The 67,322-nt window shown below is 43.3% G+C and overlaps 1 protein-coding gene across 1 annotated transcript; it reads left to right on the forward strand.

Moving 5' to 3' along the window:
• The first annotated feature begins 21,547 nt into the window (after window positions 1-21,547).
• Window positions 21,548-29,349, forward strand: LOC135310502 (transmembrane emp24 domain-containing protein 7-like). The gene is made up of 3 exons (XM_064438293.1): window positions 21,548-21,900; window positions 23,032-23,277; window positions 25,782-29,349. Exons 1-3 carry the CDS (start codon window positions 21,733-21,735, stop codon window positions 26,016-26,018), a joined length of 651 nt encoding a protein of 216 aa, XP_064294363.1. The 5' UTR covers window positions 21,548-21,732; the 3' UTR covers window positions 26,019-29,349.
• Window positions 29,350-67,322: the final 37,973 nt, after the last annotated feature.

Below are 67,322 nucleotides of genomic sequence, written 5' to 3' on the forward strand. Positions count from 1 at the left end.
TGAGCATCCACATGACGTATTTTCACAACCAGATTCCCTACCCAGGCAGCAATATTTTGCCACAATGCAGCAGCCCAGATGGCTTTGCCTCTATGCTGCCAGTTGCTCTGCTTCCACTGCTGTAACCACCCCCACAGGGCATTCGCCACCATCCAGGAGTCAGTATAGAGATAGAGCACTGGCAACTTTTCCCATTCAGCAATGTCTAAGGCTAGCTGGATGGCTTATGCCTCTGCACACTTACTCGATTCACCTTCTCCTTCAGCAGTTTCTGTGACTTCACAGAATCACAGAATCACAGGTTGGAAGGGACCTCAGGGATCATCTAGTCCAACCTTTCTAGGAAGAGCAGAGTCTAAACAAGATGGCCCAGCACCCTGTCCAGACGACTCTTGAAGGTGTCCAACGTGGCCGAGCCAACCACTTCCCTGGGGAGATTATTCCAATGGCTGACTGTCCTCACTGTGAAAAATTTCCCTCTGGTGTCCAATCGGAATCTCCCCAAGAGCAACTAGTGTCCATTCCCCCTAGTCCTCTCCATGCGACTCCTTGTAAAAAGGGAGTCTCCATCTTCTTTCTAGCTACCCCTTAAGTACTGGTACATGTTCATGAGATCCCCTCTGAGCCTCCTTCTCTCAAGGCTGAACGAACCCAGTTCTCCCAGCCTATCCTCATATGGCAGCCTTCCCAGTCCTTTGATCATCTTGGTGGCCCTTCTCTGGACCCCTTCCAGCCTGGCCACATCCTTTTTGTATAGCGGGGACCAGAACTGTACACAGTATGCCAGGTGTGGCCTGACAAGCGCTGAGTAGAGTGGGATAATGATTTCTTTCTCTCTGCTGGCGATGCCCTTTTTGATGCAACCCAGCATCCTGTTGGCCTTCTTGGCCGCAGCAGCACACTGTTCGCTCATGTTGAGCTTCCTGTCCACCAGGACCCCCAGGTACCTCTACACAGAGCTGCTCTACAGCCAGGTGGATCCCAGTCTGTGCTGCACTCCTGGATTATGTTTTCCCAGGTGCAAGACCTTACACTTTTCCTTGTTGAATTTCATAAGGTTCTTGTTAGCCCACTTTTCCAGCCTATCCAGATCTTCCTGCAGAGCAGCTCTCCCTTCTGGAGTGTCTACTTCCCCGCTCAACTTGGTGTCATCCGCAAACTTCATCAGGCTACACTTGATGCCGTTGTCCAGATCACTTATGAAGATGTTGAATAACATTGGGCCCAAAATCAATCCCTGGGGGACTCTACTTGTGACAGGTTGCCACTTGGAAAAAGAGCTATTTACCACCATCCTTTGGGTGCAGCCTGTCAGCCAGTTCCCCACCCACTGCACAGACCACTTGTCTAGGCCATAACGCATTAGTTTCTCCAGGAGGAGACTATGGGGGACCATATCAAAGGCCTTGGAAAAGTCCAGGTAGACAATGTCCACCACCCGCCCCTTGTCAACCAGGCAAGTCACTTTGTCATAGAAGGCCACCAGGTTTGTCAAACACGATCTGCCTTTAGTGAAGCCATGTTGGCTTTTCCCAATCACGTGCTTCAATTGACTTGTGATAGCCCCCAGGAGGATTCGTACCATAACTTTCCCAGGTATTGAAGTAAGGCTGATGGGCCTATAATTGCCCGGATCCTCCCTCGAGCCTTTCTTGTAGATAGGGGTAACATTTGCATTCCTCCAGTCCTCTGGGACATCCCCCGTTCTCCACAACTTCTTGAAGATTATGGAGAGTGGCCTTGCAGTGACTTCAACCAGCTCTCTCAACACCCTTGGGTGGATGGTGTCAGGGCCCATTGATTTGTAGAGGTCAAGCTCCTGTAATAATTCACGTACTAACTCTTCCTTCACTGATGGTGGGTCTATGTTTTGATCATCTGGGAATTTCATTCCCAAAGACAGATGTGAAGAAAGTGTTGAGAAGCCCTGCCTTTTCACCATCGTTGGTGACTGACTCTCCTTTTCTGTTTAACAGTGGGCCTATGTTTTCCTTCTGTTTCTGCTTGTGGTTGAGATACCTGAAGAACCCTTTCTTGTTATTTTTGACATCTACAACCAGTTTCAATTCAAGCTGGGCTTTTGCTTTTATAACTGCATCTCTGCACACTCTGGCAATGCCCTTGTAGCTCTCAACTGATAATCCTCCACTTCTCCATCTCTGGTATGCTTCCCTTTTGGATGTGAGTAGACCCAGGAGGTCATGGTTGAGCCAAGGGGGCCTCTTGCTCCGCTTACTTCCCTTTCCTTTAGAGGGGATCAATGTTTTGTGCTTCCAATAGAGAATTCTTGAAGAACTCCCAGCACTCACTAGCTCCTTTATCTTCCATGGAAGCATCCCACAGAATCCCTCCCAATTGAGCTCTGAGCAAGCTGAAATTTGCACTTCTAAAATCTAGAACCTTTGTCTTAGTACTGACCTTCAGCATGCTCAGCAGGATCCCGAACTCCACAATATTATGATCACTGCAACCAAGGCTATCACTAACCGAGATATTACAAAGCAGGCTTTCTCGGTTTGTGAATAGCAAGTCCAGCAGTGCCTCATTCCTGGTTGGCACATCTAACATTTGTATCAGGAAACAGTCCTCTACACATTCCAGGAACTTGGTGGATGACATGCGAGCTGCCGTATTGTTCTTCCAGCAGATGTCTGGGTAGTTGAAGTCACCCATCAGGACCAGGTTCTGTTGGCCAGAAGCTTGCTTTAGTGCCCCAAGTATCTCTTCATCAGCTAGGTCATCATGGTTCGGAGGTCAGTAGCAGATGCCCACTGTGAGGTCCTGCTTGGAGATGGCCCCTCTGACTTTCTGAGGCATAGTTGATATTATCATTTAGATCTCTTCAGCTGGGTCCCACAGGCATTAGAAAACTAAATTGTTGTTGCCAGAATATGGGCATGAATAAAAATAATTGTCCTGATTTATATTTTAAATTATTAATATTATGGAAGAGAAATTATGTTAACTTTATTCCTCTCATAAAGGGCATTTTGCTCAGAAAGAACAGTGACATATTAAGTATAATGTATTGCTCTTTACAATTAACCATTTCTCCTCAAGTTCTTCTTAGTCAGAGCTCACTAACAGCATCCAGGTGTTGATACAATGACATGAAAGCTACTGAAGGAGTCTCAAATCATCAGCTCACTAGGACTTATGTTTGATCAATCCCTTATACTTTACATCATGCCTTTTGGTTGTTATCTTCTATTGTGCATTTAGCACACATTTTTAACTGGGTAGTTATTTTATCCTTGTTCTAAGCATGTACTCAAGCACCATGTGTTCAGTACTCATTTCATAGTACTTATCTTTGAGTACTATGTTTGGATGTATTTATCATACAATACCACAGGTGTGTTGTAGAGGCCTCTCTTAGTTCTTTGATGGACTCCAGACATCCTTCTTATTGGTCTATTATCTAGTTGTTTACTAGTTGCACTCTCAATCATCTTATTATTTTAATTGCATCAGTATAGCAATTAGGTTTCCTGTTTTTCAGGCCTGCATGCTATTATTTCAGCCTACAACTATACACAGACTAGGAATAAGCATTGCCAATTTGCATTGCGTGTTGACAGAAGGCAAACAGAGCAAACTTCCTGAGAGAGTAGTGAAGCTTTGTGAGGCTCTCAGGCACTATGGAATAGAGCAGACACATAACTTCATCTTTTCTGCACAAACTTCCCCACTGAAGAATTCTCATGAAAGAAAATTAAACTTTGGCCCTTCTGGATCTCTGAACAATGAATGAAATATGCATATTTTCATATAACTTCTACCTGTACTTCCAAAACTTCCATTAGAAATGTCATTTTAGAAGTTCTAAAATCAAGAATATGAAGGAGCAGAAACAAGGCCTCCATGAAAGGATGTGATACATACATCTCCCCTTTGAACAAAATGGCTGTTAAACAAGGAGAGCAAAATGTCACTGGAAGGCAGGGAAGTGGCAGTGAAACCATGTAAGTGTATATTCAAGCCTTCTCTTTTTTCATCATTAACATAAATGAGCTGAAAATTACATTTTTCAAACAAGACAGAATCACAGAATGGTTGAGGTTGGAAGGGATCTCATCTGGTCCAATCCCCTTGCTCAAGCAGGGTCACCTTGAGCAGGCTGCTCAGGACCATGTCCAATCAGACTTTTAATATCTCCAAGGATGGAGACACCACAACATCTGTGGACAATCTGTTCCAGTGCTTGACAATCCTCACAGTAAAACAAGTGTTTTCTTGTGTTCAGATGGAATTTCATGTGTTTCAGTTTGTGCCCATTGACTCTTGTCCTGTCAGTGTGCACTACTAAGAGGAGTCTGGCTCCCTCTTCTTCATTCCCTCCTATCAGATATTTATACACATTGATAAGTTCCCCCCGAGCCTTCTCTTCTCTAGGCTAAACAGCCCCAGCTCTCTCAGCTTTTCCTTATATGAAAGAGGCTCCAGTCCCTTAATCATCTTTGTGGCCCTGCACTGGACTTTCTCCAGTAACTCCATGTCTCTCTTGTACTGGGGAGCCCAGAACTGGACACAGTACTCCAGGTGCGGCCTCACCAGTGCTGAGTAGAGGGGAAGGATCACCTACCTCGACCTGCTGGTGATGCTCTTCCTAATGTAGCCCAGGATACCATTAGCTGTCTTTGCTGTGAGGGTGCATTGCTGGCTCATGGGATATGATCCAGTCAAATATTCTTAAAAACTTCAACCAAGTACATGTGCCATGGAGCCACTGACATTTTTGCACAATGTTTTCTGCATATTTTTTCCTCCAACCCCACTTTAACCTGCAAGAATTGTGTTTTCTCAAGCCATTGGCCAGCTACATTACAAATACCAGTACTAGTGATTTAGTTTCATCTTCAGCATCTTCAGGTTTTGTTTTCCAACTGCAAAAAGATACTCCATCTTTCTGATACAAGATGTCCCGGAAACTTTCCTCTTTAAGCTTTTTTCCTTCAGTAAAGCATGCCATTCATAGCCGGTTGCTGTATATATGCTTTCCTGTAGGAATCATTAGCAATAACATTTTATTTCTATATAAAAGCATCTATTTCTTATAGGAATAATTTGCCATAAATATTTTTTTCCTCTGCATTTTTCACATTGAAAAGACTGTCTGAGGCTTGGGCATTTTCTCATCTTAGTGTGAAGCAGCATGATTTTGTTCAGACTCTGAAGATGTTGAAGTATCTGCTTAATCCTAAATTAAGGCTATTTACTCCCCCTCCCACTGCCCTCCTCATTACAATGGGTTCCTACATCTTCGGTATTTATGCCAGTAAAATCGGTAGAGGAATCTTTTCTGCCAAATGAGTAGTAATTTGTTGTTATATTTAGCAATTGGTTTCTCATCCTCATTGAGCATACTCTGTAATGTATCCCAGAAAGTATCTATGGCTTCTGTGGGAGCTTCACTTTGGTTACTTATAAAATTCTCCCCCCAGCCTGTTGTGCACATTCTCTACCAAGGACAGAGTCTGAGCAGAAACATTTTCAGTGAAGTTTTTGGGTCATCTGAGATTGAACCAGTCTTGGACCCCTGAAGTGGTTCACATGGGAAAACACGAACCCTTAAAACTGGAAAGGGTGCTGCAGTGGGGGCAGGCATGGAGCACAATGCTCCAGCCACATTGGGGTTTCAGAGCCATTTTCCCCCTCCTTTGCCTCAGTGCTGAGGCCCCATCACATTTCCAGCACAGTAGCTTTTCCCCACTATCCTAAACCTTGCACAGAATAGCTGGGGGGAAGCCAGCTCAAGCAATCCATGTGCTAGCAGTGGGGCAGAGTGGGGGGCAGCTAGAGGGGAGCCAGGTGTGTGTGGGATACCGAGGTTAACTGTGTGCAGTGGTTTGCAGTGGGAGTGCAAGAGCCAGAAATGGCAGGGGCTTTCCAAACCCAAGAAATTTAGCTGGGGCTAATCTTTGGCCAGTACAGAAAAATGCTCATTCTGATCAGGTCTGTGCTAATGTCTCAGGGGGACACTGTATTACAGTGTAAGACAGGAGGGTGTACATGGCATGTGCTGGTAAATCACTGGGTCGGGGGAGAGTGGAGCAGCAGTGCATGAAGGAAGACTGGAAGAGGTTGTGCCTGCACATTTAAGTCATTCCTCATAGGAGATTCCAGTTTTATAGTTACACCATGTTGTTTAAAAATACATTTGTTCAGTGATTTGAGTTTTAAAAGACCTTAAAATAACAATGCCTGGTTTAGTTCTGGTTCGAGAAAAATGAAAGATTAGGTGGGTTTTCAGTTTTATTTTACTCTCTGTGCTTATCAAATATGCAGCATGTATCCTACTCTCCATATCTTCTATGTAATTTTTTAGTTCCTTTTTAAATACTCCTCCTGCTGAAATAGAGAGGTGCATCTGATTAGTTGTATCATAGTAACATTCCTTAATGGTTGCATAAATAGTTCTTCTCATTCTCCTTCTTTCTCAGCTTAAATTCTATTTATTTTTATGCATTGCTGGATTCGAGGCCCAGATACAACTGAAGGCTCATCTGAATCCTGATTCCATTTGTGCTCTTTTAAGAAACCAGGGGCGGCAATTTCGTGTTTCTACTTTGTTGTTCCATGATGGGCAACCCTGTGAATGGTGAGGTCATTGCTATTTTCCTGGGGACTACTGACCATAAACCACTCCCTCTTGCCTGTAATATAAGTCATATTCCTAGGAAGGTTCTCTTTGCCTGGAAAAAGATGAGAAAAAAATCTTCTATATCAACAGAAAATCCCATGCATTTCAGTTCTTATTAACCAAAGTTGCTTCTTGTCTTTTTCTTGCAGTGCAGCTTGGATACAATTTAGTCCTACTTTTTAGAGAGGACTCAACTGGTGGAATGATAGGAAGGTCACAGCAGAAAAAGGAAAATTACCACAACAACTTGGGAACCAGTTACTAAATCTTTTTCTAGAAATTTTATACAGCATCAGTGCTGAGCATGCAGCAAATCCTTATTTTAAAAAAGGCATTAACATATAGAATATTGGAATAAGTATTTTATTAGTGCATTGCTTTTTAATGTAACAATTTTACAGCCTAAACGCACTTCAAAAGCTTCCTTGTAATATGAGCTCTGGATATAATGGAGACAGATAAATGTAATTGTATTAATGATAACTTAAGTACTGCTGCATCAAAAGCTCTTTGCCTGCAAGTTTCTTCACATGCACCTATGTCCATAAAGCTAACGTTTTTCACGTTTGCACAAGCTACAGTATACATTTGCCAAATGGGATTCATGCCAAAGCATTCATGGCTTAATTCCAGAACTGTTGCTACAGGGGCCAGTGGCTGGGGCTTCTCCATTTCCTACAGACTCAATTCCAGAGTTTGTGGCTCAGATATTTTACAAATCTGACCAATTCTGAAATTGTTTTCCTGCACAGTCTGGATGCTGACACAAAGCTACTGATGTGTTTATTCCCAGCAATGCTCTCAACTAGGAAAGCTCTGAATTCAGACACCACTCCTGCCTTTCGGGACAGTAAAGGCAGAGCAAGTATGTTTTCATCAACATCAGCTTCTTATTGAAACCTTATCCAATCCAACAGAAGTCTAAAATTATCATAGATTTCAACATTATATTTTAACTGCCACATAACCACAGCCTTTATGTAGCTTTTCCTTGAGGGAAGAGACCTTGTCTGTGCTAGGATAGAGGGCTTGCAGTTATAAGTTTCTGTATTTCCTTGGAGAATCGCATATGTAGGTGCTTTGCCCTTAATACATGCTTAATTAGCTGAGGTAAAGCATATGGGAAAGTTAGGCCCTTTATGGCCACCTAACCTGGTGTCAGGCATCGTAGCTTCATAACAAGATAAGGGTTAGAACTGTTTCTGCTTTAATTTCACATAGCTAAGGTGACTGGAAAAAACATGCCCTTTTTGGCCACTGAAGGGGAAATTCAAATTGTAACTGCTCAGCAGTGGTAATTCCTGACCAAGGAATGATCTTGCATGGAGGGCAAGAACTGCAGAAGGGGTTAAACTGGCTGGAAGCAGGAGTGTTGCATGAATAAGTTAAGACTTTTGGCAGAAAATAAATCCCCTTGCTGGGGGCAGCTAGGCTTAGATTCTGAGTGATACCCAGTTCAGCACTGTTAGTCTGCAAGGGGTTCGCTAACAGGACGATCACTATTAGTCTAGTTGTGCCCAATAACGCTTCATGGCCAGATTCACTAATAGTGCAGTTTATTGAAGCAATAGAAATACAGGCTCTTATCAGATTGCCAGTGATAAATACACTGTCTGCAAAGCATGTGCAAGTATAAAGCGCTAAAACACTGTTGTGGTTTAGCCCCAGCTGGCAACTCAGCCCCACACAGCCACTCACTTACTCTCCCACCGGCAGGATGGGGGAGATAATCAGAAGGGTAAAGCTCGTGGGTTGAAATAAGAACAGTTTAATAATTAAAATAAAACAATAACAACAACAATGCAATGAAAAGGAAAAGAATGAGAGAAAGATGAAACCCAGGGCAGGAGGAAGGGGGAATGAACAACCAAAACAAGCAACTCATGACACAGCCGCTCACCACCCACCAACCTGACACCACCAGTCCCCAAGCCACAACCACCCCCCTGTGTGCCAGCTGCCCCAGTTAATGTACTGGTCATGGCATCACATGGTATGGAATGAACATCCCATTGGCCAGCTTGGGTCAGCTGTCTTGGCTGTGGCCCCTCATCTCCTGGCCTCTTGCCTATGTGGCAGAGCATGGGAAGCTGGAAAGGTCCCTGATTACTACAGGTGCTACTTAACAACTAAAGCATCAATGTGCCATCAGCACTATACCAGCTACAGTGAAGACAATTAAATCTATCCCAGCCAAAAGCACCACAAACACAGAACACAAAATAACAAGCTTGTTCTCTAAATTTCCCAGGGGAATCACTCGGTATAACCAAGTGTTCGAGTCTTTCCCAATAGGCATCCCTATGGGGAAGAAGAGAGGTTCAGCCCATCAACTGATCCCAGGAGTCCATGATGGTATCTTCTCTAACATCCCTCTCTCTGGGGGTAATTTTTATACTATTTTATGTTTAGGTGGAGCTTGAGTGACTCAAGTCATACATACTTTTGTTATTGACTGGTGTAGAAATTCCTCACTTCCATTTAAAGGTATAGACTAAGAGAAGTTCAGAGTGCATGCTCAGTGAGGGGTAGTCATACCTTGGAGGCAGGTAACTTTGGGATGGAGGTGTGTATTTTAGTGTTATAATGAGCAAAGTTCACCCACAGGGAATAATGTCCAGGCATGGTTCCATTCAGCCCCTATATCTGTAGTGCTTTATGGACAAGTTTGGCCGTGAAGCCTTCGCTTCACTCCCTTCTCCAGTTATCTCCCTTAGATTAGGACACTAAGCTCCCTCCCTCAGTGTTCCTAACATCTAAGAGTGCAGGTGGTGTTGCTTAGAGGACAATCACTGAACCAATTTCCAGCATGCCAACTGCATTCCACTCTGGAAGTTAACTTTTATGAAATGTGGATATAACTTTAGCATCAATAATTTCAACCTCAGTAATCTCACCCCAGTAATCATTCCACACAGAGACAGAAGGACTCCCTGGAAGGGAGTGAAGTTTCCCTTGCTGATGAGATAAGAAATGCTGCAGTATTGTCCTGAGTGCTATAGGGCCACTTTTGGTAAACAGAATCAAACACCAGGTTAGGGTGCCCCATACTGACACTTATCATGTAAGTGCAGGTGTAAGTGTGTTTAAGAAATTGGCTCAAGCCATATCTTTGCAGATTCCTTGTAGAACCGCTTATGGTGGTAGGACTTCGTCCAGTGCATTGTTCATTAAATCCTTTTATATTTGTCGTGGTTCAGCCTCAGCTGGCAACTGAACACCACGCAGCCACTCACTCACCCCCCCCCCACCCCCGTGGGATGGGGAAGAGAATCGGACGAGCAAAAGAACTTGTGGGTTGAGATAAGCACAGTTTAATAACTACAATAGAATGATGATGATAAATGATTATGATAATAATGACAGTAATGTTAATATAATAAAAGGGAAAAGGAAGGAAAGGGAAAACAGGGAACAAAAACGCAGAAACACGAACGATACAACTGCTCACCACCCGCCGACCGACGCTGCCCGTCCCCGAGCCGCGATTGCTCCCTCCCTCCCCTGGCCAGCCCCTCCCAGGTAGCATACTGGGCATGACGTTACATGATATGGAATATCCCTTTGGTCAGTTTGAATCCACTCTCTTAGCTGTGCCCCCTCCCCTCCCGGCTTCTTGTGCACCCAGCAGAGCATGGGAGGCTAGACATGTCCTTGACTAGTATCAGCGCTGCCCAGCAACAGCCTAAACATCTGTGTGTTATCTCAACAGGTTTTTTTTCCATGCTAATTTCAAAGCACAGCACTATACCAGCTAGAGTGAAGAAAATTAACTCTATCCCAGCTGAAACCATGACAGTATTTAAGTACAAAGGTGTGTTTAATTTGCCTCGAGGGGTACAAAAATATTACCAACACCATCCTGAAGGGTGTCCAGGGAAACTGAGAACCTACTTGGATCAACTACTATACTTTTTTTAAAAGATTGTCGTTCCACCTCTGCTGAAAGAGCTAACTTGCTATCCTGACACAAAAGTTTAGAACAACTGATTATTTTTTTTTATCTGCACAGTAGACAAAGGGTAGAAAAGTTCCTTAGGTGACTATGGTGGGTTAACTTTAGCTACGGGCCAAACATCCACCCAGGTACTCGCTCACTCCCCCTCCTCAACAGGACAGGGGGAGAAAATACGATACAAGCCAGATTTGGTAACTTCATAAAACCTCTGGGTAAGTCAAGTTAGGGAATTTCACCCAGCCACCCTTGTATCATGTCAAACATTTTTTGTTTTCACAGAGCATACCTAATGCAAACTGCTGTTTGCATCCTTGGCAGAGCAAAGGATAAGCCTCCCAACACACTGCTTAGTTGGAAGGCCATGATCAGGACTAGGGGGCTCTGCCTTCAGCCAGGTGGAGGAAAGGGACAACTGGGCTTACTGGACTGTGTGGATCCAATGGCCTGGCACATCTGACGCACAGGAGTATAAAGCTTTAGTGGACACTGGTGCACAGTGCACCTTAATGCCATCAAACTATATAGGGGCAGAACCCATCAGCATTGCTGGAGTGACGGGGGATCCCAAGAGCTAACTGTATTGGAGCCCGAAGTGAGCCTAACTGGCAATGAGTGGCAAAAGCACCTCATTGTGACTGGCCCAGAGGCTCTGTGCATCCTTGGCATAGACTACCTCAGAAGAGGGTATTTCAAGGACCCAAAAGGCTACAGGTGGGCTTTTGGTGTAGCTGCCTTGGAGACGGAGGAAACTAAACAGCTGTCTACCTTGCTCGGTCTCTCAAAGGACCCTTCTGTTGTGGGGTTGCTGAGGGTCAAAGAACAACAGGTGCCGATCGCCACCTCAACAGTACACCGGCGGCAATATCGCACCAACCGAGACTCCCTTATTCCCATCCATGAGCTCATTCATCGAGTGGAGAGCCAAGAAGTCATCAGTAAGACCTGCTCACAGTAGACTATCATAGCCTGAATGAAGCCACTCCACCGTTGAGTGCTGGGCCAGGCCCCAGCACACTACTGTTATCTGTGTCTCTCTGGAGTTCCCAGGGTAACAACATACTTTCTCCAAGTATTCTACTAGCTTTTCAGGATTCTGCACTTGTTCAGGGGTGAAACTCCAAAACAGTGGGGGTGCCCACTGCCCTAGATATTTGCCGATGCTATCCCACATGCCCTGCCACTTGTAAGTATCAAGCCTTGGGGAATATCTCTGGGTGATATTCTTAAGTTGCTTAGTCAAAACCAGAACAACATGCCCAGAAACTAACAATAAGCATATCTTAACTAACCAAGGATGTTAAAGATACAAAAAGGTTGTTGCAATAAAGGTAGAGACATCATAGCAGAAAGTTGCAAAGATACTGTTCTGTATTTCCTCCATATAAAAATCTCTCAGAGGAGAAGGTATAGTTGCTAATTGCCTCAACAATGTGGTATCCAAAGTACAGTAATGGTTTCAGCAAAAATCCCAAATACCAGATAAAGCTGAAAGCCATTGTTTGCATAACAAATCTCTTAGACAAAATATTACTAATCACAGCAGACTAAACAAACCAACACCAGTCTTTAACACAAACTGCAAAAATGAGAACATAGCTGCTGGTCACAACACTATTATTACCTCCAACCCTTGAGTCCCACATTGGGCACCAAAAAAGACTGTTGTGGTTTAGCCAGCAATTTGGTCTCACCCAGCTGCTCACTTGCTCCCCCACCAGTGGGATTGCAGAGAGAATCAGAAGGGTAAAGCTTGTGGGTTGAGATAAGAACAGTATAATAATTAAAAAACAACAACAAAAATGCAATGGAAAAGAAAACAACAAGAGGTGCAAAAACCACAGGGAATGAACCACCAAAACAAACAGCACATGACACAACCACTCACTACCCACCAACCCAACACCATCTCTTCCCAAGCTGCAACTGCCACCATGAATATACTGGTCATGGTGTCACATGGTATGGAATGAACCTGCCATTGGCCAGTCGGGGTCAGCTGCCCTAGCTGTGGCCCCACCCCTCCCAGCCTCCTGCCAACATGGCAGAGCGCAGGAAGCTGGAAAGGTCCCTGACCACCACAGGCAATACAGTGAAGAGAATTAACCCCTTCTCAGCCAAAACCAGCACACATGCTCATAGGTTAAGGGACTTACTGGGAGGGGAGGGTGGTTCCTGGCCTATGGGCCCAATTTTTAGTATTATAATGAGGATAGTTCCCCCACTGGGCACTTTGTTTTAGTTCTTATCAACATCCCAATTAGTTGTTCTCCTTGACTACACGCTTTATCACCCTGTTCTCAGAGGCTTCTAAGGTGGGATGTTTGCTTGGATCAGTCTCTCAGCTCTCCTCAAGGATATAGTCATAAAACAAGTGCTTCCTTATCTCTCAGTTTCCATCTCTGGCCCTCCACTTCTGTTTTGCCAGGCTCGCATAGTTCATTGTTATGTCTTTAGCGGACAGTTCCAAAAATTCCATTTTCTTAGGGATATCAATGCTTTGAAGCACTGTTCAACAAGAGCTAAAACTTCAGTGTGTTATCAACACTGCTTTCAGTGCAAATCCAAAACATAGCCCCATACAAGCTACTATGAAGAAAAATAACTCTATCCCAGTTAAAACTAGTACATCAAGTTACCTGTTATGTGAATCACTAACTCCTCAATGTGCAATGGTTTTTCAGTCAGGATCACTACAGGGGTCATCTTTGATTTCTTCTTCTGAAGCTGTTTTACTTTGTAAAAATAACTGAATATTTACTGGAGTAGAACTTAAATCTAATATTCCCGCAGTCAGTGTGAACATTTTAATCAGTAGAATTTAATTTTGATATTGCACTTTATCCCTCTGGACCAATGAATGTTTAATGGCATATAAAGTTGAACTCCAACTCTGAAACTCAACCCTCTGTAACTCAATGATATACAGAGAGAGAGTATTTAAAACACTTTTCACTTGCATTTGGAGAATAGAGTCCACTATTTCAGCAATAAATCATGCCTCATGGGAATTTGAAAACAGTTTAACCCCTGGATAATTGTATACAATGCACATAGAGCCAAAACTTTTGATACATTGGTGTGAGAAACCATAAACTAGGGTATTGTTTATTAAGACTTATGTTGAGATTGTGAGAAACTATAAATTAGGGTACTGCTTACTAAGACTTATGTCGAGATTGTGAGAAACTATAAATTAGGATACTGCTTACTAAGACTTATGTCGAGATTGTGAGAAACTATAAATTAAGGTACTGCTTATTAAGACTTAGGTTGAGGTCAAGGTAGAGGTCATGCAAAGAATACCTCCCAAACCACCAGATGTCCAGACTAACCAACAGAGATAAGGAACTGAAGCATGCGAAGACAGAGATAAGAAACTGAAGCATGAGAAGAATACCTCCCACTATTCCTTTGAACATGGAAGTAAAGATGTATAAAAAGAGACTGTTTGAACTGCTCAGTATGGCAGTTGGCGGAGCGCAGACTCCCCTGCCGTCCAGCGCTGTATTTGCTCATATTCTACTTGCTATAATTAATAAAATTCTAATTGGATTCTGATCTATTGTGGTCTCAATTTATGACAATCTTGGTGCCGTGACTCGGATAAGGAACGGTGAGCTTCTGTCCTCCGGGGAGGCGCCCCGCGGCAATCCGCGGCCCCGCGACCGATAGCTTACCTCAACCTTACCGACGAACCTAAATTCTAGAATGATGAGCAAAGGAGAAACCGGTAAAATCCCATAAAAATTCTGTGCACGGGATTCTGGACGAAGACGCAGGGCGCGTAAGTATATTGCGAGTTTGTTCGCGGGTTTGCCGTTCAGGCGGGATTGGGTTTCCTGGAATATAACGAGTGAGAGGTTCGCTATATTGAACCAAGCGAGTGTGGACTCTTAAGTACTGCGTTTCCCATCTCCCGCGAGGGACTGGGCCAGGAACAAGGGGAGCGAGTGAGTGTATGTTTGTGGATATTCCAGAAGATGGGGGCGAAGGGCAGCAAGCCTTCGACTCCCATGGGAAGGGTACCCACTGTACCTAAGAATACACCTCTGGCATATATCCTAGACAATTGGAGATATTTCCCTGGAACCCTAGGGAGAGATAAACAGAAAATGATAGAATATTGTACTAGGATATGGGGAGGGAAGAAGATTTCTAAAGATGTCGTTTGGCCAGTCTATGGGTCAGAAGAAGATTGGGTCAGACAACAATTAAACCTCTGGGTTAATAATAAAAAACCCCTTAACCCGGAAGAGAGTCAGTATGCGGAAGTGTGGCTAGAAAGACCGAGAGCTAGATTTTATCCACTGAATGAAGTAAAAACTAAACAAAAGAAAAAGAAGGAAGAGTTAGACGAAACCCTTCTAACCCCCCCTCCTTACATTCCTCCTCCTGCTCCCACAGCCCCTCCAGAGGTCCCCAGAGCGCCCACTCCCCCACCAGAATCAGAACAAGGGTCTCCCCCTCCTCCTAGACGCGTGACTAGGAGTCAAAAAGGGGCAGCTCAGATGTATCCTCTAAGGGAAATGCCCATGGGGGGACCCCAACCTGTGATTGGATATATTTCTGTACCCCTAAGCTCGGCTGACCTACGAGATTTTAAAAGAACCGAGATGGGAAACCTAATTGAGGACCCACTCGGAGTGGCAGAAAGATTAGATCAATTTTTGGGACCAAACCTTTATACTTGGGATGAGATGCAATCTATCCTTGGTCAATTATTTACTACCGAGGAAAGAGATATGATCAGACGAGCAGGAATGAGACTGTGGGATGCTCAGCATGCCCAGGGACTCCAAGCAGATATTAAATGGCCACTCCAAAAACCTAATTGGGATAATCAGGATCCGGTGCATAGAACTCATATGCAGGACCTGAGAACTATAGTAATTCAAGGGATTAGAGAAGCAGTACCCCGTGGCCAGAATATCAATAAAGCATTTAATGAAATGCAAAAGAAAGATGAGAGCCCTACTGAGTGGCTGGAACGACTGAGGAAAGCCCTTCAGCTGTACTCTGGGGTAAATCCAGACGACCCTTTAGGGCAAGCGCTCCTCAAAACTCAGTTTGTGGCAAAATCATGGGAAGATATCAGAAAGAAGATTGAAACGTTAGAAGACTGGCAGAATAGAGGGTTGGATGAATTATTGAGGGAAGCTCAGAAAGTCTACGTAAGGCGGGAAGAAGAGAGCAGCAAGCGACAAGTAAAAATGATGGTAGCAGCAGTCAGAGAGGATCGCAAAGGGCAGACTGGTGAACACAGATCTGCTGGAGCGAAACAAGGGAATGTAGTAGTAAAGAAGGAACAGCGATGTTGTTTTTACTGTGGAAAGAAGGGACATATAAAGAAGAATTGCAGAGAAAGGATCAGGGATGAGGAAATATTGAAAACGGAATAGGAGAGTCAGGGGCTCTATATCTTAGGGGACCGGAGTCATCATGAGCCCTTGATAAAATTAAAAATAGGTCCCCATAAACAAGAGTTCACCTTTTTAGTAGACACTGGGGCTGAGAAATCGACTATTAGGCAAATACCTGAGGGATGTAAAGTTTCCCCTGAAAAAGTACAAGTAATTGGGGCAAAAGGAGAACCCTTTAAAGTAAGCAAAATCAAAAATGTAGTATTCGAAACTGAAAATAAATTTGGAAAGGGTGAACTCTTGCTCGTCCCTGAAGCAGAATTTAATCTGTTAGGACGGGATTTCATTGTTGAATTGCAATTAGAAATTAAAGTAAAAAATCAAGAGCTAACGGTGTCTGCTTATCCTTTGACCGTAGATGATCGAAAACAAATTAACCCCGATGTCTGGTACTCTCCGGACACAATAAGTAAACTAAAAATCCCACCGATTAAAATTCAAATTTCCGAACCCCACATACCTGTGAGGGTAAGGCAATATCCCATATCCCTAGAAGGACGGAGAGGATTAAAGCCAGAAATTGATCGATTGTTAGCACAAGGAATCTTAGAGCCTTGTATGTCACCCTTTAACACTCCCATTTTGCCTGTAAGAAAGCCAAATGGGAAATATCGGCTTGTACATGATTTAAGGGAAATAAACAAAAGAACCATCACCCGGTTCCCTGTAGTAGCAAATCCATACACACTGCTAAGCAAGCTAGGACCCCATAACTCCTGGTATAGTGTGATTGATTTAAAGGATGCCTTTTGGGCCTGTCCACTGGCAGAAGAATGCCGTGATTATTTTGCCTTTGAATGGGAAGACATAGAGACAGGCCGTAGACAGCAATTGAGATGGACGGTGCTCCCCCAAGGGTTCACTGAGTCCCCTAATCTGTTTGGACAGGCCCTGGAAGAGCTCTTAAAAGAATACCAGGTACAAACGGGAAATGTGCTGCTACAGTATGTAGATGATCTGCTCATAGCAGGGAATAATAAGAAGGATGTAAGAAAAGAAAGCATTCGACTCCTAAACTTTCTTGCACAACAGGGACTACAGGTATCACAAGAAAAGTTACAATTTGTGGAGGAAAAAGTGAAATATTTGGGGCATTATTTGTTTAACGGCAAAAAGATATTGGATCCGGAGCGCATTAAGGGAATTCTAGAATTACCTATGCCTGTCACTAAGAGGCAAATTCGGCAAGCATTAGGGCTATTTGGGTATTGTAGGCAGTGGATAGAGAATTACAGCTTTAAAGTTAAAATTTTATATGAACAACTGTCTAAAGACAAAATACCCAAGTGGACCCCTCAGGATCAAGAGCAGTTTGCCAGCCTCAAAAGGGAGTTAAGTCAAGCACCGGTTTTAAGCCTCCCAGATCTAAAGCGGCCATTCCATTTATTCGTTAACATACATGAAGGAACAGCATTCGGAGTATTAACTCAGGAATGGGCCGGACAAAAGAAACCGGTGGCATACTTATCAAAGCTGTTAGATCCTGTGAGCAGGGGTTGGCCAAGTTGTTTACAAATCATTGTTGCTGCTGCCTTATTACTTGAAGAAACGAATCGTATTACCTTCAATGGAGAAGTTGTCCTATATGCGCCTCATAACATAAGGGGGGTGCTTCAACAAAAAGCAGAAAAATGGCTTACAGATAGCCGACTACTAAAGTATGAGGGAATACTTATAGAATCTCCAAAACTGTCCCTAAGGACTGTCAGAGCGGTTAACCCTGCAGAATTTCTATACCCAGGGGAAAGTACTGAGTTAATACACGATTGTCTCCAAACGATTGAACAACAAACACGAATTCGACCAGATCTAGAAGAAGAGGAATTACAACATGGAGAAATATTTTTTATAGATGGGTCATCTCGAATAGTGGAAGGTAAACGATTGTCAGGGTATGCCATCATTAAGTTAGAGAAAGGAGAATTTAAGACAATAGAATCGGGCCCCCTGAGTGCCAGCTGGTCGGCTCAAGCCTGTGAGCTGTACGCATTGTGGAAAGCCTTAGTGTCACTGAAGGGAAAGGATGGAACTATATATACGGACTCACGCTATGCGTTTGGAGTAGTACATACCTTTGGGAAAATATGGGAGGAAAGAGGATTTGTTAACTCACAGGGAAAAGAACTGATACACCCAGAATTAATTCGGCGAGTTCTGGGGGCATTGAAAATGCCAAATAAAATAGCAGTTGTACATATAAAGGGACACCAGCGAGGCACGAGTTATCAAGTTAGGGGAAATAATGCAGCTGATACAGAAGCAAAACGAGTAGCAGGCAATTATAGTACGATTTTGACTATGCAACAAGTGCCTGTGAGTAAAAATTTGAGTTTTGAGTCTGCAGAAAAGGAAAAACTAGAACAAATGGGAGCTAAGGAACAAGATGGTAAGCACATATTGCCAGATGGGAGAGAAGTCTTGCCGAAGGGCATAGCACTTGAAATATTTTCAAAAATACACAGTAAAACACACTGGGGAACCCAGGCGTTAGTTGATCATTTCAATCAGCAGTTTGCCTGTATAAGCGTATATAACATAGCAAAGGCAGTCACGGCAGCCTGCGAGACCTGTCAAAAGGTTAATCGAAACAACATGAGACAAAAACCTCTTGGAGGACGTTCCCCAGCATACAGACCTTTCTCACACATACAAATGGATTTTACTGAACTACCCAGGGTAGGGCGTTACAAATATTTATTAGTAATGGTGGATCATTTAACACATTATGTTGAGGCTTTTCCTACCTCTAAGGCAACTGCTAACCAAGTTACTAAGGTATTACTTGAGCATATTATACCTCGATATGGAGTACCTGATGTAATCGATTCGGACAGAGGAACACACTTTGTGTCAAAAATTGTTAGAAATCTAACAGGAAGTTTGGGTATTAGGTGGGAATACCATACGCCATGGCATCCACAAAGTTCGGGAAAAGTTGAAAGGATGAATGGAGAAATCAAAACTATTTTGACTAAATTAATGATAGAAACCAAATTATCATGGGTTAAGTGCCTACCCATGGCACTATTAATTCTCAGAACCAGGCCCCGAGCAGATGTAAGAATATCAGCGTTTGAACTGGTGTATGGAATGCCCTATAGAATCGAAAATCCACAAACAAATGTTTTAATTTGAGATCATGTGATTAATGAATATGTTTCACAATTAGCAGAACATCGTAACAAGCTTTGGGAACATGGACTGATTGTGCAACGACCCCCATTGGACTTAAAAATTCACAATTTTAAACCTGGGGACTGGGTATTGGTTAAAACGTGGAAAGAAGAAACCCTAAAACCCAATTGGGAGGGACCTTATCTTGTTTTGCTTACAACAGAAACAGCTGTCCGGACTGCTGAGCGTGGATGGACTCATGCCAGTCGCATTAAAGGCCCAGTGACGAGACCTCACTGGAAAGTAATCAGTACTCCAGGTGACACCAAAATAACTCTGAGAAGATAATGTAATGATAGAAACTTTAGTTGATTATTTTGCCGCATTACCTTTTAGTATAAAGTGTATATTGCTGTTTATATTTGCTATAATTATCTCTCTTTTTATCTATTATATTTGGAAGCGTACGAAGTGTGTTGAAGGAAATTGCTAAACTTATGCAGTAACACAATATTGAATATAGAGGAAAAGCTATTAAGCACTCTAGATATACGAATTAGATGCAATAATTTGAACTGCAATTGTTATCCATTTGCTTGTTGCAAGTGTAAGGTATGCCAGGATAAATGGTGGACACACTGTGAATATGGATACCTTCCGATAAGAGTTTGCACACAGTCTCTCACTAAGTGGAAAATAAAAACAATTAGAGTCGGAACAAGAAATTATTCGAGGATCCCATGAATGGTGGGAAATTTTTGCCAAAGGAATAAACCCTCAGTATTATTGTTACCATTCCAACGAACCAGTCCCCTTTGTGGTTGAAATTTTGGCTACAAAGTGCAGAAGGGAAGTACTAGCTGTGTCTTGCTTTGTCCCGTTAGTTAAAGCTGTAAAGTGGAAAGCCTATATAAACAGGCAGTAAGCCCGAAACAGCTGTTCTCCTGAAGATTTCCCTTGCTGCCGAGAAGATGGTACACCCCGTGGCTCGAAGCAACCGAGTCGACGGACGAGGCAGAGGAGAAACAAACTGTGGAGAAAAGAACCAGAACAATGAGACGCGACAGCAGCTATGGTCGAACTTCCCCAAGACTGGTAAAAGTGTACCTAAGTTGGCAAAATTGACAGACACCCTTTTTCCTGGTATACCGTTAGTTTTATTGTTGATAATAGCCCAAGCAAATGGAAAAAGAAACCCTCATGAACCCATGAACTGGATAATAACAAACATACAATATCCAAATAAGCAAATCCAAGCACAAACAGATGGGAGAACAATTAGTTTTAAAGTGAGCATAGAAGACCTGATTACTGACCAAGGCCCAGCAGGTCCAAGTAAAGCTATTAATGAAGATGACGATTGTTGTGAGTGTGTTATGCACATAAGAACTATGATTGTAATTGTGAGATATTACCTTGTGAGTGTTATGATAAATGTTGGAATTGTGGAAGAAGATTTGCCTGCAGTGCCGAAAATGGAAGTAGTGTCTAATAAACAATAATAGGACAAAAAGAAAAAGGGGGGATTGTGAGAAACCATAAACTAGGGTATTGTTTATTAAGACTTATGTTGAGATTGTGAGAAACTATAAATTAGGGTACTGCTTATTAAGACTTATGTCAAGATTGTGAGAAACTATAAATTAGGATACTGCTTACTAAGACTTATGTCGAGATTGTGAGAAACTATAAATTAAGGTACTGCTTATTAAGACTTAGGTTGAGGTCAAGGTAGAGGTCATGCGAAGAATACCTCCCAAACCACCAGATGTCCAGACTAACCAACAGAGATAAGGAACTGAAGCATGCGAAGACAGAGATAAGAAACTGAAGCATGAGAAGAATACCTCCCACTATTCCTTTGAACATGGAAGTAAAGATGTATAAAAAGAGACTGTTTGAACTGCTCAGTACGGCAGTTGGCGGAGCACAGACTCCCCTGCCGTCCAGCGCTGTATTTGCTCATATTCTACTTGCTATAATTAATAAAATTCTAATTGGATTCTGATCTATTGTGGTCTCAATTTATGACATTGGGGAACCTGGACTGTGCCTTGCAGGTATGACAGAGAGGAGAATTCTCTAGAGATTTATGTGTGAGTACTCGGCTAAATATCTGCAAATTATCTATGTAATCTGAGCACCCCTCAGCACAAAACTGGGATGAGCGGGCCTTGCACGTGTGCCTATGGTGCCGAGGGGAAGTCTGTGTGAACGCGGACACCGCCTCGACTCTCTGGTGTCACAGCCAGGGCCCCACGGCGGTGCAGGGCCGTCACGCACCCTGGCAACCGTTGCCAGGCACCAAACACGCAACCGCGCGCGGGAGAGGCGGGGAACGCCCCCTTAAAAGCTGAACACCACGTATATAAAACTATGGGGGCTTACCCGGAAGCGCTTCTATGAGGGCGGTACTAGGTGCCGTGGTTGCTTTCGGCTGTCCAGTGCACTTCCTCAGTTAGGTTTCTCCTTCGTGACCGGTTGGTGTTGCAGGCATCTTCCTCCGGGCACCGCGCCTGCTGGCCTCCGACGCGGGGTTGCCCTTTTTCCGCCTGGCTCAGTCTCTGTTACCGTTAGCCCCCTTTGCACGCGGAGTGATGCTCTTACAGGGCTCCGGAACCGCGGGACCGTGGGGGTGGCTGCCGCTGCTGCTGGTGGCCTGCGCGGCACGGGCCTCTGAGATCACTTTCGAGCTGCCTGACAATGCAAAGCAATGCTTCTACGAGGAGATTGTCCAGGGCACTAAGTGCACTCTCGAGTTTCAGGTATTCCTTGCTTTCCTCGACCCCCCTGCAATCGTTTGTTATTTCACTTTTACCGTTAATACTAGAGTTTTAATAACTTAATATCTATATAAAATGGTGGGCACTTAAACTATGTTATGTGAACAGCCTGTCTGAAGTGTTGCTTCTGGTGCTTGGCACCTCTGAATAAATCTCTATAGCATTTAAATAGGTATTTAAATACTTCAAATAAAATGTCTACTATTTTAGAAAGCTTCTGTATGCATATAAAAGGGCTGTGCCTTTGGTTAGAAGTCTCTTCATCCTTAAGATAAAGCATCCTGAAAGGTGAGAAGTTTGGAGCAAGGATTAAATTTAACTATGAGCCTCAGAGTCATCAGAATAGTAAGCTATGAATACCTAAACTGCCAGTTGCTCTTGCTGTGGAGATAGGATAGCTAGTCTGATTCTGCAGAACAATGTGCTATAGACCAACAATAATCAAACGCTGACAATACTTGAGACAATATGAAATTTTGAGTTCGTTGTAGGCATAATCTAAATGTGCTGGTGTTGAAAAGAAATGCTGTCGTTAATTGGGCAGGAGTGAAGCAGCAGAACCTCTAGAACATTGCTCTGTTGACATGTATATATGAAAATGAGCCAGGCTGTAACACCTGTTCTACTGGATATATGCCATTCCTGCAACATAAAGCAGCTTGACCTAATAGGCTAGTTAGACAGTTTAGGCCATACATAAAGGAGCTGTTTTATTGCATCTTTGCAATCTCAACTTGCTGAATAAATTGCATGGATGGGCTTGTGGATATAGTAAATTACTGATTTATTGCTGTAATCTCTTTGCCCCATAAATTTTCATCTACTCTAGCCTTTGCTTATAGTATCAGTATCTTAAAATGAAGTAAATAAAACTTCCCTCATAAACTGTTAGAAAACATAGTTGACATTACATATTTTTGATTTAAAAGATCTTAACTTTGAATTGTTCTGTGCGTCTTCCATAGAACAAGGATTTTTGTAAACTTGTACTGAAAAATTTTCAAATTAATGCATCGTATTTTGAAACATTTGTCAGCTCAATTTGCAGTGCTAGTTGTTGGGGGGAAGTGCTAGTTGTATGTTCTGCTTAAGACAATTTCTTGTTGTTTTCAGGTGATCACTGGAGGTCACTATGATGTTGACTGTCAGTTGGAAGGTCCTGATGGTGCTGTATTATACAAAGAGATGAAGAAACAATATGATAGTTTCACATTTACTGCATCCAGAAATGGAACATACAAATTCTGCTTCAGCAATGAGTTCTCTACTTTCACACACAAAACTGTGTACTTTGATTTCCAGGTTGGAGAAGAACCACCACTGTTTTCTAATGAGAACAGAGCGACTGCACTTACTCAGGTAAAATATTGTTGTATTTGACGGCAACTGTTAGGTGGAGGGAATGTTTTTCAAATTCAACTGCATTAGATATCTATATTGTTGTTGAAAAAGAATGGGTTGGAGCTTCTTTAAAGTAAATTGAGTTAATAAAAGTGAACCTTTTCAAAAAATTAGGATTTACGGAATGCAGAGATGAGGAGGAGTTATTAAGTGTTTAAGGGGAAATTAAGGAAAATATACAGTGGCCTACAATTTAAGGGATTTTTTTTATGCCATGATTCTGTGTCTGTGGAAGTGTGGATTTTATAAAGTGCAAAATATCAATTGATCAGGGTTTTAAAAATTCCTGAACTTTGGAGAAACTTTGAGAACTATTTGTTTTTATATTAAAATAGTTTAGAGTCTTTTTTGAAGGGAAGACTTGAATGGTTGATATCTTATGTGACTGTCACTTTTAAAATGGGAAGTTAATTCTAGCAAAATAAACAAATGAACAAAATCAGTCATACTTAACTGGCTTCTAGATATGTCATTTGTAAGACATTTAAGTGGCAAAGCAGTATTCTTGCTCCAGACTTATTTTCCTAATGTTCCCTTCTTTATTCAGAATTTTAGTTTTATACCACTTCCGCCCAAACTAAATCAGCCAACTTCACTTGGAACAGTTGTTTCAGAAATTCTCATTAATGTTCTTACACTGTAACTGTTACTAAACTTCCCTTTAAACAACCATTTTAAAATGCTGAATGTGGCCACTATTTTACTAGCTTGAACTTAATGGTAGAAATGCCACTTCCCAAATATCCATCTTGCTCACTTGAATTTACCCCATGTAAGTCTGCAGTGGCTAAAGTTTTGTAATGAGTAGGTGACTTGCTGTGAATTCAGTTATAATTCTTACCTCTTCTCATCACTGTTCTCTTCTGCCTTATGTTGTCTTTTGATTCTTGATCCTGTAGCTCCCTATCTCCCTGCACTTTCTTTAGTCTTCATTCTGTGCATTGTTATGTTTTGGGTTTTTTGTGTATTAGTGGGGGGAGGTACTTGAAATTTTTTGTTGGTCAGTCCTTTGGTACCAGTAGAGAGTATTGAGAATGCAGATGATGCAGATTCTAGATCTAGCATCTTTGCAGGCTGTGGGAGAAGGTATAAGAAAAAGTTATTGCTGGGTTGTAGCATGCGTAATGCAAATCAGATCTTTGGGAAAGGGAAGTTAACTTTCAAAGCATAACACACATTTGGTAAGTAGGTTCTCCATTTCAGTTTTCTTGAGGCTTTTGTAGTATGACCAAATTTGGGCAGACTCACAGGGACTGTGAAAAGTAAATCCCTGAAACTAGACCTTGTTTAAATTTAAGATCCCTGCTGCAGAGTAGGGGAGGGCGCTATAATTTAGCAGTGAAACAAATGGCAGAACTTAATGCATGAAATCTTTTCCTGAATTTTCTTTAGAAGAATATCTTGGACTTGTTCAGATACCTGTCCTGAAAGTCATCAACTTGAAAAGCTGATTTGACACAGATATAAGTAACTGACAGTGGTTTTTATTAAGGTGTCAAACACTTCCTCTTATAAGATATTATCCTTTAGATCTTCAGGAAATACTGATTTTTAGGGGATAAAACAACTAACCAACTGGCTAAAACTTAAGTATTTTGAAGATATTAATTTCTTGATGGTTAAAAGACAATCATGGGTACTGACTTTTACTTTCAGAAGATAAACTGAAAATGGAAGAAGTTTGTGTAAAATGATCTAGGTCTTGGAAAGCCTGTAGTACATAGATTGAAAAGGTTAAGATTTTTCAGGTTACAAAAGGGCATGTGATTTTTTATGAAAGATGACAAGTGCAGTTGGGCAATTTGGTCTTGAGTGTTATATGAATATGGTAGGGAGCATACAATAATGCTAAAAGATAAGAGTTGTCCTTTCTCTAATCACTTTTTACATATGTGACTAATAGAAGGGTCTCATGCCAAAAGAATGTGTTGAGGTCAGTAATCTAGATTTCAGGCTTTAGTGAAACTTACATGTGAGAATTATGTGATGAAGAATCACATACTTCTGAAATCTAAGTATGTTAAGTTCTACTGTGCACATCTTAATGATATAAGAAACTTAATAGCTATCTAAATCTGGGGAGAGATTTTACTGCTTGTTTTGCCGGTGTATGTGGAATTAACAAATGTTGGATCACTGACATATTTCAATACAGTGTTTATATTTACTTTTGAATCCAAACATGCATATGAATTTTGTTAAAATTTTGTGTTTCATAGAGTGCATTACTTCTTATTGGGTCTGCAGTTTTGCATACTTTGGTACTTAAGTCAGTCACATTCCTGTGTGTAAAACTTGATTAATATGTTAGACTTGTAGTATTTCAGTCTGACAGTGGACTGAGGTAATCTTTCATCTGTAAAGCTATGTGAACCCTAATTTTAAATATCAAACCACAAAACACCACAGAATGAGCATTAGAAGGGTTCTTAACTGAGCTGTGTATTTGTTTGCTTCTCTAGATGGAGTCTGCGTGTGTTTCAATTCATGAAGCTTTGAAGTCTGTCATTGATTATCAGACTCATTTCCGGTTGAGAGAAGCACAAGGCCGCAGCAGAGCAGAGGATTTAAACACAAGAGTAGCCTATTGGTCAATAGGGGAAGCAATCATTCTTCTTGTAGTTAGTGTTGGGCAGGTATTTCTCCTCAAAAGCTTCTTTTCAGATAAAAGAACCACAACAACCCATGTTGGATCATAACTTGTAGTGATAATGCTTCAGGTCATTGTGCTATTCACTTGTGAAATTACTGTTTTCCAATTAATTGTAGGTACAAAGGAACTAAATATGTGAAACATCTAAATGTCTACCCCCCCCATTGATTAAAATCACAAAACATACCCCAAAAAGTTATGAAAGGGACACCCAATTTGAAATATAGAGTAAACTCAATGTTTTCTGATACTTGTATTAAACATCTGGCAATGACCAGCCTCTCTTTGGTTTTGCTGATTTAATCTGAATTTAGTTTGAATTTACTGATAAGATTACCCATCTGTGGTATAATGCTTTAAAAGAACCCAACAATCTAGTGTCTGATGTGAAGGACAATACTCATGAAAATTTGATTTGACTTAAATTTTCAGGCTGAACGTATTGGATTATAAGCAAGTTAATGTGATGAACTGTAGTTGCAAGATGTATTGCACTGTTCTGATTTGCTGTAACAAAAAAAAAATCCAATCATATCCTTTGCTTATTTGTAAACGCGTTGCAAGCTTGATACTACATGATGGTGCAAATTCTCCACCTGCCTGGTAAATCTTCACCTTCAAAACCTGCTAAATTTTATACTTGAGTGTATTTGCTTAAACACACTTCTCTATATTAAAATATAATGCATTTCCTATTTTAGTGTTTTGCTAAACTTCTAAACCAAGACTATGCAGGAAATGTGCTTTCTCTATTCAAAAACTTAAATCTCCAAGTTGTTTTTAAAAATGCAATAAAATAGGGAATCTTGTAACTCTCACTGAAGCTGTGCAATCTCTATGCTTGTGCTGCTGCTCCTTGTCATATTTAAGACCAGAGATAGCTTGATTTTTATCAAACAATACAGCACCAGCACTGGACAGTTATTACATCTATTAGGCACATGCAAAGCTTTTTATTAAATTGTTTCCCTATTAAGAAGCCCATTTGATATTAATACTGCATTGCGTGAGTGCTGTGAACTTTATTTCCATTTGGTGCACTGATACAGTATGGCCTTGTGCATGTAGTTGCCACTCTTCTGTTAGTGGTCAGGAAATGTTTTAAATATTTTCGGGTATCTTTTTGATAGATTTGTAGCTGCATTGCTTCCACTGCTCATGTCTTTAGTTTATATATTATAATAAAATCTTGTTTTATTTGGTTGGGGAAGATAATAAATGTATGTACATACAAGTAGCTTGAATTGAGCTAGTCAAAATAAGGCTAAACTTATTCAGATGGTTTTGGAACTCTGACCAAATTTTAAGTGCACACAAACAAAGCTAAGATAAACAAATTGCTGAATTACTAACTCTAATTCAAAAGAATCCACTTAAACTAGTTTTCAGCAAGCAGAGAAAGAATGCTCAGTCCTCATTAAATGCCTGTATTTTTTTCCAGCAAAAAATTGACAAGTTAAACATACACGTGTCCAAGTGGCACTTGGACACTCTGAATAATTGATCTAAGATGACCTCACTTTAAAATGATGTGGTAGTTAGACAAAAAATTTTTTCTGTTTTAAACTGATAAACTACTCTTTCAGAACTGAAGAAAAAAACCTTTAACACTTTAAAAATTAGTTACAAGGTCACAGGAGTATTAAAAAGCTTAATGTATACTATATTCAGAATTATGTATAATGTCCTATCTTGTACCGAACTTGAAATATTGCAGTCCCATTTTTGAGGTGCAGCCTTCCCTGAAATTGTGACATAATCTCTGATCAGAAAACAAAAAAGCCAGTGCTTTCTTTTTATGCCTGCACACAGTAGTCTTGATTGTACCTATATGCTTTATCCTTATGTTTTGGCAACTGATCTTCAGTATTTTTTGTTTCATTACACAAATGGTACAGTTTAGGTGCAAGAGTCAGATAAAAACATGGTTTAATATTGATATTTTGACTAATCTTCTGAAGCCTGAATATCACTTGTTGAGTAGCTTTAATCACAACAAAAGCATTTTTTTCAAAAATTAAAATTTATTTTCCCCCACTAAGTCAGTTCTGTGTACTGTCAAAATCAGTAAACAATGGGGTAAACAAAGTATTAGCTGGCTGTCACATACATGTCTCTAATTTTCCTTAATGTTTGAATGTGTTGGATGTGGCTGTTTAGATCAGTATTATTACAGCTGAGGTTTAGTGGACTTGAATTTTGCATTGAAGTTAGGTATCTGAACCAAACCTCTGGTATAATGCTGTATAATATGCAGTAATAGCTTAAAAATGCCTTTATTTTGGGGTTATGAAAAACATGATACACAATTTTATATTTTTTTTAAATAAGTGATTGGATAGGATATGAATAAAACACATGCTACCACTTACACTGGGTAAAGAAATGCTTTGTGATTTTTTTTCTATTTTTTCTTTATTATTTTTTTTGTTAAAGGTGCATATATACAAAGAATAGTTCAATCAGTGGTGTGATAGACAACTAAATCACCCTGTGTTAAATGAGATAAAGCTGTTTTCATGTCCTTAAATGTTAGTTTTTGGGGTGGGGTGGGGTTTTGAATAAGGCAAAAAGACCCTGTGAATATTGTATGGGGAAAATACAAACTAATATAAATGTAACCTGATTTGTTATTCAAACCTTTTTGGAAGAATAATGCTTCCCTACTAAATGAAAACAAAACAATTTGAGAAGTCAGCCAGTATGTTAACACGTTACCTTCAAAAGTGTCAATCTACCTGACATTTGATTGTGACTTCTGTTACTGTACACTGATAATTGTACAAGTTGACTGCTATTCATAATTAGACATGCTTTAAGGCCATTGGAAAAACTCAAATTAGGGAAAAATGGTGTGGTTGCTAGCTCTTTGCTCATCACATTATCAGTGCATGTAATAGTAATTATAAACCTGTTACTGTTTGTCATGGTTTTAGGTGGAATAGAGTTAATTTTCTTCACTGCAGCTGGCATAGTGCTGTGTTTTGGACTTAATATGAAAATAATATTGATAACACTGATGTTTTAGTTGTTGCTGGGTAGTGCTTGTACTAGTCAAGGACTTTTTCAGCCTCCCATGCTCTGCCAGATGCACAAGAAGCCGGGAGGGGGCACAGCCAAGAAAGAGGATCCAAACTGACCAAAGGGATGTTTTATATCATATGATATTAACTGGGGGGAGTTAGCCAGGGGAAGTGGCGATCGCAGCTTGGGGACCGGCGGTGTCAGTTGGTGAGTGGTTGCATTGCTTGTTCTTTGGGTTTTTTCCCCTCCTCCTGAAGTTTCACACCCCTCTCTCTCTCTCATTATTTCCATTTCATTGTTATTATTGTAATTACTACTGTTTTATTTTAATTATTAAACTGTTCTTATCTCAACCCATGAGTTTTCTTACTTTGGCCCTTCTAATTTTCTCCCCCATCCCACAGGGGTGGGGGGAGTAAGTGAGTGGCTGTGTGGTATTTAGTTGCTGACTGGGGCTGAACCATGACAGTCCTTTTTTGGTGCCCAACATGGGGCACGAAAGGTTTGAGATAATAACAGTTGCTGGTCACAGCACTGATTCATCTGTTCCCAGTATTACTTGATCCAATCTACACCATCCTGATTTTGAAGACACATTAAAGATTCGTCTTGGGCTTTGTAGTTTGCTGTGCTCTGCAGTGATTAGAGATGTATTGCCTAGGAGATTTGTTATTAAAACACTGGCCTTGAGTTTTATCCATTATTTGGGTCTTGCATGGAGGCTGTTACTATACTTTGGGTACCACCTCATGGAGGCAATTAGCAATTATACCTCCTCCTCTGAGAGGTGTTTTTATGGAGGGAATACAGAATGGCACCTTAGCTACCATCTTCCATAACGCCTCCTCTTTCATGACAACTTTTCAGTATCTTGAACATCCTTGGGTTGTTAAGATACATCTGCTAGTATTGCTTTGGCAGATTGTTTTGGTTTTGTCTTAGGTTAATAAGCAATTTAAGAATATCATCCAGAGATCTGCCCCAAGGCTCAATAATTATGGGTGGCAGGGTATGTGGGATAGTATGGGCAAATGCCTAAGACGGAGGGCACCCGCCATGATGTGGGACTTCATCCCTGAACAAGTGCAGAATCCTGAAAAATTAGTAGAATATTTGGAGGAAGTATGTTGTCACCCAGGCAGTTCCAGAGAGATACAAATCACTGCATTGTGCTGGGGCCTGGCCCATGCCTATCAAGCCCCATCAACAGTATTCAGTACCCCCAAAGGGAAGAGAAGGCCTCTGGATCTAAAAAGACAAAGACAAGGAAAGCGACAAGCACTGTGGCCACGTTGCAGCTAAATCAGAGGATCAACCCATGCCAGTATCAGTCACCCCTACACACAAGAAGAATCCTTGGAAGAGAAAGATAACTCATTTAGAAAGAGATGATGAAAAAGCAGGGCCATCACAAGGAGAGGAGGAGGAAGAGGAAGAACCCATAAATGAGATGGAGACCACCCGATCCCTATCCTTGAGTGAGCTGCGAGATATGCAAAAAGCTTTTGGCTGTCGTCTAGGTGAGCACATTGTCACCTGGCTGCTCCAATGCTGGGATAATGGGGCCAGTAGCCTGGAATTAGAGGGGAAGGAAGCGAAACAACTGGGATCCCTTTCTGGGGAAGGGGGCATTGACAAAGCAATTGGAAAAGGGACACAAGCCCTCAGCCTCTGGAGGCTACTCCTGTCGGGAGTGAAGGAAAGGTATCCCTTCGAAGAAGATGTTACATATTGCCCAGGAAAATGGATGACTATAGAGAAAGGTATCCAGTATGTGTGGGAATTAGCTGTGCTTGAGGTGGTTTATGGTGACCTGGACAATCAACAGTTACCCAAAGATCCAGATGAAGCTGAGTACACATGCCCCATGTGGCGGAAGTTTGTATGGAGTGCACCATTGAGGCATGTAAATTCATGGGCAGTAATGACCTGGAAAGATGACAAGGCGCCAACTCCAGGATTATGAAACAAATGTCTCTTCTCCCTCATCTCGCTTGTGGAGAAACTGTCCTGGAAGCTTCAGCAACTCGAAGAGAATATGTTCTACTCCCCACCTATATGTATGTCAGCCATTAGGAATAAGCGTTCTTTTGCTCAAAGGAGAGGATACACACAACGGGGCACCCTACGGTTTTACCTGCATGACCATGGAGAGGACATGATGAGGTGGGATGGCAAGCCTACCTCGACCCTAGAGGCACAAGTATGTGACATGCAATGAAGAACAATCACTTAGGGGCTTCTTCCAGGAAAGTTGCTGCTCCAGTTTCCAGTGAACAAGTCCCCAGACAGAGGAGTAGAAGCGCAGATTTTATTTCTAAGTGTAATAGAGGGACTCCTGATTCACATTTGCAGGAAGTGAGTTGTGACTGCCATGATCAGGACTAGAGGGGCCCTGCCTCCAGCCAGGTGGAGGAAAGGGACAACCGGGTTTACTGGACTGTGTGGATTAGATGGCCTGGCACGTCCGACCCACAAGAGTATAAAGCTTTAGTGGACACCGGCGCACAGTGCACCCTAATGCCATCTAACTGTATAGGGGCAGAACCCATCAGCATTGCTGGAGTGACAGGGGGATCCCAAGAGCTAACTGTATTGGAGCCCGAAGTGAGCCTAACTGGGAATGAGTGGCAAAAGCACCCCATTGTGACTGGCCCAGAGGCTCCGTGCATCCTTGGCATAGACTACCTCAGGAGAGGGTATTTGAAGGACCCAAAAGGGTACAGGTGGGCTTTTGGTGTAGCTGCCTTGGAGACGGAGGAAACTAAACAGCTGTCTACCTTTCCCGGTCTCTCAAAGGACCCTTCTGTTGTGGGGTTGCTGAAGGTCGAAGAACAACAGGTGCTGATTGCTACCACAACAGTGCACCGGCGGCAATATCGCACCAACCGAGACTCCCTTATTCCCATCCATGAGCTCACTCATCGACTGGAGAGCCAACGAGTCATCAGTAAGACCCGCTCACAGTAGACTATCGTAGCCTGAATGAAGCCACTCCACCGTTGAGTGCTGCTGTGCCAGACATGCTAGAACTTCAGTACTAACTGGAGTCAAAGGCAGCCAAGTGGTATGCCACAATTGATATTGCTAATGCGTTTTTCTCCATACCATTGGCAGCAGAGTGTAGGCCACAGTTTGCTTTCACTTGGAGGGGCGTCCAGTACACCTGGAATCGACTGCCCCAGGGGTGGAAACACAGGTCTACCATTTGTCATGGACTGATTCAGCCTGTACTGGAACAGGGAGAAGCTCCAGAAAACCTTCAATACATAGATGACATCATCGTGTGGGGCAACACAGCAGAAGAAGTTTTTGAGAAAGGAGAGAAAATAGTCCAAATCCTTCTGAAGGCTGGTTTTGCCATAAAACAAAGTAAGGTCAAGGGACCCGCACAAGAGATCCAGTTCTTAGGAATCAAATGGCAAGATGGACATCGTCAGATCCCAATGGATGTGATCAACAAAAGAGCGGCCATGTCTCCACCAACTAGCAAAAAGGAAACACAAGCTTGTTTAGGTGGTGTGGGTTTTTGGAGTATGTACTTTCCAAATTACAGTATGATTGTAAGCCCTCTCTATCAAGTGACCCGGAAAAAGAATGATTTCAAATGGTGCCCTGAGCAACAACAAGCCTTTGAACAAATTAAACAGGAGATAGTTCATGCAGTAGCTCTTGGGCCAGTCCGGGCAGGACAAGATGTAAAAAATGTGCTCTACACCGCGGCTGGGGAGAATGGCCCTACCTGGAGGCTCTGGCAGAAAGCACCAGAGGAGACCCGAGGTGAATCGAGTCAGTTTGCAGAAGTCTAAGGCCAGGTGGATGGCCTTTACATTGCTGAATGGGAAAAGTGGCCAGTGCTCTTTCTTTATACTGACTCATGGATGGTGGCAAATGCCCTGTCGGGGTGGTTACAGCAGTGGAAGCAAAGCAACTGGCAGCGCAGAGGCAAAGCCATCTGGGCTGCTGCATTGTGGCAAGATATTGCTGCCCGGGTAGGGAACCTGGTTGTGAAAGTATGTCATGTGGATGCTCATTTCCCCAAGAGTTAGGCCACTGAAGAACATTGAAACAACCAGCAGGTGGACCAGGCTGTGAGATTGAAGTGTCCCAGGTGGATCTGGACTGGCAGCATAAGGGTGAATTTTTTATAGCTCAGTGTGGAATGATTGCTGTGGGTGAGATTACTGAGGTTGAAATTATTGATGCTAAAGTTATATGCAGTTTTCATAAAAATTAACTTCCAGAGTGGAATGCAGTTGGCGTACTAGAAAGTGGTTCAGTGATTGTCAAATTCACATTCAAATTCACATTCAAATGTGGAGTATGCATCTTTAAAACTGGAAAATGAAGTATTAAAATCATCCTTGGCCTTTGAGAGGGAGACAGGCAAAAAACTAGGAACCTGAGTTGATGAACTTGCTAGTGAAAATAATAATCTTAAACAACAGGTGAAAAGGTTTAATTGGCTCATAGATAAAGTGCAACCTTTTGCCCCAATTAAACAGATTCTCAGGTTCATGCCCTGTACAGACCCTGAGACAGGGATATTTGGCTTGATAGCAATGATAAGATCGCAGAAACCCCTGATCCAGAACCAGTTCCTTTATGACTCTTGATTAAAACTGAGACAGCTGTCGATGATAATGACAAGGTCCACACTACTGTGCGCACAATTCCCTGGTCTCCTGCAGAATTGGCAAACAGCCAGGAAAAATATTTGCGGCAGGCAGGCAAATCTGAAGTTGAGTATATGTGGTGAGTTTCTCTGACAAGGGGAGACCAAATTATGTTAGATGAAGTCTAAGCAGGAGGTTATTGGGGGCCAGGAGTATTCTTAACCTCCACGCTGGGAAATCATAGCTATTCCATAACTGCACGGGTGGCATACTGGACAGGTGGTATAGATCCTCAGGAGAGAGAACCACTGGAGGTTAAAACTACTGGCTTCTCCGATCTGGCTGCATCAGTACAGAAAGCACCCTGCATACAGGCAATGTATGAAAGAGGCAAGTTCAGGAAATCCCTGATGATAGTTTCCATTTACCTGGTATGATTAACTCCTCTTATTCGTGGTCCTTCTGATAGTCTCAAAATATCTGCAGCAAACACCCAAGATCACATACAACCTGGCCAGCGCAGAGTTAAATACACAGGAATCGATGGTGCAATAAAGGAATGCCCCACTGCAAAAATCACTCTCTGGTTACCAGGGGAACAAAGACTAACCAAGGCAGAGATATTAGTTGGTGCAGCACTCACTGATGTTCTGGGATTTAACATACTGCATGCATGGGTGTGGAAACTCCCAGACGGGACAGTGTGGAGTTTTGCAGGAAATGAAATAGGGTCAGACTTAGTGAGATTATATCTGTTAGTAACATCTGTACCCTTACCTGCCTCTTGTACCACCAATGTCCGGCAATACCTGTTACCAGAAGCAGCACTTATGGGGACTGATAGGGTGGTAACAGAATTAGAGGAAAGAGGCATCATCAAAAGGGCTCATTCACCTTATAACTCACCAGTGTGGCCAGTAATGAAACCAACTGGGCAATGGCGTTTCACGGTGGATTACCGACAATTAAATGCTAATACTTTAACTGCTGCAGTTCCAAACATTGCCGAGATCGTGACACTGATACAGGGAGCTGCCCAGACTTGGAGATGGCTGCCCCAAAATGAAAGCCTTTTGTGTATCTGCTAATACCATCACCCCAAAGGTTCATACTGAGCTGGGAGAATATCCTATGGGATTTTACACTGGAAAACAAAATAACAACCCTGTTGGTTGTATACTCAACCGAGAATGCTTCTTTTCTTGTTATATTTATGGGAATCACCCTTCGTTATGGCGTAACCTGTCTGGGAAAGACTCCACTGGGACCAGTTTCACTCTTTTGTCTTACAGCACACATGATGTTTCTCCTTCTAATCGAAATAAGTACATTCCTTCTGTTCCAAACACATGATCTTTGAGACCATGCACTTCTAAATTATAGTGAAAGTATTGGACCACTAAAAAGTCAGGCAGGCCTCAATCTCGCTACTCTGGTCATGTGTGGTCAGGCATACCTGAAAGATGAATGGAGATGGGAGACATTGCAAACCCATGGAATCAAAATATCCCACAACAAACATGGTGTTTGCCAAATTTTGTCCCTGCAGGCCATACCAGGAGAAGAAATACAGATAGTGTGTCGAATAATCAATGACTCTACCCACAGCAAACTGTCTGAAATCAAAATATATCACACTGATTTTTCTAAACCAAAAGGCAATGAGGAAAACTGTTACAACATATCCAAACTGGATTGTTGGTACAACTTCACTTTTACACAACCTGTGATTGCATTCTGTCTCTGGGGCAAATGTGGTATAGAATTATTATTTGAGTTTATGATTACCAAGCATAACATGTAGAATCCATGTGTGAGGTGGGGTGTCCATGGGTTGAAGCATACATGCTTTTTAACGTACCTGCACCTGATTTAAATTTGTTTACCATAGTAGTACACAACAATATCACCTTTCTCAGACAACAGTGGATTATTGGCGATGAAAGAATTCCACTGTTAAGAATAGCTGTAGGAAACACCATCTCAGTAGGATGTCAAATTGAAAACCACACTAAATGTATGACAGCAGCCTTACACATTGTGGTGAAACATCACATACGTTCCAGTCCTTCCAAACATGAATGCTGGTACACTTTTACTATACTGTATCCAACGTTCGTAATGTGTCTTTGGATGGACCCCAACTCTTGCTGTAGCTCGGGCTTTCAATTCAAAATTGACACTGAACAATTATATCCCCATGCCCGACCTCCTATTGAATTGTCTCCTCACATCAGTAACTGGTCCCTACGTAATTAAAAGCATAGGGCAACAGCGAGTACTCTTCAATCCATCCTGGTCCCTCAAACGAGTGGAATTGATAATGCAAGTGTCATGGTTTTAGCTGGGATAGAGTTCATTTCCTTCACTGCAGCTGGTATAGTGCTGTGCTTTGGACTTAGTATGAAAATAATGTTGATAACACACGGATGTTTTAGTTGTTGCTGGGTAGTGCTTGTACTAGTCAAGGACTTTTCTAGCTTCCCATGCTCTGCCGGGTGCACAAGAAGCCAGGAGGGGAGGGGGCACAGCTAAGAGAGCGGATTCAAACTGGCCAAAGGGATATTCCATATCATGTAACGTCATGCCTAGTATATTAATTGGGGGGAGCTGGTCAGGGGGGAAGCAGTCGCAGCTCGAGGACCGGCAGCATCGGTCAGCAGGTGGTGAGCGGTTGCATCACTTGTTGTTTGGGTTTGGTTTGGTTTTGGTTTTTTTTCCCTCCTCCTGAGGGTTCATCTCACTCTTTTGTTATTTTATTGTTCATTTTATTATTATTATTGTTATTACTGTTCTAGTGTAATTATTAAACTGTTCTTATCTCAACCCACGAGTTTTCTTACTTTGGCCCTTCTGATTCTCTCCCCCATCCCACAGGGGTGGGGGGAGTGAGCAAGCGGCTGTGTGGTATTTACTTGCTGACTGGGGCTAAACCACAACAGCAGGTCAATATCTCTGCAATTAAACCTACCTGTTCACCATTCCTGGGTACATCCTATACAGGATGGTCATCATGGTTGCACGGACAGACCCTCACCTCTCAAAAACGATCAGAGAGATGTGACCAGTGTTTTGGGAACCAGATTGGGAATCTTAAACAGCATTGGTGCTGAGGTGCTTACAAACAAACTAGTCACGATAACTAGTGATCTGAACAAATTAGAACATCCATTGCGATCTTCCCTTTTAGCTCTGGGAACCAACCAATAGCTTTTATCTGATACATTACCTCAGTGGGAAAAAATTAACAAAGACGACCATCAGTCAATCCTAGATGGACTTAGTGCAGCCCCAAATAATGTCTCTCTGGCTCTTAGTTGTATCCAGGCCCAACTATGGATGCAATCAGTGGCAGCTACAATTATAAGGGAAGGTGGAGAAGGCGTTTTACCCACTGAAATTCAAAAAGTGATCTGGGATCATGCTATTGAATTTGAGAGACAGTTTCAATCCTGGTGGTATTTAGTCAATTTTACTTATGACCCCATCGACAGTAAAGCCACATCCTTTGTTTTGACAATATGCAATGCTTCGGTATATACCATATACCCACTCATTGTGCTGGGGTTGAACCACAATGGAACAGTATTCTATCCATTGGAACATCGAGCATGGGCCCAACAAAGAGAGGACAAATGGGAAACCCTTGATGTTGCTGCATGTGTTGTGTGGGAACAAGGGTTTATTTGTGAAAGTAATGCTCTTAAAGTTCAAGATATCTGTTTGTATGCAGAACAAAACATTTGTCATTTTGAAATACATCCCAAAGAAACCTCTGAAACTGTACTTGTATATAGTGGGAGAGGATGTGCTTGTATGAGAACCCTTTGTGATTTTATACTTGTAGACAGCACCGCTGTAGATACTTATAATCACTCCAATATTTGTGTTTGTAACTTTACTGACATAATGGGATGCGACTTTAATTATTCAGCTCCTGTCACATCCTACCAATTGCTACAATCTAAGTACATATCATATTAAGACTTGTTACCTACCCCTCATTGGAATGAATGTCACATTGGTGAGAAAACTGTTGCAACATGATGATCTGAACCAGTTGCTGCAAAGAATTTGGAGCAAAGGAAAAGGAACTCTAATTGCTGTCCATCACAATGCAGAGGAGATACACCGCGTCTTGGAAAGAGTGAAGAAAGATAGAGAGAATAATTGGTGGGACACTCTTTTTGGATGGTCGCCAACTGCGACAGGACTCTTTAAGAAGATGCTTCATGCACTTGTCGTGTTATTGATCCTTACCTTTGTATATCTTGTTTTAACAATCATATTGTATGTTAGACTGTGGACCATTAGAAAATGCCTAACTCCCCTATTAATCAATAATCCCCACACCAAGATCCCATGAGACGTCCCCAATCCCATCTAAATGTGAAGCTTGAGTGACTATAGTCATGGGGTGAATAATGTGTGGAATGATTACTGGGGGTGAGATTACTGAGGTTGAAATTATTGATGCTAAAGTTATATCCACATTTCATAAAAGTTAACTTCCAGAGTGGAATGCAGTTGGCATGCTGGAAATTGGTTCAGTGATTGTCCTCTAAGCAACACCACCTGCACTCTTAGATGTTAGGAACACTGAGGGAGGGAGCTTAGTGTCCTAATCTAAGGGAGATAACTGGAGAAGGGAGTGAAGCGAAGGCTTCACGGCCAAACTTGTCCATAAAGCACTACAGATATAGGGGCTGAATGGAACCATGCCTGGACATTATTCCCTGTGGGTGAACTTTGCTCATTATAACACTAAAATACACACCTCCATCCCAAAGTTACCTGCCTCCAAGGTATGACTACCCCTCACTGAGCATGCACTCTGAACTTCTCTTAGTCTATACCTTTAAATGGAAGTGAGGAATTTCTACACCAGTCAATAACAAAAGTATGTATGACTTGAGTCACTCAAGCTCCACCTAAACATAAAATAGTATAAAAATTACCCCCAGAGAGAGGGATGTTAGAGAAGATACCATCATGGACTCCTGGGATCAGTTGATGGGCTGAACCTCTCTTCTTCCCCATAGGGATGCCTATTGGGAAAGACTCGAACACTTGGTTATACCGAGTGATTCCCCTGGGAAATTTAGAGAACAAGCTTGTTATTTTGTGTTTTAGAGCTTTATACTTGCACGTGCTTTGCAGACAGTGTATTTATCACCAGAAATCCAATATGAACCTGTATTTCTGTTGCTTCAATAAACCTCACTATCAGTGAATCTGGTCCTGAAGCGTTATTGGGCACAACTGGACTAATAGGGATTGTCCTGTTAGCGAACCCCTTGCAGACTAACAGTGCTGAATTGGGTATCACTCAGAATCTAAGCCCAGTCACCCCCAGCCCCTCTGACATCTGAGGACCAGCTGGATTGCCAGGGGGTTTATTTTCTGCCAAATTTCTTCAGCTGTTAGCGCAACAATTGGGGGCCCATGACACCTCAGGCCATCAAGGGAGAGATGCAACATACAGATGGGCTCGTGATCCAGGGGTGGACTTGACCATGGATGCTATTGCAAAGGCTATCAATGAATGTGAATCATGCCCTGCAATCAAGCAAGCCAAGCGGGTAAAGCCTATGTGGTATGGGGGACGATGGCTGAAGTATAAATATGGGCAGGCCTGGCAGATTGACTATATCACACTCCCACAGACCCATCAAGGCAAGCACCATGTGCTAACAATGATAGAAACAACCACCAGCTGGCTGGAAACACATCCCGTGCCCCGTGCCACTGCCCAGAACACTATCCTGGGCCTGGAAAAACAAGTCCTGTGGCGACATGGCACCCCAGAGAGAATTGAGTCAGACAGTGGGACTCATTTCCAAAATAACCTTATAGACACCTGGGCCAAAGTGCACGGCATTGAGTGGGTGTATCACCTCCCCTATCATGCACCAGCCTCTGGGAAAAATGAACGGTACAATGGAATGTTAATGATTGCACTGAGAGCAATGGGGGGGTGGGACATTCAAGCACTGGGATACACATTGAGCAAAAGCCACGTGGTTAGTCAACACGAGGGGATCTGCCAGGCGAGCTGGCCCTGCCCAGTCAGAAATCCTACATACTGTGGAAGGGGATAGAGTCCCTGTAGTGCATGGAAAAAATATGTTGGGGAAAACAGTCTGGGTTCTTCCTGCCTCAGGCAAAGGCAAACCCATTCGTGGGACTGCTTTTGCTCGGGGACCTGGGTGCACTTGGTGGGTGATGTGGAAGGATGGAGGAGTCCGATGTGTGCCTCAAGGGGATTTGATTTAGGGTGAAAACAGCCAATGAACTGAACAGTAGGGTGTTAATTGCTATCTAATGTATTTCATCACTCCTATGGTTCCTATATGTCATATCAATGCTGTCATAGTAGGAATCTCCCAAATTAATGAAAAATGAACTTTCATTGAACCAAGCAAAATGCAGCAGTGATGGAATAAGGACTGACTTCAGCGTGCAACAATCCAGCACCACACACACCATCTCTCTGGCCCTGAAAGACTCTTACAATACATAGAGCCCAAAGTCATGGACTAAACTAACTCAGTGGATATTTTGTGGTCATTTGTGGATATTTTACAGACATTTTACAGGGGTGGTCCACAGACTAAGGGGATGATAAATCATCTCTGTGTATTTTATCAAAGGATGGGAAGAGGGGTGGTGGTAGTTATTGTGGTTGTATTCGACAGTATGGGACCTGAGCATGATAAATGGTATGGAATAAGGGGTGGATACTGTCATGGTTTTAGCTGGGATAGAGTTAATTTTCATCACTGTAGCTGGTATAGTGCTGTGCTTTGGACTTAGTATGAAAACAACGTTGATAACACACCAATGTTTTGGTTGTTGCTAAGTAGTGCTTGTACTAGTCAAGGACTTTTCTAGCTTCCCATGCTCTGCCGGGTGCACAAGAAGCCGGGAGGGGAGGGGGCACAGCCAAGAGAGAGGATTCAAACTGGCCAAAGGGATATTCCATATCATGTAATGTCATGCCCAGTATGTTAATTGGGGGGAGCTGCCTGGGGGAGGCAGGCAGTGATCGCAGCTCGGGGACCGGCGGCATCAGTCAGCAGCTGGTGAGCAGTTGCATCACTTGTTGTTTGGGTTTTTTCCCTCCTCCCAAGGTTTCACTTCTCTCTCTCTCATTATTTTCCTTTTCATTATATTGTTATTATTATTCCTGTTTTATTTTAAATATTAAACTGTTCTTATCTCAACCCACGAGTTTGCTTACTTTGGCCCTTCCTATTCTCGCCCCCATCACACAGGGGTGGTATGGAATTTTAAGTATTTGACCTCTGATGCCTGGAACGACTTGACCTATTGCATCTGTTCTTGTTAATGCAGGATGACCTAGAAAGATCTGTCTAGTGATGTGTAATGATGGGATAGAAGATTTAAATAATTATTATAGTAGTTAGATGTGTGGTTGGAGGTATTTTATATTCTGTAGCTTATTGTTGAATATTAGCACATAACACTTGACAAAACCCAACATAGTAACCATCACCAGTATGTGGACACCTTCCAAAATGCCTATTTCATTCCTGTTTTTTCTTCTATGTTGGTTGTTGTGGTTTATCTGCAGTCAGCAACCAAGCACCACGCAGCCGCTCGCTCACTCCCCCCACCCAGTGGGATGGGCGAGAGAATCGGAAGAGTAAAGGTGAGGCAACTCATGGGTTGAGATAAAGACAGTTTAATAGTGAAAGCAAAAGCTATGCGTGCAAGCAAAGCAAAACAAGGAATTCATTCACTACTTCCCACGGGCAGGCAGGTGTTCAGTCATCTCCAGGAAAGCAGGGCTCCATCACGTGTAACGGTTACTTGGAAAGACAAATGCCATCACTCCGAACATCCCCCCCTTCCTCCTTCTTCCCCCAGCTTTATGTACTGAGCATGATGTCATATGGTATGGAATATCCCATTGGTCAGTTGGGGTCAGCTGTCCTGGCTGTGTCCCCTCCCAGCTTCTTGTGCACCCGGCAGAGCACGGGGAGCTGAAAAGTCCTTGACCAGTGTAACTGCTACTTAGCAACAACTAAAACATCTCCACATTGTCAACACTGTTTTTAGCACAAATCCAAAACATAGGCCCATGCTAGCTACTATGAAGTCATTTAACTCTATCCCAGATGAAACCAGGACAGTATCCACCCCTTATTCCATACCATTTACATCATGCTCAGGTTCCACAGCTCTATCCCAGCTGAAACCAGGACATTGATTATTCTACACTCAAAATCTTGAGAATATTTTCATGAAGTAGATTAAAGGAAGTTTTTTTTTCTAGAGATATGGGCAAATTCTACTGTTTCTGTGCATGTTACAGTTATAGCCAAGTAGTTGTGTGGGGTATTTTTAGGTGCCTGGCACCCCAGGATTGGAAGGTAGCTTAAGACTGTGGTGGTGTGCTGCACTGGGGGTGAGGGGGAAATAAGAGGGAGATGGTGCATTGTTCTTCCTGGATCTCAGTAAGAAAGACCTGACAACAGATAGCTTTAAAAAAAATAGCTGGTTTAATGTGATAGACTAAAAAGAGGAATACAGATAGTAAATTTTATGTCCCATAGGATGCTGGTAACCCCACATTTGTGAAACACTAGATGGATTTTCCTGCAGCACACTGCAGAGGTTCCATCCATGGAAAGGTTCTACCTCCCTCCCATGCCATGGTGCCTCTTATTTTGTGTAACAAACAGAATCCTATATCTTGTCCTGACAGGCTGGAATGTTATCTCTGTCATAACACCTGCCACAGTGAAGTCTGGCATAGGGCATTCCAGTAGATTCCTTTACAGTGGCTGCTCATGCTAATATATAGGCTTCTGTGGTGGTGCAGCCCTCCCAGGGCCACTCTGGGATCCCAGCACAAGCCCTGTTGTGTTGTTATCTTAGTCATAAATGACTCGGGCATCAGGTAATCTCTGTCCACACCTGGGCCATCTCCTCCCTGACTTGTGCACCAGAATTGTGGCCAGAATGTAAAATATTGACCAAAGCCAAACATCTCGATCCTATAACTAGCGATCCAAGAGGGAGACCCTTTGTGCTCTCCGGCACTGCAGCTGGATCTGTGACCCTGTATCTCCCCCTGGGCTGGGACACCTCCCAGGGTAGAGTTCTCAAAGATTGAAAGATCATTTGCTGACGATTTTGTGAGGACTCAAAGGCCTGATTTCACGAGGTTCACCAGCAATGTGTTGATGAATGCCAGCACATAAAAGTGAGTAATTTATGAAACTCATAGAAAGGGAAATTTTATTCACAGGTTAACCTTGGTGTGTATGTGCATGTGCAATTTGACTATATATATTATCCCTATTCACGTAAACCATTGACCAAGTCTGAGACTAAGATTGGACCTAGCCACACCTAGACTTCTCTCTGAAAGAAGTTTAGAAAGCAAGGGGGTCTATTCTGAACCTTGTGACTCAACAGGAGGGTCCTCCTTATCCCCTGCATCCACTATACCTCTGAATCATTCTAACTCGAGTATACCTCAATTTTCCTTTGTGTGCTGCTTCTCTGTAAGTAATAGAGTGAACCTTGCCATTCTTGAATCTTTAACTAAGTCGCTATGTTGACTGTAAAAAATTCCATCAAATTGCTGTTTTAAATTGGCCAATGCTGTTAAGAATTATACAACCTAATACTGTGATATATCTCAAAAATATTAATAAATCTTAAATTGCTAACTAAAGCTGTGTAACAAATCATATTCCAGACAGTTTGGTGTAGTCGGCCATATCCACAAACCTGCATTTGCAACAATTTTGGCGTAGGCAGCAGGATGGCAAGTAGTGTCACCGATTACTTACCAAGGCACAGTATTAATCTGAACCCTGGCTTCTCAAAATAATGCACCCAGGATAATTGGTATAATTGGGAAGCAGTAGAGGAGCAGCTAAATGCTGCAATGGGTTTGACTAAAGATGGTAAAGATAAAGGTATAATCTGCAAAATGTTGGGAACATGCTTAGAAGCTGCATGTAGAGAAAGAGGGGAAACAATCCGTAATATGCAAGTTCTGCAGGATGAAATAGAGCAATGTAAAACTACTGAACTGCTATTATCAGTAAAAATAGAACAACTGCAAAAACAACTTAAGGAAGCTTTATTGAAAGAATAAAAATTAGGAGAACATGTTGAAATTATGTTAATGCAAGCTCCTAAACATCCTGACATGGTTCAAATCAGAAAACTGATAGTATCCCCTGAGGACTGGGATGGTGATATTTGGAATAATTCTTGTAATAACATCTCAGATGAGGATGATCCTCTATAGCCTCCTGAACCTCCTCAGTTTATGGCCAGACCCATTATAAAAACTGAACTGCAAACAGTCCCCCAAGGAGGGCGAGGTCCAAGTACTTGCCAATCCCATTTGACCAGATTCAGATGGCTAATTTGCAAGAACGTTATGGCCATAAGCCTGGAGAAACTGAAACTGAATACCTGTGGAGAGTATGTCTTACTGGGGGTGATAGAATTTTACTGAATGCTGATGAGGCTAATGGCTATTGGGGCCCTGGAGTCTTTTTGAATGCTGGTCCCGCCCCTCCGAATGATCCCCACTCAATAACAAGTAGGGTGGCATACTGGGCTGGTGGAATATTGGAGAGAGGGGAGCCTTTGTTACCCATTAGACCTTTGGACGAGGTCTCCTCAGCTATTACAAAAGCTGCCTGTATTCAGGCCATGCACGAGCGAAGTTCTTTTGATGTTCCCATCTCGGCAACTGTAGACTATGCTATGCTAAAACTGTTAATAAAGGGAGCCCCTGCTGTGCTCAAACCTTATTGCAAAACGAGATGAGATCAAGAGGGGCACAGATTTTAATGCTTTGTTATCCATAAGGGATCTTGTCAGTGATAAAGATGACCAGGAAGCAACCTTGCTTCAAAGAAACCTCCCCACTTGGGCAGGACTAATGCATGACATCATAAATATGGATGAGAAATGGGATGGAATGATGTGTCCAGTGGAACAAAAAATATAAGTCGAAATGTTAGACAGGTTGAGCAAACACTTCAGAGTGACTCTGAAGAACTGGGACCCGCTAAACAACAATCGGGCCCGGGAAGAGAGAAATGAATTATGGAAACAAGCCCTGGCAATGGGTATTCCCAGAGTTGCTATTCATAAGCAACTGGCTAGAGTTATTCTAAGCTTGATAGAAGCTTTTCAAAAGCGAGACATAGCACTGCCACCTGCTACTGTCCTCCCACAACCAGCGTCTATGGGCCCTCCTAATCCTTTTTACCCTCGGGGAATGGAGAAGCAGGAATTAAAAAACAGGTAAACCCTGGACAGCTATTGGGACTGCCTGTCTGGAAAATTGATATTCATCAATGGATAAATGATGATGGCCCTTATACTATGCTTCCTGTAGGACCTCAACAAAAAACAACTATATTCCTAATAGATACAGGAGTAGAAATATCTATTCTTACCCAAACTGATGCAATCACCTTAGGATTACAACCAGGCGGACCTAAAGTTATATTAACTGCCATTAGTGGTGGCAGCGAACTATGCCCCACTGTTAAAGGAAAAATTTGGCTTCCTGGTGAAAAACGAAAAACCACAGTTTGCTTTGCAGTAAAAAAATTACTATGAAAATATATTGGGGATCGATGTTTTGATGGGACAAACCTGGTATCCTAAAGAAAATTGAATTTTTTGAATTTTCCGCTAAGCCATAACAATGAACTATGCGAGCCTGGCAAAACAGAAGTTGAGGGCCAGAGATGGGAACTGAAAGATGGGGAAGCACTTGTTTTGTGACTATACCCTCGATAGAGTTAGAACTGTTGTGACTAAAACTTGTTGCTTTGGGGGAGTCAGAAAGGCTTCAAGACAAGAAGCACCTAAACAAAATTTTATGACGACAACATTTGAACTTAGAAAAGCAGATGTACAGAACCATAAAGATAAGGAACTGCAGAGCAAACACTAAACCAGAAAAGACTATCCCTCAGGGACAGTATATATGTGATCTCAGAACTGAGTTTGCGCAAAAGCAAACTACTGGACACAGTGAAGAATAGACCCCTGACGACCACCTGGAGACACCAACAGGCATGTGCAAATGACATTTGCATATGATAATGTAGTTTGCATATGATAATCAGTTATCAGAAAATTAATGGATATGTATGTTTTTCTCAGAAAACTAATGAATATGTATGTAAAGCTTGTATAAGTTATGCAACTAACCCTGTGCGGGCACACACATTAGGAGGAGTGATCCCCTGTGCGTCCAGTGCTGCAATAAAGGATACCTGCTTAATAGTTGTTCAGACTGTTGAGTCCTGATTTCGGCTTTTCACGGCATCACCCTTGAGGAGAGCTGACAGGCTGATCAAAGCAAACATCCCACCTCAGAAGCTGCTGAGGTACCTAAATCAAAGGACTTCTCTTCCCTTGGACACATCAGTCTACCCATTCCAGCCAGGGGACAGTGTCTGCATACGAACTTGGAACTCTTGACCAGAGCCCCTCGATAAACTGTGCTCAAGAAACAGGACTTGTGTACATAGAGATTAAATGCCTATTTTCCATAAGGATAGTTATAGAATTCAAAAAATGTTGTTAATCTAAATATGCCAAGATGATCGTTATATGTTGCTGTACGCTTCTATGGGAGAACTTATCTTGGGCCACATATCTCCGGGACACAGGGCTCTACCCACCCTGGGGACAGTGATGCACAGACATCAATATGATGGATACAAAATGTCCGTTTATTTAGCTGCATCACACGCTTATATAGCTCTTGTGCTTCCTGTTCCTGCCATTCCTGTGGGGAGGAGTCTATCTTTCAGTCACATCCCGTGATCTTCCGGTCGCCGATCCCTGTCTATTCCCCTACATCTCCCCCTCCCCATGCTGCTAAAAGGTCTACAAAGCTACTTGCATAAGCGGATACATATTGCGGTCAGGTAACTCATTCATGTAACTCTTGCAGGCGCTCTCTGATTTGTCTTATAACACAGCATAAAAATGGCAGCCCACAAGTAACCATGGTTACTACACACAACAAGATCCCCCCAATTATTACTATCCAGTCCCAGTTCATATCTCTCTTTTGCCGCCCTTTCCCAGTGTCGCTCTCGCTGCAATATTGCTTGCGATCTTGTCAAGGAGCTAATTTCTTTTCCCAATGGTACGGCTAGCATGAGGATCCATGTCAGCAGACCCTGCAAATAGACAACTCAGAAAGGGATTATTCATTGTACATCCTTGCACAGTTCTGCTTTCACACACTTTGCAGGCACCCATTCTATGCGCCCTTCATTCTCAACCGCGGCGTAGCCCCTCCCCAGGCATCTCAGTTTCCATCCTCTCTCCCATTGCTCACTGCCTGGGAACCTGCGGATAGCGCTCGCCTGCTTGAGCTTTGCCAAAGTGCTTCTCCACTGCTGTAACTTGCTCCTGCCTGCATATAAAATGATTAAGCGAATATAATGCACGCATTAAAATAGTTTGCTGAGCTGCTATGGGTATAGCTCCCTTATACCCCTCCCCCTCCCCAAGCTGTATTATTTTTGCTTTCAAGGTGTGATGAGCGCATTCAACTATTGCCTGCCCCGTGCTACTGTAAGCAATGCCGTGTTTTAATACAATATTCCAAGCTTTACACCATTCTTCGGTACTTCGAGCCTGAAAGCATGGTCCATTGTCTGTTTTTATCTCGGTGGGCTTTCCAAGCCACGCCATCACCGTGGTCCAATGCGCAGTCAACTGCGCTGCGGTCTGCTTCCGATGTTGAGTAGCCATGATGACTCCACTATATGTATCAATTGTAATTGCGAGGTGCCGTCCGGGGGCTAAATGTGGACATTCAGTAAAGTCAGTCTGCCAGATAGCTTTTGCTTCCAGTCCTCGAGGGTTGACTCCTGCCTCCCACAATGGCGAGTGCTGACAGTAAGGACAGGTGGCTACTACTTCTCTTGCTGCTCTTATTGAGATGCCACACTCCTTTGCCAAGGCTTTAGCACCCAGGTGCAGTTTTTCATGCAGTTTCTTTGCCTCCGCCAATGTCCAGACTCCCGCGGCTGCCTCATCAGCCATGCGATTCCCCTCAATCAGTGGTCCAGGCCCCGTCTGATGACTGTGAATGTGAATTACTGTCACAGTTGCTCCTCGCTGCGATAAAGCAACCTCTAGCATCAAGGCAATTTCCGTGTGCGGTACACCCTCTCGTTTCATGGACGTGACTAATTTATACACGTATAAGGAGTCCGTGCACACATTTATATGCCGATCTGTATCCTTTTGCAGGGCCATCTCTAGCGCTTTCGCTTCTAGCCACTGCACACTTTTACCCTGCTCCTCATACGTCTGGCGCATCCAACTATTCCCTTCTTTCCACACTACCGCCGCTCTGTTCGTCTTCGAGGAAGCATCTGTGAAATATGTTGGTCCTGGGTGAGGGGTATCCAAAACTCTACTATCCACACTTAAATCCACCACTTTGGCTGTCTCGGCCCACCTCTGTACCGTGCCTGTGACGATTTTCCCTGGGTACGAGTATACCGCCAATTGTATATCCTCTTCACTCTCTACCACCTTCCGCCATTTCTCCCCATTCCACGGCACTGTCAGCTTATCTGGCTCCTTCCCAAAGATTCCCTTGCTTTCCCGTCGCAGACGTCAAATCATTCCCCCGGCTACCTTGACTTTTGTGGAGAATGCATCCTTGGGAACCTTCTGATATACCCATCGCAGTGGCTTTTCTTCCCCCGCCCGTATTTGATATAGCAATCCTAATCCTCCACCAGCGGTCAGAATCCAACCTGCGATTAATTCCTCCTGAGGGTCCCACCGCCATACTCCTTCCTTTTGCATTCGACGGTCTATCATCTGCAACTGCTGGACTGCCTCAGGGTCTAAACTCCTGGGCTCCCATGGGTCAGTCCCTTTCAGCAACGCATAGAAAGGTTGCATCTCCTCACCGGTGATGCGCACAAACGTCCGCAACCACTGCAGTGCTCCTACCAGCTTCTGTACATCGTGTAAATTTTTAACCTTAGGTGTAAGTTTAATAGGCTGAGCTTGTATGCAATCCCCTTCTATTCTAGCACCCAGAAATCCACACACTGGTCCTCACTGTACCTTTGCCTCAGCTACCTTGAGGCCCTGTCCTTCAAGGCCCCTTTGGGTGTCTGAAAAGACTTGTTCACACAACGCCTCGGTGGGCGCAGCTATGAGGACGTCATCCATGTAGTGGATCATGTAGATTCTCTCCTGATACTGCTGCCTTACTTGCTGCAATGCAGAAGCCACATACCTCTGGCAGATCGCTGGAGAATTTTTCGTCCCCTGCGGAAGTACTGTCCACTGCCATCTACTACCTGGTTCTGCGCGGTTCACCGCGGGCAGAGTAAAGGCAAATCTCTTTCTATCATCTGGATGTAGTGGAATACTGAAGAAACAGTCTTTGATATCTGAAACAATGACTCGCCATCATTTCGGGACAGCACTCAGCTCTGGTAGGCCAGGTTGGAGACGCCCCATGTGCTCCATTTGCTGATTTACTGCTCTAAGGTCATGCAGCATCCTCCATTGGTTTTTATCTTTCTTTTTTATAGCAAATATAGGGGTGTTCCATGGGCTCATCGAGGGCTCTAGGTGCCCTGCTTCGTGCTCTCGTTTTACTATAGCTCTTACAGCCTCTGTTTTCTCTGTTGTCAGGGGCCACTGCTCCACCCAGATGGGCTGTTTGGTTTTCCACACTAACTTGTGCTGATGAAGCCCCTCTGAGGCAGTGGCCCTTATGCTAAATTTTTCAACCTGATCCCCATCTGGGCAAGGGCGTCCCACCCCAGCAAGGGGCTTGCTACCCCATCTGCTACTAGTATGGTCACTACAGCCGTGAGGAGCTTCCCTGCCTCCTCGTCCATGACTTCAAGTTTCACAGGGCAAGTACTAGTCCTCGTCTGTTGTTCTCCTCCCACCCCTATTATACGTTTTCCCATGGCGAGGGGCCAAGTTGGTGGCCACCGTTCGAGTGCATCACTGTGACATACACCCCGGTATCCACTAACATTCCGAGGCATATCCGTGCCGGGTAACTCGGCTCTTGCGGGGTAATCATCACTGCTGCCATGGGTCTCTCATCACAGCCTATGACCAAGGCCATGCGGGGGCTGTAACCTGCAAATCTTGCTGGTTCTGCTCCCCTGCATGATGGTTCACTCCCCCTTGGCCCGCTACGGTGGGCCAAGCTCCTGGCACTGGCACCATGATGGGGGCCATTTGACTCACAGGAGGCGCGAATCCCCCTCGCTTCGCCCTCCTTTGGCCGTTTCCCAGCTTTGTGGTTGGACAGTCTCTTGCCAGGTGTCCCGGCTTCCCACACACCCAGCACCTCCCTACTGGGCGCGCTCCTCCTCCATTACATCCTCCCCTTTCCGCTAGCAGGCACCCAGCTTTAAAGTGCCCTACCTGTCCACAGAAATGACATCTCGGCCCCACCCCGGCCGCTTGCACCATCACCCTTTCTTTGCTTCCACAGTCAGGGTTCTGGCAGATGTGCGCTCCCACACCACCATGCTGATTCAACACCTCCTGGCGCAAGACATGCCTGATGGTTTGACCCAATGATGCCCCTGCCGCCAGGGTGTGGAGGACATCATCTTGTGTCTGCGGATTTGCTTGATTTCGGAGGCAATCCATAAGGACTGCATCCTTGGCCGCTGCCAGCAATTCTGATTCTATAATAGCCTTCTGCAACCTGTCACAAAACGTTGTAAATGGCTCTGCTAGTCCTTGCTGTATCTTTTGCCAAGGTTCCGCTTTTTTTCATACCTGCCCACTTCGTTATACGCTCTACAGGAAATCTCTGTTACCGCTTGCAGCTCCCTGCCCCTCCTCCAGGAGCTATCCGGACAGGGAATATCCCGGGCATCTCTATCCTTACTCCATCGAGGCTACAATCTCTGGCTATCAGCTGCCAGTTAGGTAACTCGACTGACTGTCGCTGGGGCGCCCCCTTCGTTAAGAGTCCTGTCTGCCTCCGAGTTACTTCCCCTAGTGCGCGCATAGCCTGCTGCAGCTGCCGCAGCATGTCCTCCGCGGACCCCTCCGGAGCTGCAGCGCTCCGGACCTCCCCTTTTGGCGGTCCCTCTCCTCCCTCCTTCTGACTGGTCCTCCGAGTCCCTGCTGCCTTATGCCTCTTTTTTGCGCGCTGCAGGCAATCTGCCCCATCTTCCCACATGTGGACATCGGTTTCTCCCCCAACTTCTGATTCGCTGCTACTTGAGGTTGATCTATACCCATCCTGTCCTCCCCTCCAGGCACCCCAATCCCCCTCCTCGCCTGACTCCCATCTCAAGGGTTGCCCCGGGAGCCAGTCTCGAGGGTCGGGCAGAGGGCAGCGCCGCTGCCAGCGCTGCTCATCCTTCTCCTTCTGCTCCGTCACTCCCGCTGCGTCTGCCGCCATGTCACCCTCCCCGCGTGCAGGTACCCGCGCCTGTGCCAAATCGTCCCAGGGGTATGCGGGGGGGGGCATTCCAAAGGTCCTGCTAGCTCAACAGGGAACACCGCCGCTTCCCGATCCACCTCTTTGGGAGCCTCAGACTGAGTCACTGGCCAGGCTACTCCGTCCGAACTCCCCGTTTCTTCCCCATCCCCCGCGATGCTTGCCCCTGTCTGCATCCCCACTGCCCATCCTGGGTCTATTTCCGGGCTACTGTCGCCTGTAGCACCGTGCAGGCACAGCCGCGCCTGCCGCCACGTCTCCTGATCATCCCGAGCTTTCAATAGTAATCGGTGTATCTTTCCCCAGAGCTGTATGTACTGGGGTTTTCCCATCATAGCCCTTTCGGCTAACTCCTCTTTAATTCTCACCCAATTATCTTTATTAAATATGTCTGCGGGACTTCGTATGAGCCCCTGCGTAATCATCCATTGGATGGCCTTTGAGGTAGGCGCCTTCGAAATCGAAGTTCCATATTCCTTCCCCAATCCCTTCAGTACCTTTATGACTGATTCCATGGCGCGCCCGCCGTCCTGCTGCTCCCTGTCCCACCCCTGCGTGCCCCAAGCTATCTTTTCCCCCCGGCGAACTTGCCATGCCGCCCCGCCGATCACATCGGGGTCACCACTTGTTGCTGTACACTTCTATGGGAGAACTTATCTTGGGCCGCATACCTCCGGGACACAGGGCTCTACCCACCCTGGGGACAGTGATGCACAGACATCAATATGATGGATACAAAATGTCCGTTTATTTAGCTGCGTCACTACACTTATATAGCTCTTGCACTTCCTGTTCCTGCCACTCCTGTGGGGAGGAGTCTATCTTTCAGTCACATCCCGTGATCTTCCGGTCGCCGATCCCTGTCTATTCCCCTACAGTTATATATGTAGTAGTTGTCTGTAAAGGAAATTTAATCTTACAATTTATCCAGTTATTCAGGAGAATCCACAATAGCAGCAGTTTAATTGCACTGCTACAATTTGTTACAAACCCCAGATTGGGGAATCTTAGTTCTAGATTTAAATCTAACCTTTGAAAACATAATAGCTAATAATTCAATAACAGTAGGTAATTTCATTCGGAGGGTATTACATGGTCGTACAGTTTGTGCATATACAAATGTAAGTGGTAAGGATCATTGTGTTCACATCCCAAACATTACTGGAAATGTAGATGATTAATTGGGCTGAATAGAACAAGTGGCAAAGTCAAGCCAGAACCTGAGAGCTTCCATAAAAATTGGGTAGTTAAAAAATATATTATAAGAAAACTGAATTTTTGGAACTGTCTGCTAAAGACATAACACTTGTTTTTTTACTATATCCTTGGTAAATTGAAGCGAGAAAGAAATTAACCAATTATTAGCTGAGGCATGTGAATAGTAGCTGTGACTGACACATTTAACTGTATAAATGCTTTTTAGTTTCTTGGTGCGGGGTGCTGGCTTTGTGGGTTACCACCTAGCACCCATCTTTGCACAAAAATGAATCAAATAAAATACCTCCGCTCTGTACGTAGTTTGGCGTTTTGCACACCGGGCGAATGAACCTGCTTTTCGGGAAAACAATATGATATGCAGAGGACATCTGAAAAATTAATTAGTAGAGAGGTTTTGGATGAGAATGGAAGATTGATCGTTATTCTACCCTGCAAAGTTTAAGATATAAACACTGGACTTGGGAGCTTGTTTGACAGTTACTAGGAAGAAAAAAGGATATCATTATAAATTCCTAAGTAAGGACGCCATGTTGAGTAAACCACCCTGCTCTCCCAAAGCTTTATTTTCATTATGAAAATTTGTTATTGAAGACAAATAGCAATTAGTAACAAAGCAACGGTAACCAAGATTTTAAAAGACCTAACAAAGATTTTGTTTTTCTCTTCATAAATTTATTTTTGCTCCTCTCAGTTGTGGAGTCATGATTTCCTTTGTTCTTCATGCTCAAGACCCACAAAGGAAAAAGAATATAAATTTCTGAAGTCAAATAATGCAAAAGTTAAATTATTTTAAAATCAATCTTTGCAGCTTCTCTATATATGTGACAAAAATATAAATAAAATGAAGAGCATACCTAGTGTTCTTCACTTACTGGTTCCTTTAAGAAAAGTGAATGACAACTCTCGTATCAGATACAGCTGATTCTATTGCATGTAACTTTGCTGATACACCTAATCCATTATATGAATATACCTCTAGGATGAGAGCATGATATCAGGAGAATGACATTAGACAGAAAATAAAACTAAGAATTCTTTGACTGCTTGTACTTCCTGAATAAACTCAATTTTCTGTTAGACAAAATCAAAAGAGGAAAGGAAAAATCATCTTTAATTTTATATATGTATTACTTATGTATTCCCATAAATAAAAAGTGGTCTAATCTAAAGCACTACAAAGACCTTTTATTTTACCTTAATTCACTGGCAGAGGCTCAGCTGTAGTACAGGTGACCCTTTATTTGTCAAGCAGATAAAATAACAGTTTGAGTTAAAAGGCTCTCAACTAATCTGAGATTCAGTGCTATGCTCCAATCTGTCCCTGAAATGCTGTAACTACTGCTTTGTTACTGCAGTGAATGCCTGAAGTCATTTCTCAGTCACCTCCTGACTGTTTAGGGAGAAAACCTAGCCTGAGGGTGTCAATGGAAATTTTGCCACTGACTTCATTTACAGCCTGGATTTCACCCACAGCTTGCTGAATCGTTGTTTTCTTATTGACTGAGTTTTTCCAAAATATATTATATAAGATAGCCTTCATATTCTATTTTCAGCACTATTGCTTTTTCCAAATCAAACATTTTGTGTTCTTGGTCTTGCTTTCCTCCCATAGCTACTTTAAAATTCTCCCCTATCTACTTTAAAATACCTGTATCGTACAGGGCCAGGTTTGTCAGATTTTTTTGTTAGCCATTCACTGTAATACAGCAGACTAAATCTTCATGCTGAAAGAATGTGTGAACTCCTGGAGCACAAGGTATGTCAAAGTTGCCAACAGAAGTCTCTGAAGGGATCTTCTGAGGGCAGCCATGGACATACATTTAATTTTGCAAATTGGCAAAAGCACATCATCTTTCCAAGCCTGTGAGTAAGTATCAGTCCGCAGTTGGGGGTCTGGGGCTCTTCCAGCTGTGGCATCCCTGAGAAGATCCTGTCTATCTCCCTTTGCATCTTCTCTGATGCTGTGCAGTGTGCTTGCTTTCTCCTGTAACTTCTCCACTTGGCAATACAGCTCCTCCAAGACAGCACACCTCCTGCAGGACAGAGGGCCATCTCTCTTGGCACCAGAGAGAGACCCCAGGCACTCCCTGCAGCCTGGGATTTGGAGAGCTGCTTCCACTATCCAAAGCTCTATCTGTGTTAGAGCAGCTGCACCTGTATACTGGTTTTGGCTGGGATAGTCAATTTTAGCTTGTATGGTGCTATGTTTTGGATTTGTGACCAAACCAGTGTTGATAACACAAGGATGTTTTAGCTATTGCTGAGCAGTGATTACACAACAATATATTTATCACTGATCTGGATGCAGGAGTTGAATGCACCATTAGAAGTTTGCTGATGATACCAAACTGGGAGGTGCTGTTGACTCTCTTGAAGGACAAGAGGCCTTGGCAGAGGAATCTAGATAGACTGGAGCATTGGGCTATGATTAATGGGATGAAATTTAACAAGTCCAAATGTTACCGAAAAACGCGGTAAAATCAGAAACAACTCTTTAACACCAATTTAGTATTAAAGAGCAGGCATTCTTTATTCACGGCACCAGATTCATGGGGGAGCGCTCCTCCTAATGTGCATACCTTACACACCTTTCTCATACGATTTATAGATCAAAAATTTACATATTCATACATATTCTCACTTAATAGGGTATTGTTTTTGTCTTACTGGCTTGGCTCCAGGTTTTAATGTTACTTTTACCGGCTCTGCCAATTTAGATCGCTCCGGAACTCCACTCGCTCAAACCAAAGGAATTACTACGTTTTCCACTTCTTCGGGAATCTGTTCCTCCCTGGAGGAATCCTGTAACATAAACACCCTCGCCTCTATGGCTTTTGATTCTGGTATTAGTAATTTAATCTCTCTATCTTTAAAAGTTATTTGAGCATCTAATTTACTTAATAGATCTCATCATAACAGAGGCAGTGGACATTCAGGCATATACAGAAATTGGTGAGTTGCCCATTGTTTCTCCAGTTTAAACTTTAATGGCTCTAAGAAAGGCTAATTTTTCTTTGCCCTGTCGCACTAACATCATCTACTGATTTATGATTAATTTTCTCTTTACATGTATTCAATACCGAATAAGTGGCTCCCGTATCTACCAAAAATTCTATTTCTTCATTCCCTAGCTTCAGTGTAACCAGGTGTTCAGCTAGGGTTGATTCCCCCGGTCTCCTTCATGCCAAGCTACTTCAAGCATTTTACCCAAATCTCTAGATTCAGGTTCTTCTAGTTTCTGAAGTTTTTTTCCCCCCAATATCTGGGGCTGATTGTCCCATGAATATAGAGACCAACTGAATTGCTGCTTCTGGTTTTTCTGGGTTCAAATTAGTATATTTTCTGGCAGTCACCTTCAGTCTTTCTATAGAGGCTGAAGGGGACTCATTTAATTCTTGTCTCACTTCATAAATTTTGACCAATTTATTGCTTTTGGCATTGCATGTCTTACTCCAAATAAAATCTATCTCTGATATCTAGTCAACATTCCCCTGGATCCTGGCCGATTAGGGTCCCACTCAGGATTTGTAGATGGAAAATTCTTATTCATTGTTCTCTGTAAATTCCCATTAGCATGTGCTCCCTGCACCTGCCTTTTGGCTGTATTCAATACTATTTTCTTGTCAGTTTCATCAAGCAAAGTATCCAGTATCACAAGTAGAACAACAGTTTTTCAAGTTCTCACCACATTTTCCTCTTTTCAAAAACGTTGCCATAGAATCTTGTGGACATATCTCACACTGTTTCTGCCACTCTGGATGATTCCACAGCGTAAAGAACAAATCAACATAATCCACTTCTTCCCATTTGCCTTCCCTTTTTACAAAACAACATTAATTGCAAGATGGTATTATATTGCAATGTCTCATTTTCTGGCCATTTCTCCCCACCTTCCAATTGATACATTGGCTACCAATGATTGCAATATTCAATTAATTGTTTCCGAGTTAGTGAGTCACCACCCCCGATGTCTTTCCAATGCTTCAAAATACATCCCAAAGGTGTTCTTTTGTGGGACAGGTATCTTACTCAAAAATGCTCCCATTTCTCAATCGACTAGTAGTTGTGATTGTGCACTATCACAAGTTCTAGTCAGAGGGACTCCAGTTCTCATTAGAGCTCCCTCTGGGATTTCCCTTTCCCTGGAAATCCCCTTCTGGGATCTCTAGCCCCCTGCTAGATATCCCTGGAGACTTCAACCCCCTGTTGAAGACTCCCCTACCCTTGGGCCCCGCTCCACAGGCTTTTGCCTAGCAGAGACTTACCAACTGAGGTACCTCTTGGCCCCAACCCTGCGTAGCTTTCGCCGCGCCTTATGGGCAGGCCTGTGGGACTCCAACCCACTATCCTATCCTATGTGGGAAGCTAACCCCACGTATTATTCTACCTAAGTTTCTTCTTAAAAGAATGCCTTGTTTACCTCAATCCAGGGGATCTTGTCAGAATTCTCTGGTCCGGGGATCGGAAGCTCTCCCCGAGAATCCCTCGGTGCTGGCTGGAGGTCCCACGATCCTGCGGATCCGTCGAGATTCAAAAGCAGGGTCCCATCTGGGTCGCCAAAACTGTTACCGAAAAACGCGGTAAAATCAGAAACAACTCTAACACCAATTTAGTATTAAAGAGCAGGCATTCTTTATTCATGGCGCCAGATGCACAGGGGATCGCTCCTCCTAACGTGCATACCTTACACACCTTTCCCATACAATTTATAGATCAAAAATTTACATATCATACATATTCATTATTGTCCTTTCTACTGATTGGTACAAACTTGCTCGTTCCATATGTAAATTACTGCACAGGCTCAGTTGTCCTCCTCCATTGTTCTCTTTTGAGTAGGTGGTATTACTTGGGTCGGTGGTCCGTGAGTCGGTGGTTGCGATCTCCCCCTGCCGGAATTACCTTTTACCTACTTGGCTCTTAATCTTGGCAGTCCTGGCCAATTTTCTCAGTCCACTACACGAAACCACATTTTGTCATCCTTTTCTGACAGAAGCACACTGTCTATTGTTTCATTCACATTAATAATTACCTAGGGACTAAAATACAGATCAAAGAATACACTGATTTGTATACTCCATGTCCCCAGACTTAACGTCCAGTTGGATAGGGCTGTACAAGGAGTATAGCAACATCCATGGTTGGTTAATTCCATCGTTCTGGTTACACAAAGGCTGGATTCTGCACCTGGGGTAGAGTAATGCTGGGCACAAGGATAAATTGGGAGAGGAGTGGCTGGAGAGCAGCCCTGCAGGAAGGGATCCGGGGGCGCTGGTTGACAGAAGGCTCAGTATGAGTCAGCAGTGTGTCCTGGCAGGCACGAGAGCAAACTGCATCCTGGAGTGCATCAAACACAGTACAACCAGATGGTCAAAAGAGGTGAAGATCCCACTGTATTCAGTATAGGTGCGGCCTCACCTTGAGTACTGTGTGCAGTTCTGGTCCCCGCTATACAAAAAAGATGTGGACAGGCTGGAAGGGGTCCAGAGAAGGGCCACCAAGATGATCAAAGGACTGGGAAGCTGCCATACGAGGATAGGCTGGGAGAGCTGGGTTTGTTCAGCCTTGAGAAAAGGAGGCTCAGAGGGGATCACATCACCATGTACCAGTACTTAAGGGGTAGCTACAAAGAAGATGGAGACTCCCTTTTTACAAGGAGTCACATGGAGAGGACAAGGGGGAATGGACACAAGTTGCTCTTGGGGAGATTCCGATTGGACACCAGAGGGAAATTTTTCAGTGAGGGCAGTCAGCCATTGGAATAATCTCCCCAGGGAAGTGGTTGACTTGGCCACGTTGGACACCTTCAAGAGTCGTCTGGACAGGGTGCTGGGCCATATTGTCTAGGCTCTGCTCTTCCTAGAAAGGTTGGACTAGATGAACCCTGAGGTCCCTTCCAACCTGTGATTATGTGATTCTGTGATTCAGCCCATGCAGGCAGGGCAAAAGCCTGGCCTCCTCCCCATATGCTGGTCTCCCATCCTGGGTGCATGTCCTGGTTTCAGCTGGGAAAGAGTTAAATTTATTTGTAGTAGCTACTATGAGACTATGTTTTGGATTTGTGCTGGAAACAGTGGTGATAATGTGGAGATGTTCTAGTTGTTGCTAGGTAGCACTTACACTGGTCAAGGACTTTTCAGCTCCCCATGCTCTGCCGGGTGCACAAGAAGCTGAGAGGGGACACAGCCAGGACAGCTGACCCAAACTGACCAATGGGATATTCCATACCATATGATGTCATGCTCAGTATATAAAGCTGGGGGGGGAAGAAGGAAGGGGGGGACATTTGGAGTGATGGCATTTGTCTTCCCAAGTTGTTGTTACGCTTGATGGAGCCCTGCTTTCCTGGAGATGGCTGAACACCTGCCTGCCCATGGGAAGGAGTGAATGAATTCCTTGTTTTGCTTTGCTTGCACGCGTAGCTTTTGCTTTCCCTATTAAACTGCCTTTATCTCAAGCCATGACTTGCCTCACTTTTACTCTTCCGATTCTCCCCCATCCCACTGGGTGGGGGGAGTGAGCGAGTGGCTGTGTGGTGCTTGGTTGCTGACTGGGGCTAAACCATGACAGTGCACTTGGTGGGTGATGCAGGAGGATGGAGGAGTCCGATGTGTGCCTCAAGGGGATTTGATTTTGGGCAAAAACATCCAATGAACTGAATGGCATAATGCAAACTGCTATGTAATGTTGTATGTCATCTCTTCTGTGGTTGCTATATGCCACATCAATGATATCACAGTGCAAATCTCCCAATCCAGGGAAGATGAACTCTGATGAAACAAGCTAAGTGCAGCAGTGATGAAACAATGACTGACTTGGTATGCAGCAACCCAACACTACACACCATCTCTCCTGCCCTGAAAGACTGATATGACCGATGGAGCCTGGAGTCATGGACTGGGTGAACCCATTGGACATTTTAATGGACATTTTACAGGGAAGGTCCTTAGACTAAGGGAATGATGTCTGTGTATTATGTTAAAGGATGTCAAGGGGAGGGGTGGCGGTTGTTAAGTTTGTATTGGATAGCATGGGACCTGGTATGGCATAAATGGTATGGAATTAGGCATGGAGAATGTGCTGGTTTTGGCTGAGATAGAGTAATTCTCTTCAATGCAGCGCCTATACTAGTTAGGGACCTTTCCAGCTTCCCATGCTCTGCCATGTGGGCAAGAGGCTGGGAGGGGCAGGGTGTGGAATAATCGCTGGAGGCAACTTAGAAATTTAACTTATTTTTTTAGAAAAGGTACAGCACTGAAGAAGCTTTCAGGGTAGAGTGCAGTTGACATGTGAGAAATCCATTCCACGTAGGTTCCCTAGGCTCGTAACCTTAGGTGTCAGCAATGCCAGGAGAACTTGGCCTACTGACTCTGAGAGGAGTTGTCTGGAGGGTGGAGAGGTGTGGAGGCACCGTGGCCAGGCTCTGTGATAAATGGGAACTCAAGGTATCATGGAGCTGGTACACTGCACATTTGCCAACCTGGGCCAACAGTCTGTCATGCTTTTGACAAAATGCTGTCCTTTTGGTGAACTTTGCTCATTATAATATCATTATAATACCAAAACACACCTCCATCCCCAAAGCTACCCGCCTCTAAGGTGCGACCACCCCTCACTGGGCATGCGCTTTGAATTTTTCTAGTCTACACCTTTAAAAGCAAAGCGAGGAAATTTTACACCAATCATAATAAAGGTATGTATGAATAGAGTCACTCAAGCTCCACCTGAAAGATAAAAAATAGTATAAAATGTGTGAAGAGAAAGAGGGTGTTAGGGAAGATATCATCGCATACCACTCTGACTTCTGGGACCAGTGGACGGGCTGAGCCTCTCTTTCCCCCCACTGGGACGCCTTTGGGTAAGATTTGAGCACTTGGTTATACCAAGTGTTCCCCCAGGAAAACTCAGAAACCTTTATATAGCTTCACTTTAAATCTCCAATGCATTAGAGTTGCTTCAGATTTGCTTAATGCACTTGTAGCCTAGCAGTGTTACTCATTTTCTTAGTATTTGTGCGTTTCTTGTAACCAGCAATCTTATCACCGGTAATCCAAAGAACTTGTGTATCTGTTGTTTTAATAAATTGCACTATTCATTAATCTATCTGTGATCGTTCTCATTGAACGTGACCGGCCTGGGCATTTGCCAAATTAGTTACTAACATCAAATACTCTGATGGGTGGTTACTTCTACAGTCCTTAGAAAATAAACCGTTGACCAAGTCTGAGACTAAGACTAAACATAGCCGCACCTAGACTCCTCTTGGAAAAGGCGTTTAGAAAGCAAGGGGGTCCTGTCTGAACCTCATGACTCAATGGTAGGGTCTCCCCCTAGCCCCTCCTCAGACTCCTACTATTAACGCAACAGAAAATTGGCAACACGCTGCTGAAAGGCCTGGAAGGAATGTCCTATGAGGAGTGGCTAGGGACTTTGGGGCTGTCTAGTTTGGAGAAAAGGAGGCTGAGGGACGACCTCATTGCTCTCTACAGCTTCCTGAGGAGGGGAGGTTTAGACTGGACATTACGAAGCATTTCTTTACTGAGAGGGTGGTCAGACACTGGAACAGGCTTCCTAGAGAGGTGGTTGATGCCCCAAGCCTGTCAGTGTTTAAGAGACATTTGGATAATGCCCTTACTAACATGCTTTAGCTTGTGGTCAGGCAGTTGGACTAGATGATCACTGTAGGTCCCTTCCAACTGAAATATTCTATTCACATCCCAAACAAGCCCTTCCTTGTCTGTGAGTATGAGGTCCAGCAGAGCACCTCTCCTCGTTGGCTCCTTTATCACTTGGGTCAGGAAGTTGTCATTGATGCCCTCCAGGAACCTCCTGGATTACTTATGCCCTGCTGTGTTGTTCCTCCAGCAGATATCAGGGTGGTTGAAGTCCCCCATGAGGACCAGGGCCTGTGAAAGTGAGGCTGCTCCTATCTGTCTGCAGAGGGCCTTATCTGCTTGTTCTTCCTGGGCAGGTGGCTTATAGCAGACACCCATTACAATGCTATCTTTACCTGTCCTCTCTTTAATCCTAACCCATAAACTCTTACTTGGCTCCTCATCCATTCCATAACCATGCAGAGTTATTGATTTTGCTACTGTATTGCTGTGCTGGGTTATGCAAATAGCAGCAGTTGCTTCACTGTATGGCAGAACCCATGCTGTTTCCTTTCCCTTACCAGGTTTTGGTACCTGACAGTTAAAGAGGACCAATAGCAAAAGAATTTTGTGTGCAATTATTGCTGTAGGACTAGCACAGTAGAATGTGATTTTAACTGTGTGATAAATTCAGTTGGGTGTGGATATCTCTGGAGCAAGTTTAGCTACTTCAGCTAACGAAGAATGACCCTGGGAAAAAGACACAGTTATGCTTGCTGGAAGAAAGCCCTGGGAGGAAGAGATAAAGCAGTAAAACACAAGAAGGAATGCATAGAATGTTGTGGGTTTTGTACCCAGGTGTCTGCTAGCAATTAAACCCTGATCTTGTAGATAAAGTTACTTATCATGTATAAGCTATTTCTGTATAACAATGGAAAGGTACTGAAGCTCAACTACAGGCTGTTGCCTCAGCCAGCTAGAGGGTATAAAAGCTTGCTTAGCTCTGATAAAGTTGTCTTCGATTCACCACAGTCAGAGTCCATGCCTTTTAATATGCCACAGTTGGGTAAATTGGGTTTTTACATATGAAAAAAAAGGTGATAGCTGAGGGTGTCTTACAGTGATTACACACTTGGTAAGGTCAGACCTTAAAACTGAGGCAAAAAGTTAATGGTAATCTTAAGGACAATGTTTTTTTCAGAGCCTTTGTTTTTTTCTATGAAGAAAACAAAACCAGAAGAGAATCAGCCTTGAGGCTGTAAAAAAAAAAAAAAAACACAAACAAAAAAAACCCCAACCAAAATCCTACCAATGGCTTGCATATCTTTGAGTAGGAAAAGCTTCAGCCATAAGAGCAAGGTTGCCTGATCCAAAACTCCCATGAATTTTAAGGATACAAAATAATATAAAAGTTTAAAAAAATTGAAAAATTTTACAGAAGTATTGTCTGAACAATGCAAACAGTGAATTATATCTATGTAATGTTTTGTAATGTGCTATGTTTTATTATGGAGCCAGAAATCTGTGGAGCTTGCTGTATGTGTGCTAGGAGGTTGGACAGGCGAGATGGCAAAATGAGAGAATGGGGAGCAGCAGAACTCTTAGATGAAAAACATTTATGGTTGCATATAATGTAGGCAGTCTATGGCAACACTTCATGGGAAACTAATGGGTTTTAAGCGTTATTACTCAAGTACATGGCATTTCTGGTACTAGATGCCTATGTGGGAATATGCTAAACAATCAAAAAAGTTGGAAGGCTGGGGCGGAGTTATGAAACAAGGTATTGATGAAATCCTGAATAGTGGAATTGTTTTGCAAGGGCTGACAGACTTGTCTGTACTCAAACTGACTCTCTGTGAAATATCTCTCTGTGTGGAGCTTTTAGTTTCTGACTGTTCTGAATTCAGCTGAGGACCTCTTCTTTGTGCCCTGCTATGCATATTGCTGCATCTGTTGACTGCCTCTATTAGCTGTATGAACTGCTGTGTTCTGGGCCTGGCTCCTACATAGGCCTCTCCCTAGCACCAGCTAAAAGGGTGCTTCATCCTCTCTAATAAGGGGGCAATTGCAGCAAAAGTTCCAGGCATCCTGGGTCAAGGGCAGCTGACCATGCTTGTTAAACACTGCTAGAGCTTTCTCAGGTCTGCACCCTTGTGACTCCCCTTACCTTGTTCTTGGCAGCAGCAGACACTCTCAGGTCTCTCAGAGGGTTCCCAGGTGTTTCCTGATGATCCTCAATCCCATCCCCAGAAGATCCAGAAGCTCCCAAAGCAGAACCCAGAGACTGCTGCATCTGTTGGCTGTCTCTGTTAGCTGTGCTCTAGTAGCTCAGGTATCAGGTGAGTGGAGGGTCCATGCTGGTATCTGCAAGTGTGGAGTGCCTATGTGATGAGTGCATGCATGTTTGTTAGTGAGCATCAAGCTGGATTAGACAGTGAGTAGGGGACCCGTGAAGTGGGTAAGAGGGCCTGGGATCTGGGCAGTGGTACCAGGCAGACAGAGGGGGCCGTGCTGGTACTCAGGGGATCTGCAAATGTGTGTGTGCCTTTGCTAGTGAACTTCTACCTCTACCAGCCAAAGAGGGGAAGGGGACTTGGCTGCCTACGTGCTTCTGTTTTACATGAGTCCTGTATGTAAGTGCTGTTGAAGGCAGCACCTTGTCTGTGTAGCCAGCTGTGTCGGGGGGGGGGGGTTGTCTGGGATAAGTGCTCAGCTTTGCTACTGCTTGACTCTGCAAACAGGAAAGCAGCAACCTCATCCCTCAGTCCAGGTCAGAGACCCCAGGTTTCCAGGCATACTGCACTGGGCTCCAGTGGCTGGGCAGGAAGAAGTCCTGGGCCAAAGCTGCTGGAGATGATGGCTGCTCTTATCCCTTAACAGGCTTTGCAGTAGCAACAGAACTTCAGTTTACAGAGTAGTTCTCTAATCCCCAAAGCTATTCCTGCTCCTCGGTATTGTCCATCCTTGTGCTTAGGACATACAACTTCAGGTCCATCCTCTAAGTGAGTGACAGATTGTAAGAGCACAACCCCTCCTTGGAAAGAACAGGTATTGTATATGTTTAATTAGCATGAATCTAGACTCCTTTAATATTTAACCAAAGCTTAGGGATGGGATATCTTGGCCATCAGCAATCATCCATTTAATCAAGGACAAGCATTCCTTTTAGAAGAAAATTATGGAAAGTTGTCAAGAGAAAATAGCCTTAAATTGTCCTTGCATAGCATGCGACCATATATATGGGTAAAAAGGGTCAGGGTACTTCATCTGTAAAGACCGCCGAGACCCTGGAAGAGAGGAAGGCATGCACAGAAGAATCTGAAGCTGTGCCAAGAGGAGTGACTTAATGCCATTACGCAACCTTTGTAGATTAGAATGAATATGTATTAGTGAGGCAGAATATGTATGGACTTATTGTATAAATACGAGGTAGCCAGCTTCAGTGTGCTTGATTTGTGGAAAACCACCGAGCACCCAGGCTTGCGCAACCCTGAAATAAATTGTAATGTCTCTCCTGAGTGTGTGATTATTGGCTCATTGCACACTGGGTGACGAATCCACTTTTCGTACAACAGTTTTTGGCGACCCAGAGGGGACAGCTGTGAATCCTTGCCCAGATCGTCACGCCGGCTTGCTGGTAGGAAGCTGCTCTTCAGACTCCAAGCGCACACCAACCTGTTTGGAGGACTCTGTGAGTAATCTCCCCATCTGGAGCGGGTAAGTGACTCAAAGGTGCAACGCATGATAAAGAGACATTGCATGGGTAACAATAGGTTTTAAAAGTGTTTGGTAAGTCTTATGCACGATTGGACAGTGAAGACTGGAGTACATGAAGCAATAGGTAAAGGTAAAAGGAAAAGTATTTTGTGAACTTTGTGTACATTTGGACGGTGACAACTGGAGTGTATGAAAGTGTAGTTGGAAAAAACATTCTTTTTGGATAACATCATGGGAGCAGGACAGGGAGCAGGACAATCTGCAGAGGTTTCCCCTTGTTCCCCATTAGGATGCATCTTGAAACATTGGAGTAAGTTTGGCAGGGATCCTCTAACAAAAGAGAAATTAAAAGAATATTGCACTCAATGGTGGCCAAAGTATAAATTGGAAAATGAGGAAAAATGGCCAGAAATGGGGTCTTTGACTTATAATACAATCTTGCAACTCATGTTGTTTTGTAAAAGGCAGGATAAATGGGATGAGATTCCATAAGTGGATTTGTTCTTTACTTTAAGCAAATGTATTAATGATGAGGGATGACATGAAAAAGCCTTTGTGGTGTTATTCTGCTTGTAGTATAGGGAAAAGATGCTTAAAACTGGAAGAGGAGGAAGAGGATGTTCAAATGTTGGTAGCTCTGGATGGAGAAAGTGCTACAAATGGAATAGAAGGGGGAGATAGGGGCAGATCCTATTGGGATAATCCTGACAGGATGTATCGGTCTTTTAGGATGATCATTGAAAAAAATAATCCAGATTGGCAGGTTATTCAAGTATTGTTAAATAATTGGCTTACACCAGAAGAAAAAAGAATGGTTATAGAAAAAGCAAGGGAAGAAAATGAGCAGCTATGGTCCTGAGCTGTTTATGCTGACTCAGGAACCCAATTGGAACCAGAATTTAAGCACAGGGAGATGAATGATTAAACAATATCAGCAACTGATTTTGTATGGAATAAAAAATGGGATATCAAAACCAAAGAATCTTGCCAAATTGTATCAAGTAATACAAGGTAAAACAGAAGACCCCTCCACCTTCTATGAGTGGTTGTGTGAAGTAGCTCGGAAATGGACAGATCTGGACCCTGAAGATAAGGCAAATAGAATTACTTTTACCACCTTGTTTGTAGGACAGTTGGCACCTGATATTAGGAGGAAATTACAGAAAGTAGATGGAATGTCAGGAATGACCACATTAATTGAAATTGCGTACAAAGTCTATAATAACAGGGAGGAAGTTGCAAAGAAAGAATGTGAAAAAGAAAAATTAAAAGCTAGGAGGTAGAATGCAGTAATATTGGCAGCTGCCTTCGTTGAGGCACAGGCTCCATTTAGAGGTCGAGATTTCAAGAGGGGACCAGGACAAGGAAGGGGTCAAGGTACAGGAAGAGGATCAGGAATTAGAATTCCATTGAAAAAAGATCAGTGTGCTCTTTGCAAGGAAAAGAGACATTGGAAAAATGAATGTCTGAAAGGGGGAAACACCAAGATACACAGAGTACCCAGGGAATTGATCAGGATCATGGAAGAGGACTCAGACTGACGGGAACTGGGGGTTGAGGCAATTAAATCCCCAGCCAAACCCCTGGTTGATGTTAAACTGGGGAACGATGTAGTTAGATTTCTAGTTGACACAGGAGCAACCTACTCTGTATTGAATAGTTGCAAGGGACCTATGAGTAAATATTCTATGGCTGTGGTTGGTGCAATGGGAAAGTGGGAGATTAGACCCTTTTTCCAACCGATTAAATGTAAAATTGGCAACAAGATGTTTGAACATGAATTTTTATACATGCCTGAATGCCCGATACCTCTAATGGGAAGGGACTTGTTAAATAAATTAGGGGTGCAGATAACCTTTGACAAAAACAAAATAATGCCTGGGAAGCACAAATATATGTATTACAGGAATTGCTTGAGACAGGGAAGACAAGGAGAAGGAAGGACCAAGTAACCCCTTTTCAGAGATAGAAGGCACTGTAACCCCTTTTTTATGGGCAACTGAGAGTCCTGGAAGAGCCAAATCAGCTGAGCTGGTAAAAACAGAATTAAAGCAGGGAGCTAAACCAGTAAGATGAAAACAACATCCCATAAAAATGGAGGCCTGTATTGGACTGGAGCCTTAGCCCCTGAAAGAACTTTTGTTATTAATGTTCCTGAATATACAGAGAAGGAAAATAAACTTGCTGAGTTTCTAAGTTGTATCAAGACCTCTGAAGGATGGTGGAAAACTCCAGATGGACAATGTGTAGTTACTCCTCAAATAATGAGAGAAATTATGAAAAAAAAAACCCCACATGGTGCCACTCATATGGGAGCTGAAGCATTAGCAGAAATGACAAAAACATACGCAATAGGCATTAATATACTAAAAATCATCAAAGGCGTTACAAAAGGATGTGAGACGTGTTTAAGCAATGATCAAAAAATTCAAAAGAGACCCTTACCAGGAGAGGTAAAAAGAGGCTCTGTACCTGGGAGTTATTGGCTAATTGATTTTTCAGAAGTACCAAAGTGTAAAGTATATAAGTATTTATTGGTAACTGTCGATACCTTTTCAGGCTGGCCAGAGGCTTTCCCGTGTTGTACAAACAAAGCCAGAGAGGTAATAAAAGCGTCCGCTTTTCAGACAAGATCAGCACACTTAGCTCCAAGCACTCACACAGCTGTTGCAATTCAC

The sequence above is a fragment of the Phalacrocorax carbo genome, chromosome Z (assembly GCF_963921805.1).
Source record: "Phalacrocorax carbo chromosome Z, bPhaCar2.1, whole genome shotgun sequence".
Lineage (NCBI taxonomy): Eukaryota > Metazoa > Chordata > Aves > Suliformes > Phalacrocoracidae > Phalacrocorax > Phalacrocorax carbo.

Coding starts and splice junctions, on each gene's coding strand:
- LOC135310502 (XM_064438293.1), top strand. CDS start 21,733: ATGCTCTTACAGGGCTCCGGAACCGCGGGACCGTGGGGGTGGCTGCCG. Junction 21,901..23,031: donor AGTGCACTCTCGAGTTTCAG/GTATTCCTTGCT, acceptor TGTTGTTTTCAG/GTGATCACTGGAGGTCACTA. Junction 23,278..25,781: donor GAGCGACTGCACTTACTCAG/GTAAAATATTGT, acceptor TTGCTTCTCTAG/ATGGAGTCTGCGTGTGTTTC.